We start from the raw sequence: 58,612 nt of genomic DNA, 5'->3' as shown, positions 1-58,612 counted from the left end.
CTTGGCTCTCACCCCCACCCCCACCCGCTATATCCAGTCTGGCCTGAGTCGTGGGCTGTCATCCTGACAGTTTTGCTCTTCGTCCCCTTTCTTCCATGCTTCCAGCCACAGCCTCCATCAGGCCTGCTTCTCCAGCTTAACTTTTCACCACAGCCTCCTGACTGGTTGTGGGGACAGAGCCTCTCAGCCTCACATAGAAAGGTGCTAGCTCAGGTAGTAAATGGCCATCAACTGTGATTGCATGGCCATCAGCTGTGGCTAGTTGGCCGTCAGCTGTAACCAGTGAGCCATTGGCCACTAATATAACTGCTGTGGCTCCGCTAGCAAAAAAATGGGGGCTAGCAAGAAAATGGCGGCTGGGCTGGCAGGAGCGGATTGCAGAGAGGCGGATGCCGCCAAAGAGAATATAGTGATATGACTCCCCTACTTATGGCTCCGTGGGTGTTCCTTTTTGGCCTCACCATGTCCTGCATTCTTATGTGGGGAGCGGGAGCAGAGACCCCGCAGGCCTCCCTGCACGACACTGGTCTCCCTGTCTTAGCTTCAGCTGCGACCTGACCCCAGCCACAGAGGGACCCCTGACCCTTAAGCCCCACCTGTCATTGACTGGTCTCTGACTGAGATCTGACTCCTGTACCACCAGAGACTGGGTTCAGCCCTCGCCAGGTGTCTCCAAACGCCCCTGTATCTTAGTGCCTGGCCTAGAACTGGTGTTTAACACAGATTTCTTAGATGAATGACTCTTAGGGGAGGACTCAGTGCTGCTCAGTTGCACTGGTGGAGATCACGCGTCCAAAGGTCATGCTATTTACCTACCTGCCAGATGGTGCCTCGCCCTGGAGAAGAGGTGGGGAGTCCCAGATCCTGAATTGGTTGTAGAACATCTGAGCTTGGGCAAATCGAATCCCCTCCCGGCTCATCTACCACTTCAGTAAGATGGGAAGGAGCCCAGCAGCTAGTCTCTTTCTCCTAGAAACACTGTATTATATCCAGGGCCTTTTGTCACACAGTGTTTCCCCACCCAGGCTCTCCTTGAACCTTCACAGCAGTCCCATGAGGCAGTGGGGCTTATCTGCCCCTATTGTGTAGATTCTCAAGGCAGCAGCCTGGGCCAGCCTTTTAAAGCACAAGTCAGATAATATCTTTTATAGTTTTTTTTTTTTCTTTCAAACCAGAATGTTGTCAAGATTTACCAATTACATGTGGTGGTTGTTTCTTGAATCTTTTTACATATAGAACCCTGTCCACACATACACCTTTTCTCATGACATTGACTCTGATAGTACCATTGTTGTTTGCAGACTGTCCCTGAATTTGTCTGTTAGCTCGTAGTGTTACTTGTTCTTCCATCTCCCGTATTTGCTGTACACTGGAATTTACGTCTAAAGGCAGATTCAGTTTAATGATTTTTCAGCAAAGATACTTCCCAGCTGGTGCTGAGGATTTTACCCCATTAGGAAACACGTGATGTCAAGTTGTCCCACCATTGGTGATGCTAAGTTTGATTACTTGGTGGTGACAGCAGGACTGCACCATTGTAACGTCCCTTTCCTTGTTGGCAACCAGCAAGGAGCTTTGCGATGATACTTTGACATATCCTCCTCAGACATTTATCTCATGGTTTTGGCATCCATTGCAGGGCTTTGCCTGAATTAATTATTATACTGGGGGGTACAAATAGGTGATTTTTTTAATTCTATCTTTTCTTTTACATTACTTAGCTTACATTCTTCTATGGAGTGTTCCCCTAGCAACTGGGATTGAATTATAGTTCCTTCTAAAGATGTGGGATAAATTATTCTAAATGATGCTGGAATTGTCCTATATTTGACTGGCAAGTGCCCCTTCAAGTTGGCTCTGGGGTCCTTCTGACAAATGCCAGTAGTTTTTGAACACTTTGCTTTCTGGGAAAAAAGATGTCTCCGACTCACCTGTATTCTCCCTTCCTCCGCCCTGCAATCTGCCGTGCTGGACTGGGATATGAATCCAGGAAGTCTCCCTCAGAGCTCTTTTGTTTAACACTCACGTTGGACTGTGGGGGCCAGTTTCGGCTCTGTGTGACCTTGGGCCGGTTCCTTTCCCCTCTCTAAGCCAGACTTTCTCTGTGTGAGCAGTGGGGGAGCTGAATTCTGCCTTAATCCTGTACCCCCCTAAGGGTGCAGCAGATACTAAGCTCTCCTGTCACTCTGTCTCTTTCCCCAAGCAGGAAGGGTGGCTGGGACAGGGCTCCTCCACTGGGTAGTGGGGTCTGTGTGACAACGGAGACCTCCTACCCTGTTAGAACAGGTTGGGGGAGCCCTTGTCACCCTGGGAAACTCAGAAATCTCTAGCCTACGGCAGACGAGGACAGGATGACCTTTGGGGGTCACCCTCAGCCTTAGCCAAAGCTGCATCAGAGGAAAAGGCTTTAGACTGCCATTTTGTTATTGCAGTAGACTCAATTGACTCAGATGCATTTTTTTCTTTTAAATTAAGTTTTACATTGTATCAAAGTTACAAATTGCCATATTTAAATAATCAAATCCTTCTATAAGGCTGGCTGTGAAAAACAGTGCCTCACCTTTTCACACCATTTTTAAATTTTTAGCCGATTTCTTTGGTATTTACCTCCATGTCTCTGAATAACTTCTGGTATTGTTACTTCCTGATTTTTCAGTTTTAAACATGATCTGGTTGGCTTTTCACTGTGGAAGATGAAGATTTAGCCCCGTTTCCTCCTTGGTCCCCCTAGGTCACTCTTCTTGTCCTCCTGTCCCCCCATATGCCTCTATTGTATGTTCGGTTAGATCAGTATTCAATGTTTAACCACATTATGACAATGTAAATGCTATTCATGGCTGAGCTACACAGTCTCCTAGGATTACTATTCATTTCCTAAATAACTTGTTTTCCTAAGGATTAAGAGTTGTCTTGGTTTTTCATTTGCTTTTCTATGAAATTATTATAATTTAACCTCATATTCTCCACAAATGATCTCACTTTCCTCTGAGCACATTCAGGCATATCAGATATCTATCAGTTTAACTTGCCGAGGAAATGTCTTTCAGAGCCTTCAGGCCTCGTCCAGTGTGGATCTGCTGCTTTACTCCTGGGATTTTTCTGTCCTGTCATCCTGGGGGGGTCCCCATTCTCTCTCATGAGTTGAATTTCAGTTTCCCAAGTCCCAGGTCTTCCTTCATTTTGGTTGAGCATAACTTCCTGAAGCTTTCTGAGAAAGCAATTTTTTTTTTAAGATACTGAATGTCTAAAAAGATATCGAGGACACCCTCACCTATTTAATATTTTGCCTTAGTAAAGATTCTAGGATGAAAATCATTTCCCCATAGAATTTTGAAGCCATTGTTCCATTAATTTCTAATTTCCAGGGTTCTGTTTAAGAGGTGCTAAGTCATTTTGATTCCTGGTACTTTGTCTTGTTTTTATCTTTCTGGAAATTTGTGGAGTCTTTTTTTGTCTTTATTTTTCTGAAACTTGATGTGCCTTAGTAAGAAATTATTTTCATATCTTGTCCTCAGAACTCACTGGGCCCTTTCAGTTTGGAAATTTATGTCTGAGTTTTGCAAATCGTACTGTTTTATTTCACTGATGATTTCTTTCCCTCGATTTTCTCTGTTCTCTATTTCTGGAACTCTGATATTTAGGTGTTGGGCCTACTGAATGGTCTTGAATTCTTTTATCTTTTCTCTCTGATTTCTTTTTATCTTTGTGGTCTACTTTCTGGGAGATTAAAAGAAAACCTTTATCTTCCATCTACTGATTATTTAATATCTGTCCTTGTATTTTTAATTTTAAATATTAGCTATGGTTTTGTTCTTCTAACAGTATTTATATCTTTACAGTATTCTATTTGTTTCATGAGAGTAATACGCACGGCCTTTTAGCTCCCTATGGCTATTAATAACCCTCGTTTCCTCCATGCTGCGTTATGGGGTTGGTTATTTGTTTTGTACATTCTGCTTTAGCAGCTTTCTTCAGATGTTCCATGATCTTTGATTTTCTAAAAAGCCAGGTGGCAGCTGGAAGCCATGAGTAGGGCTTATCCACTGAAGGCTTTCCTGGAGGGTTATTTGGTTGGGTTGTTCCATCAGGGAACGCTGATGTCAGAATCTTTAGGGCATTCCTTCTGGGATGGTCGTGCTCCCCTGAGAAGGATCCTCCCATTTATTGCCTGGAGGGAGAAGGCCTGGCTTCTGGCATTCTGGGAATGGGGTTGAGGAGAAGGCTGGGGCTCTCAGCTTCGGTACCAAGTCTGTGCCCTGCACTTGCCTGGGGATAACCTTCCAGTCTCCTCTCGGGGCGGTAGGGGTGTTTGGGGAGGGAGAGGACACAGGTATCCAGCTGTTTCATAAACCAATCCTCTTCTCTTTAGCCCCACTTTTACTCCCACCCAAGTGCCAAATACCCAATTCCTGAGCCTGTCCTGCCACAGAAACAGGAGGCCTCTCAGCTTTTCTTGCTGCAGGTTTAGGATTCAGCTTCCTGGGGTCTGCTGAGGGACTTACCTCTATTCCACCTGCTTTCCAGCTCTCCTAATTCTGCTGCTGTTTTCTCATCTCTTGTTCTCTTCATCCTTTAGATTTACATTTAAACAAACAACCCCCCCCCCCAAATATGTGTTATTTAGTGACAGAAGTAAAGTAGGAGGGAAGCAGATATGTGTGTTCTAGCTATCATTACCAAGAAATCTTTTTTCAAAGTAAGCTATAATTCACATACCATAATATTCAAACTTTTAAAATTGTACAAGTCAATGGTTCTCTGTATATTCACAAAGTTGTGCCACTATAGAATTCCAGAATATTTTCATCACCCCAGAAGGAAACCCTGTACCCATTAGCAATCATTCTCCATCCCCTGCTTCCTCCAGCCTCTGGCAACCACTGTTCTACTTTCTGTCTCTATGGATTTGCCTATTGTAGACATTTCACATAAGTGGAATCATACAATATGTGGCCTTTTGTGTCTGGATTATTTCACTTGGCATGATGTTTTCAAACTTCACCTATTTTATGGCATGAATCAGAACTTCGTTCTTTAATAAATGTTTTATTGAGACATTAATTCCTCTTTATGGATATATATAATATTCCTTTGGACCGGTACACACAGCATTCCATTTACCTATTCATCAGTTGATGGACATTTGGATGGTTTCATTTGGGGGCTATTATGAATATTGGTGCTACGAACATTTGTGCACATGTTGCTGTGTGGATGTTTGTTTTCATTTCTTATTTAGATATCTAGGAGTGGAATTACTGGGTCATATGTTCACTGTTTAACTTTTTGAGGAACTGCCAAGTTGTTTTCCAAAGTAGCTGTACTATTTTACACTCCTACCAGCAATATATGAGGGTTCCAACTTCTTCACATCCTTGCCATCCCTTGCTTTTGTCTTTATTACAGAAATCATAGGTGTGATGTGGTACCTCATTGTGGCTTTGATTTGTATCTCTCTCGTGACCAGTGATGTTGAGCATCTTTTCATGAGCTTATTGGCCATTTGTGTATCTTCATGGGAGAAATATATATTCACACCTTTTGCCCATTTGAGTTTGGATTGTCTTTTTACTGTTGAGTTGTAAATATTTCCTCCCATTTTTGGGCTGACTTTTCAATTGTTTTGATAGTGTCCTTTGAAGTGCAACTTATGTTTTTTTCTTCGTTGCTTGTGTTTTAAGAAATCTTTTTAAAAGGTCTTATTTTTAAAACAGGTTTACTGAGGTATAATTGACACATAATAAACTTTACATATTTTCAGTGTACAGTTTGGTAAACTTGGACATATGCATACATGATGCACATATGCCCCACAATCAAGATAATGAACATAACCATAACACCCCAAAGTTTCTTTGTGCCCCTTTGTCATCCCTTCCTCTTGTCCTTTCCTGTACCCCACCCCCTCAGTCCTCAGGCAACTATTCACCTGTTTTCTATCACTATAAATTAGTTTGCATTTCCTATAGTATTACCTAAATGGAATTACACAGTATATACGCTTTTGTTCTGGCTACTTTCATAGAGCACAATTATGTTGTGATTCATGCAGGTGTGGGTATCAGTAGTTCAGTCCTTTTAATTGCTGAGTAGGGTTCCATTGTATGGCTGAACCACAATTTGTTTATCTAGTCACCTGTTGATGGATATTTGGGTTGTTTCCAGTTTTGGGCTATTCCCAATAAAGCTGCTATGAACATTCATTCATGTGCAAGTTGGTGTGGATAGATGTCTGATTCCATTTTTCTTGATTATCCAGAAAATATCTTCTTTTAAAAAAATTATTATTATTATTATTATTTTAGATTTTCCTTTTTTTTTATTGGGGAAGGGGAACAGGACTTTATTGGGGGACAGTGTGTACTTCCAGGACTTTTTTCCAAGTCAAGTTATTGTCCTTTCAATCTTAGTTGTGGAGGGCGCAGCTCAGCTCCAGGTCCAGTTGCCGTTGTTAGTTGCAGGGGGCACAGCCCGCCATCCCTTGCAGGACTCGAGGAATTGAACTGGCAACCTTGTGGTTGAGAGCCCACTGGCCCATGTGGGAATCGAACCAGCAGCCTTCGGAGTTAGGAGCATGGAGCTCTAACTGCCTCAGACACCGGGCAGGCCCAAAAATATCTTTTTAAAATTATAGTTTGCATACAATATTAGTTTCAGGAGTACAACATAGTGATTTGACATTTATGTATCTTGTACTAAGTCTAGTAACCACCTGTCACCCTCCAAGGTATCACGCTGTTATTGATACATCCCCCCCCCTTTTCACCCCTTCCTCCATCCCCCACCCCTCTGTCAATCATCAGTTTGTGCTTTGGTTCTATGAGTCTGTTTTTGTTTTGTTTTGTTCCTTGTTTGGATTTTTAAAAAAATGCTACATGTAAGTGAAATCATGTGGTATTTGTCTTTCTCTGCCTGACTTTTTTCACTTAGCATACCCTCTAGGTTAATCCACGTTGTTGCAAGTGGCAGGATTTTATTGTTTATTGCTGAGTAATATTGCTGAGTAATATTCGTGTGTGTGCGCGTGCGTGTATCTGTTAATCTATCGATGGACACCGAGGTTGCCTCCATATCTTAGCTATTGTAAGTAATGCTGCAGTGAACATACGGTTGCGTGTATCTTTTTGAATACGATTCATTTTCTTCAGATAAATACTCAGAAGTGGAATTTTCTTCAGATAAATTCATTTTCTTCAGATAAATACCCAAAAGTGGAATTGCTGGGTCATGTGGTAATTCTATTTTTCGTTTTTTGAGGAATCTTCAAACTGTTTTCCATAGTGGCTGCACCAATTTGCAGTCCCACCAACAGTGCTCAAGGGTTCCCTTTTCTCCACATCCTCGCCAACACTTGTTATTTGTTGACTTTTTGATAATAGCCATTCTGACTGGTATGAGGTGGTATCTCACTGTGGTTTTGATGTGCATTTCCCTGATGATTAGTGATGCTGAACATCTTTTCATGTGTCTGTTAGCCATCCGTTTGTCTTCTTCGGAGAAATGTCTCTTCGTGTCCTCTGCCCATTTTTGACTGGCTTAGATTTTTGTTATTGAGTTGTACGAGTTCCTTACATATTTCGGATATCAACCCCTTACTGGATATATCATTTATGAGTATGTTCTCCCATTCAGTCAGTTGTCTTTTCATTTTGTTGATGTGCAGCTTCACTGTGCAGCGTTTTAGTTTGATGAAGTGCCTTGTGTTTATTTCTGCTTTTGTTTCCCTTGCTTGAGGGGCCATATCCAAAAAGATATTACTCAGATCAATGTCAAATACTTTACTACCTACGTTTTCTTCTAGGAGTTTTATGGTTTCAAGTCTTACACTTAAGTCTTTAATCTATTTTGAGTTTGTTTTTGTACATGGGGTAAGAGAGTGGTCCAGTGTCATTTTTTCCCCATGTATCTGTCCAGTTTTCCCAACACCACTTGTTGAAGAGACTGTCATTTTTCCATTGTATATTCTTGACTTTGTTGTAGCTCAATGGACCATATAAGTGAGGGTTTATTTCTGGGCTGTCTGTTCTGTTCTATTAATGTGTGTGTGTTTTTGTGCCGGTATCGGACTATAGCTTAGTAGTATAAGCTATTTTGTTATAGCTTAGCAGTACAGTTTGAAGTCAGGGCAGAAAATACCTTAATAGTAAATATTTGAATAATAACAATTTCATTTCTTGAGTATGTCCTATTGTACCAGGCTCTGTACTTAATGCTTATTTAATCTAGCAACTCTGCAAGTTTAGTATTATTGTCCTTACTTTACAAAGCAGAAAACCAATTCAGAAAGGTCGAGGGACTGGGTCAGGTCGCACAGCTAAGATGTTTCTGACTTGGTGTTTGAACTCAGGTCTGGCTGCATCAAAGGCCATGTCTGCTCTTCTTCTTCCTCCCCCCAAATAGATAGATATACTATCTCCTCTAACTCTTGAAATCTGAAACTCACTGAATATTAGAACCTCAAAGTCTTTAAACACAAAAAAAAATACATTAAGGCAAATTTTAAAACATGCCAATTTAAGATTAATGAAACCAACATGGAATACAAGCCATAGATAGTAAGACATCAAACCTTGCCAACAGTTAAATGTCCCCTGGGTACCGTTCCCAGTCCCCCTCCTTGCCTCCCTGCAGAGGCTCCCACTCTCCTGAAATGGAACCACACGATTTCAGCATCAGGAGACAGAAGGGTAGAGTGGTTAAAAACATGGGCTCTCCCAATTCCTGGATGCACGATCCTGAGCAGGCTAGCAGCCTCTCACAGCCTCCATGTCCCTCTTTGTACATGGAGAGCAAATAAAACAGTCCTCAAAGGGTCACTGTAAAGATGAAATGAAATAAAGCATGTAAACTGATTAGCATGTGGCCTGGCACAAAGGAGGGCTTAGAACATGGTGGCAAGTATTAGTACCGGAGCCTTAGAACCATGGACTCAGGTTCATAAAATGCTCAGGTTAGAAGGGAGCAGAGGGAACACCGAACCCAACTTTCTTCCTGTTTTTGAGATGAGACCAGAGAGGAGAGGGACTTGACTGAGCTCACAGAGGGTGAGAAGCCCCTGTCTGTGCCCATTCATCTATCAGTGAGAAAGGGAGACAAACAAAGGGAGACAAACAAAGGCATTTTCTGCTTCAAAGTGATTTCCTGTCTAGGGACTGAACATTTCTTGGATATCCAGAGAGACTTATGAATCCAAAGGTCTGCCCAGAAACAGGTGACGAGGGCCCTGGGCAGCCAATGGACATGTGCCGGCCTTTCTACCTGCTTGGGGAGCTTCCCCTCCCCATCCTGCCTGTCAAAGTCTGCTTTGCCCAAGTCAGGGTATTTCCAGCTTTGTGGGTTTCATTTCCACTTCTACTAGGTGGGCGGAGTGGCCTTCTGTGGACGAATCAGATTCCCCCTCAGCCCCAACTTCAAAAGTGAGCCAAGGAGTCAGGTCTCAGACACGCAGGCAGCAGCAGCAGCGGCAGCAGCAGCAGGCGTGGGGAAGACCAGAGGCCAGAACCATGGAAGACCAGCGAGACCTCATCTCCAACCATGAGCAACTGCCCATGCTGGGCCAGCGCTCCGGGGCCCCGGAGAGGTATGTGTAAGCTGCGGGAGACAGCACACCAATCCTGGGCCGCACAGACGTGCACAGGTGCTGGGGAAGGAGTCACCAGAGGCATGGAGTCAGGCTCTGACTTTAACACTGGGTGACTTTGAGCAAGTCTCTGGCCTGCCCTGGGCTTCGGTTCTCCTTCCTATAGAATAAGGGAGCTTCGCTAGGGCAGGGGTTTTAACTTTGTTCCCACCATGCGCTTCCCTGCTCAAAATCAGAGGAGAGCTCTGGATGGTCCCTAGAGTTTCATACAGTATCAGGGGCTTCATGGATCACCCCCACCTAAAGCTGAGCCGTGAACCCTAGGTTAGAAATATTGGACCAGATTTTGAAAATGTTATGGAGCCTAGATGGAGAAATAGTGTTTCTAAAAAAGAATGGAAGAGCAGCTCACCACAGAGGAATTCTTTCCTAACAACCATGGATGGGTATAGTACATGTTTGTATGACGGGAATTAGAGTTGCAGGTGTAGATGGAGATATCGGCCATCACAGGAGGGAGTGAGAGGTGTTGGAAGGGGGGTCAAAAAAGGTCAAGGAGGGGCTCTGGTCCATTACTAGAAGGGGCTGAGTGCTGATGTGCGTCACGTCTGCCTGGGCCCCTCTCCTTTGCAGTCAGGGGCCGGCACGGACATCCAGAGGACCCTGAGCCCCTTCTCCCATCCCCTAGATGGCCTTACCTACATGCTTTCCTGAAAAAATGGGGGGGGGCTAGAATGCAATTACCCCAATGCCCCCCATACCCCTCAATCTCCAAAAAGTACTTTGTGAATTACTAGGACTTACAGCTAGATGTGATGTCAGCTGTTGCTAGGCAAAAGGGGTTTGAGAGTGACACTCAGAAATGTCACGGGGACCTGCCTTCTGGGGTACAGGTAACAAGATCCAGACCATTAGAGCAGCGGCCTGTGAAAACCCTGGGGAATCCCATGGCTAGGAGGGCCAGCGTTCTTGCACAGGTCTGTACTATCACTTGTGACTTGGATAAATCACTGCTTCTTTCTGGGTCTCAGTAATGTAATAACAATGACAACAGTCATGATAATGGTTTCCATTCACTGTGTACCTGTTACCAGTTCTCAACCACTGTTAGTAATTACTGTGATTAGTTATGTGCTGGGTACGTAACTAAATGCTAAACTCAATTCTAATTCTCACAGTAACCCTGAGTTAGATACTTTCATTATCCCCAGTTTTACATAAGAGAAAATTGAGGCTCCTTTTGGTGACTTACCTAAGTTATAGCCAGTAAATACTGGAACTAGAATTTGAACCCAGGACTACTCTGGTTTCAAAGTTTGACCTGACTACCATCTGGCCCCCTTCTAAAAGTACAATTTGCAGGGAAAAGAGGTGGGACCCCTTTGAGCTCAGACCCAGTTGCTGACCCAGTGTGGGCTCAGGGTGCCCCCTCATCAAACCTTTGTCTGGTTTTCCTTTTAGTTGAGTTATTGCTTTTAAAACTGGCACGGCCCAGTGTGCTCAGGCCATTCCAGACCTGAGCCAGTTTCAGACCCTTTCGTGAACACTTCTGCCTGGCAACATTTGCATCATCATTCCTGCTAGTTTTGGTTGGCTCTTGACTTTGACTAATTACCTTTTTTTTTTTTTAATTGAAAGAGGCAGTGGAAAGGAGGAAATGAAGAGAGGGGTGACGAGTTGGCTTTCATCCAGAACCCAGGGGGCAGACATTTAAGATATATAAAGAGGAAGGAAACCAGATGTTCAAGTTAACTCCCTTGGGAATAGTCAGTATTATTTGTGGAGTGCTAACTATATGTTAGTAATGGAGGTGAGAACTTGACCTTCATGATCTTATTTAATATAACAACCTGTCGACTAGATGTTCTTACCTCAGTTTACTCAGAGAGGTTGACTTGTCCCTGGTCCCTGAGCTAAGGGAGCAACAGAGCAGCTCTAATCTATGTGGTCTTAACTTTAATACGGTGTCGTGTAGGGTGTCCTGCACGGGGCGGCCTGCGGGGTCTCAGCTCCCACTCCCCACATAGGAACACAGGACACGGTGAGGACAAAAGGAACACCCACGGAGCCATGGGTAGGGGAGTCATACCACTATACTCTCGCTGGCGGCTGGGTTGGAGACTCAGGAAGCAGGAGCCACACTGTTCTCAACCCTCACTGCGCCACTTGCAGGCTCAGCCACCATCTTCTTGCTAGCACCCATTTTTCTGCTAGCCTAGCCACGGCAGTTATATTAGTGACCAATGGCTCACTGGTTACAGCTGATGGCCAACTAGCCACAGCTGATGGCCATGCAATCACAGTTGATGGCCATTTACTACCTGAGCCAGCAGGTTTCTATGTGAGGCCGAGAGCCTGGAAACTGCTTTCTGGGGCTCTGTCCCCACATATGGGTGTCTGGATTCCTAGGCCTTATGAGAAACTGAGGTTCTGAGAAGGGAAGGGCTTCCCCAAGTTCACATGGTGAGAGGCAGAGCTGGGACTAGACTGAGTGTGGGCTTGCCGAAGGAGTGAGCATGTAGCTAGTGAGCTGGAGACCTTGAACCCAGGCAAGACCCAGGCTTGGGTGGCCTTTTCACTACCTTTGGAGGCCAGGCCACCCCTGTTCCTGGGAAAGGCCAAGAAAGGGGATTTGTTTTCCCTTCCTGTATGCTTTCCTTCTTTTCCCCACACAGGGTTTTTGCTTTCCAGAATAACAATCCCTTCGACTGGACCTTGGCCCAGAAACAGAGGGCTTGCAAGCAGGAAGCCAATGAGAATGAGCTGTGTCTGTGATGCCATGAGTTACTAGGCAAAAGGGTCTCCTGGAGCTTCCTAAACCTCCTTGCTGGTTGCCAGAGTAAACAGGGTGCAGTCTCAGCCTGACAGTTTCCAGTGGGGTCCTGGTAGTCCCACCCCTGGGTGGAGATGGGAGAAAACAGATCAGGAACTCTCAGGGTCCTGGAGCAAGATCCTTACATCCCCCATACCGTAACTTAAGCATGTGCCCCCCAAACTGCATCCAAGGCCAACAGCTGCTAAGGCTCCCTGAGGTCTGTCTGGCCATCGCTCCTTGTGCAGCCATTCTGTCCAGAGAGTGTGAGAGATTCTTCCAGGTCACACAGGCTCAGGCCCCATACTCCTGCAGAAATCCCTCCTGAGTGGATATTACCATTCAAAATTCTTCTGTGCCATTAGCTCTTACTTCAAAGAAGAAAACTACCAAATCCTAGAATTGCTGAGGTGAGAGGTTCCCATGTGACAGGCCCAGAGAGTGGCAGAGACTTGCTCAAAGACACACAGAGTCTGGGGCAGAGAATGTGCCCCCCGTGGTGGGTGATGCCTGGCTCTGCTGCAGCCTGGCATTGTCTGATGCCTCGAACCTACTCCTAAAATGTCAAGGCCTCACTTCTCTTTTTCAGGTGGGCTGCAAGCTCTGCTGTCCAGGTCCCACTTCCCTTTTCTCTGATTTCACTGCAGGGGTTGGGCGGCTAGGAGGGTGAAAAGCTGCTTCCCCTTGAGGGCAGCCCTGGCAGAGGGAACCTGGAGAGACCCTCCACGTCAACCCCTCACTGCATAGGTGGGAATGAGGCTCTTCCCCACTCAGCCTGGGCCCAGCGGCAGCTCCAAGATTTCAACTGTAGGGCCAGCAATGGTTGGAATGGGAGGGGCCGGGAGAATGTCTTTAAGCTGCATGTCCATAGGCACTTGTTTGTGCCTAAAGTGTGTGTTAGGGGTAGCTGAGGGAGTGGGTGGGCTGATGGAAATGGGGGACACATTCCCTCACTCGCAGCCAGTCCTAAGGGCAGCCACCTCCATGAACTCTCCTTTGACGTATCCCCCCCTCTCTCCAACAGCAAGTGCAGCCGTGGAGCCCTGTACACAGGCTTCTCTGTCCTGGTAGCTCTGCTCCTGGCTGGCCAGGCCACCACTGCCTACTTCCTGTATCAGCAGCAGGGCCGGCTGGACAAGCTGACAGTCACCTCACAGAACCTGCAGCTGGAGAACCTGCGCATGAAGCTTCCCAAGTGTGCGTGCTCCATCTCTGTTGTGACAACCCCCACCATCCCTCACCTCAGAGACCCCATTCCTGCACCTAGCTGGGCCCACTGTCCTCTCCCTCTGGTCTGGAATTCCAGCCCCTCCTCATCGGGGTCTGAGGTCTTGGTCCCTGGATATGAGTACCCTCGTCCCTGGGCACTGGGGCCACACTCATGCTGTGTCTCCTGACCCTCTAGCTGCCAAGCCTTTGAGCAAGATGCGGATGGCCACTCCCATGCTGATGCGGGCGCTGCCCATGGACGGCCTGCTCGAGGGGGTAAGGAAACCCCAGGGCGGTGGAAGGGAAAGTGTCATCTAACCCGGATGGAGGGCAAGTGCCAAAGGACAGGAGAACAGCTGACTGAGGAAAAGCCCAGTGTGGAAGGGGTCCTGACTCCTGGGGGAGGCCAGGGCCCACCAGGGCTGGTGGAGGAAAGATCCCCTTGGGGTTGTTCCTGGGAGGGGGGCCCAGCCCTCCACAGTTTACACGGAGCTTCTCGTGTCCCATAGCATCTCACAGTCCCCACCCATTCTCAAAGCCTTCACCATGTATGGATAATGTCGCAGTTCACAAAACTATCTGCTGTCCACAAAGGCCCAGGGGGCTGTGTGCGCAGATTTGACCAATAGGGACATTGAAGCAGGTAGGTAAATGACTTGCTTGAGCTCTCACATTTGGAGGTGGCAGAAATGGTGCTGCTCACATCTGGGACCCCAGGCCCTTACCCAGGCCCCAGCTGCTGCCTGTGCCCGGGCCCCTCCTCTGGGGGCCAGCACTGGTAACCCCCAATCCTTCCTTGTACAGCCCATGCAGAACGCCACCAAGTACGGCAACTCGACAGAGGACCACGTGATGCACCTGCTCCAGGTGAGTGCACCGTGCAGGCCCGTGCAGGCCCCCGGCAAGGCCGCGCTCCCAGGCCTGCACGGGCCTGCTCACAGGACACATCCAGCAGGGGCTCACCAGATGAGCGAAGGAACACGAGTGGCCCTTAAACATACTGTATTCCACGTCCCACCACTCCCTGGTTTTGTGTGAGATGGAGAAACCAAGGCCCAAAGCCTGGCAGTGTCTTGCTCAAGATGCCCGTTTTTTCCATCCCAAGTTTTTACTGCATGTCTTCTCTGTGCCAGGAGCTGTGCGAGGCTCTAGGCCCGCAACAGGGAGCAATCAGACCCAGCTCCCAATCCCATGGGGATCCCAGGTTAGCATGGGAAATAGAAAAGTGAACAGGTGAGGAGGGATATGCAGGTGGCTTTGTGAGGAGACTCAGGACCCAACCTAGCTGGGGGTGGGGTCCAGGAAGTCTGCCTGGAGGAAGTGAAACCTGAAAGATAAGTAGGCATCTGCAAGGAGTAGAAGAAAGACTGGGGGTTATTAGTATAACTGGGCCTGGAACCTGGGTCTCCCACCTTCCAGCCCTGGGGTCTTAGAGCTGTGCAGCAGCTAGACTGTCCTTACCGCCTCATTTCCCCCCAGCTCCATCATGGCTAAGGTCCAGGGTCCAAGCTTGGTGCAGCTTGGGTCCACCCCTCAGAATGAAGACCAGGGGAACATAGGCTACACACTGCATCTCACCGGCCAGGGAGCTCTTTAACCTTCCTTCCTGCCCTGCTATCCTGCAGAGGGCTGACCCCCTGAAGGTGTACCCGCAGCTGAAGGGGAGCTTCCCAGAGAACCTGAAACACCTTAAGAACACCATGGAGGGCCTGGAGTGGAAGGTCAGTAGGTCTCCCTGCACTGGTGCCTTCTTCTCCTGCTTACTAGGGCAGGGCTGGGAAGACGGGGGTGAGGCCTGGGCTAGGGGAGCCATTCTCAGAAAGCTAGAGGCTTCCCAGAACTTACAAAGCCACACACACGGGAAAGTGCTTGGAGTTGAGGAACTACCTCAACCAAACCCTGTGGGTCTCTGAAGGGGAACCAGGATGCAGCTGGATTCCGGGGTGTAGGGGCCTGCCTGGCCCTCCATATCTCTGACCTCTGGGGCAAAGCCAGGCAGGGTTGGAGGGAGCTGTTGAGCCTGACCCCCTGCCTCTGTCCCCATTAGGTCTTTGAGAACTGGATGCATCAGTGGCTCTTGTTTGAAATGAGCAAGAACTCACTGGAGGAGAAGCCCACTGAGGCTCCACCAAAAGGTACAGGAAGCTGGGAGCCTTGGGGTGCTAGGGCTTCTGGGAGCTCCCTCAGGGCTGTCCTGGAGCTACGGAGGTTAGAGCTTAGAGCACTCCCTGATTGAAGTACTGGCCTCTCCAAGCCTCTCTCAACTCTCTCCTGTCTGTCCTGCCTGTCCCTTCTGGACTTGGCTGCCCCCAGCCCCCATTCTATCTGAGGGCCTGCAGGGGACAGAGGCCTCCCTTCAGAAGTGACCTCGCTTGTGGAGGATGGTACTGCACAAGTGGGCCTGGAGCAGAAACGACTGGAAACATACCAGCAGTCATCACAGTGGCCTTTCCCACCCTCCAGAGACCTCCCTGAGGTCGCGCTTACAGGGGCCAGACAAGAGGCCCTTGGGGTTTTTCCATCTCGTGGATAATGTGTGCCAGGATTTTCAGCCCTAAAGCCTTTGAATGCCGTGTTTTAATCCTGGTGATACTCTGCCGTGCAACTTCGGGCATCTCTTCCCTCTGGGCTTCAGTTTCAGAAGTGGAAGATCAATGGTCCACCCTGTGAAGCCTCCGAGTTTTCCATCAGATTCATAGAAGGCACCTTAAAGATGTTATCTTGACCAACTCCCAGCTGTTTGAATCCCCTCTACAACATCCACAAACAAACCCCATTTCTGCTTGTACACCCCCAGTAACAGAAGCTCAGACTTACCAAGGTGTTCATTGTTTTTCCTTAGAAATCAGAATCACAAATGCAATTCCAAACTTTAAAAGGCATTGAGTGTGAAAAGAGATCAAGTTCTGGGATGAATGCGCCACAGCCATTCACTTCCTCTTTGCGATCTTGGACCTTGTTGGCCCAGGCCTCAGTTTCCCCATCTGTGCAATGGGTAGAGTGAGCACAGTCGCTTGGGCAGAAGGCATTAGGCCCACAGCAGTGGTATGTGGATCTCTGGTTCTGCTGAGACCCTGGCCCAGAGCCTGCTCACTCACTGTCTTCACCATGCCTGTCGCTTCAGTATTGCCCAAGTGTCTGGAAGAGGTCAGCCACATCCCCGCCGTCCACCCGGGCATGTTCAAGCCCAAGTGCGACGAGAACGGCAACTATATGCCGCTCCAGTGCTATGGGAGCATCGGCTACTGCTGGTGCGTCTTCCCCAACGGCACCGAGGTCCCCCACACCAGAAGCCGCGAGCGCCGTAACTGCAGTGGTAAGCAGTGGCCACTGTGCCAAGGACTGTCAAAGAAGCAGGAAGGACCAGGAAGGCTGAGGGGCAAGTGGTCCCTCCTGGCACACATGTGGCCAGGACACTCGAGGTGGTCGCTCCAGGGGGGAGGGGCAGCCAATCAGCCATGCGTCTGCCTGTTTGTCCACCCACCTATCTGTGCATTCCTCACGTTTGTCCCTCTATCATTTCTTTCCTTAAGTCCACTCATCTTGCTCATTTGTCCTTTAATCCTTTTGTGATTCTTACTCATCCATGCACTATTCACTTACGCATCCAGAAGCCCTACAGACCCACTCATTGCATTTCATCATCCCTTCCTGGCCTTTCTCTCAATCCCCCCCCACTTCACTGCTGCCACGCAGCAAGCATCCTTCCACTCAGAGCCTGCTCTCCCAGGCCAGGCCTGAGGCCAGGTGGGGAAGAACTAGCCCCTTACCAGTGGGGGTGCTAGCTGGCCTGCAAATCACAAATGGCCTTGCTGCTCCTCTGCAGAGCCCCTGGACATGGAGGACCTGTCATCCGGGCTGGGCGTGACCAAGCAGGATCTGGGCCCAGGTGAGGGTCCCTGAGGGGGCAGCCAGTGCCCAGCTGGGCCACCTCCCTCATGTGTGGATGCCTGGCATGGCATGACCCTGGTCTGTTCTGCAACTGCCCTGAGACATTTCAGAAATGAGGAGCAGGGTTGTGGGTGGCTCTGATGTCAGTATTTGTACCCAAACAGGAAGCAGTGGAGGGAGAGTCCTCGACTACTGAGGCCCCAGAATGCTGGGGAGGGGCAGGGACCACAGGTGACCCCAACCCTAACCTGCTGCTTCTCTCTCTGTAGTCATGTGAGAACAACAATCGAAGACACCAGCACACAGCCAGCCCTGCATGACCAGTTTCCTTGCTCCCGTCCCCCAACCCTCGCCCCATATTCCACCCGCCCCCGCTGTCTCCCACCCTGCACCTCATTCCATGAGATTGGCGCCGGCTCTCCATCCTCCTTGGACAGGACAAATCACATGACAACAGCACAGATTAACAGTGCAGGAGGGATGTGCTGCCCAGCCCTCCATCCAGCAGCAGGGACGCGAGGCCCAAGGAGGTGGACCAGGAGCTAGACCGGCCATTTCCAACAGCACAGAGGCCTCCAACATGGAGCTCCAAGATCTAGACCGATGGACGAGGAGGACCGGTGCAGGGAGAAGGGATGATACTCCCCCAAGCCCCAGGCCCAACCCCGTGGCTGTCCCTCCCTCTGGCTTTAGCCCTGGCTTTCGAGCCTGTGTAACTGGGGGCACGAGTCACTCTTACCTCTCCCCAGCATCACTCCCCAGGAAGAACCATCCTCTCCACCCATAACCCCTCCTCAATCTCTGCCAACCCCAGTGCCCTCTGCACAGCAAGCTTGTCATCAGCCCTCAGGGCTGTGGCTCCTGTGAGAATAAAAGGTAGTAAGTAGAACACTTCCGGCTCCTGGCTGTTCTGTTGGGATCTGGTTCGTTTACCCCAAGGAGGTGACCGAAGGCCTTGAATCCAATGGTCTGGGCGGGAGGACTCAGCCTGGGGAGCCCCCACACACACGCCTGTGGGGCCAGGCAGGGAAGACACAGACATGCTTGGTTGCCATGTTTAACACAGGAATGAGCTGCTGCCAAAAGGAAGCTCCTGCCCCAAAGATCTTAAGCACCATCTCCTCTTGGTCCCGCTCCCACTGTCCCGTACCCCCATTTCAATGCTATAGGAAGGACGAGCATGATGACAGATGACAAGAGGACCCCAGCCCGGTTTTGCCAGGGGGGAGCAGAGGCCCTTGTTGCCAGATTTCTTTTCAAGAGGAGCCCCAAATCAGGGCATTCAGTGAAAACTCCATTTCAACGAAACCCTCCTGGACACTACTCTGTGCCGTTCCTGGACCAGCTCACGTATGGGGACAGAGGCTCTGAGGGCCTTGCCCAAGGGCCCTGGGTTAAGGGTCCAGCCGGATACCAGCCTGGGTCTCTAAGACCTCCCCAGCTCAGTGCTCTCTTCCTACACGGCCGCTCACGGTCTCTAGCAAAAGGCTAAACACCTTGGAGAACCATCTCCGCGACCTCAGGTGCCCCACACTGCTTTGGGCCCAGGGAAGTGGGCCTCTGCATTGCCGGCCATCACCAAATCCTGTGGATGTCACCGTGACATATATTTCACATTCATTCACTTCTTGCCGTCATCATTACGGCACCTTTATTACCTGGACACAAGGGTAACTCAGTCCTAACTGGTTTTCCTGCTCCTACCACAGCTATTCTAGACCACGTACCTCAAAAGAGCCTTACCCCAGCTCAAGTCCTAACGTCAAACTTCAGAAGATGGCTTGGAAGGGCCCCTCTTCCATTTCTTACCTCTGGGTATTTGCCTAGCCTACCCCAGCACGTGGAAACCCACCATGACCGTGCTTCAGCTTTCCCTTAGCTAAGATGCCACCTCCTCCAGGAAGCCTGCCTTCCTTACCCCAATTCAGCACCAGACACTTGACTGAGGAAAAATGTTCTGTTCCACTCACCACAGCACCCCAGAGCCTTCATACACAGTCAAGAACAAATTCTGAGCGATGGTTTGTTCACCTCCAAGTGTCAGCCAGACTCTCCCTTCCAAGAATAAGTCAATTGCAAAACATCTGCCCCAGGTGCATCAGGAACTTGCACCTTTCCTTCTTCAAGTCTTTTTATTTTAAGTTCTTACCAAAAAACAACAACAACAACAAAACACAAAATGGGGAAAAACTGACAAAAGGGGGACAAAATGTCTGTGTCGGTCAGGGACCAGGGACATGGAAGGAGCGGCAAGGCTGGGCCTTCCTCAGTCTGCAGGGCAAAGAGGTGGAAAGTCCTGAGGCTTCTGAGCATGTTAGGTCTGAGAAGAGAGGGGCAGGTGACTTAAAAAAATATATATATATACTGTACACATCTATATGAAGCATCCTGTGTTAAGGACAGACGTGGGCGCGGGATCAGTGAGTGGACTTCCTTCTCTTCCTTGGCAGGGCTCACGGGCTCGGCCAGCACGAACACTGCCATCTTCTGGGAAGGGAGGGGAAGTTAAAATTCAATTCCAACTCATGGTGGGCAGAGGGCAGAGGCATGGGGCTGGGCACCACCTGCCTAAAGAAATCCCTGGGGGAAGGACACACATCTAGACGGAAGATTTCCCCACCTTTTTCTCCATCAAGGAGAATCAAATCAAACCAAATCAAAACGTGGCATCTCGACACAGGTCGGGACACACTTTAGTGCGGGCCACGTCCCGGGAAGTGGGCTGAGTGCTTTAGTGCCTAATTTCATTCCTTGCCACCAGCCCTGGCAGGCTCTGTATGGCCCCCGTTTACAGCAGGATGGTGGCTGCTGGGCATGCCCAACAGGTGGGGCACTTAACCCCTTCCCCATCACCCAGGAAGCACAGGTCCATCGGAATAGCTGGTCTTGAGCAATCCATCTCCTTTCCCTTAGCAATTGCCCTCAAGTTACAAATCATAAGGAAAAGGAACTGGACAGTGACAAAGGAAAGACCAAGCTCAAGCCTCCTCCTCGTCGACCCCAGTGCCCACCTAAGGCAAGCAGTGCCTGCAGCCAGAGAACACTCAGTGCCAGCCATTCATGGCTGTTCTGTAGCTCCAGCTCCTGGCATCACTCCACTGACCCTGACGAACAGAACCTCACCCTCCAGCCCCCCTTCCCCTTGGTGCCCACCTACCAGGTTCTGTCTGGCCCCCTGAGACCACACAGCAATGCTGGAGCTGCCCTCCCGCCCTCACCAGGGAGCGGATGGTCAGAAGGGGCCCTGGACCAGGAAGCCTACCTGCTGCCATGTGCCCCTCAGACGGTCTGTTCTGCTGTCTTTTTCTGTAAGGAGACAGGTGGGAGACTCTTGTACTCATGCCGCGGCCACCAGGAGGGGACGTGACAGTTCCCTCCTGAGGATTCAGGGCTCTCAGAACAGGTACTGGATATACACAAGGGCAAGGACAGTGCCCCGCGTGCCTTTGAGGGCGGAGTCCAGGCCTTTGCAGCAACAGACGGTCAGTTTTTCTGAACACAGCTGAGGCGCTGCTGGCCAGTGAGAGCTTCGTCTGTATAGGGTACCGACCCCCAACCCCCTTCCTTCAGGTGAACGGCCTTTATCACCCATGTAGCCGATGAGTATGAGTGTTTCTGTGGAGGGGACCCCTGGCAGCTGGTGCACACATCCAGGGAATGTTTCCTCTCTCACCTGAAACCTACAATAGCCTCCCTGTCCTTCCTGCTCCCTAGGGGTCTCCTTCCTCCACCCCCCCCCGCCCCCAAACAACATCCTTCTCTCTCACAGACAAGACAGGGTGTCACTTCCATGGCTTCCACATGCACAGACCTTGTCCTTCCACGGGGTGGCTCTTCTCTAGTGTCACAACTCACAAGCACCCCACCCGACCCAGACCCTGAGAATGGGGGCAGGGACCTGGTCTGGCTTCCATCCCATCCCGACATGCACAGGATGGGCTGATCACATCCACCCAGGGCACTGGCTTTGGGTCCCTTTTCTAACCTGAAACCCCTCAGGAACTCCCTCTACCTTTTTCTTCTTTTTCTTCTGGAACTGTGAGTCAGGCTCTTTGGTTGAGGCCTTTTTGGCTTTCTTCTTCTTTTCCTTTTTGTCCTTGTCTTTTTTCCCTGAGGGAAGAGAATAAACTTCCTAAACAACAGATGTTAATCTTAAGTATTGGGGTCAGCGTCTCCAGGAACCCTAGAATTCACTCGATTTGGGTCCCCCAGCTCTCTCCACACGCCGGGGAGCCATGAAAACACAGGCTTTTGTGCCCACTTACTTGCCGGAGAGCTCTCAGGGTCGGCCAGCCTCATGCTTTCCGCCCAACCCATGGATCCTCTGGATTACTACTATTTTCTTTAACTCACTTTAAACAACTACATATTTATTTAAAAGACACTTTCTGCCTGTAAAATGGGAATGAACTATCCCCTCTTACACAGGGTTAAATGAGGTCCCATCACACAGAGTCTAGCAGAGCTAACCATAAGGGGCAGCTTTACCTCTGAAAGGAAACTGCTGTCTGGGAACATGGACCCCCGAGAAGCCTGAAGCTGAAAGTACACGTGACCGCAGGCAGCTCCCAGTGAGCTCAGGGGGGAGGAGGCCACACCCTGGAGCCCCGGGTCTAGTTCTGGCTTTGCCACTACCTGTCTCCATGACCCTGGAAACAGCATGTCTCATCCGTTCCCTTCTGTGTTGGCTGAGGGTCTGTCCCACCATGTGGTGACTGACAGCCCTGAGCGCAGGCCCAGGGAAGCACGCTCCAGGATGGCACTTACTCTTGTCAGGTTTTTTTTTCTCCTTCTTGCTCTTTGAGTTGGCTTGGTCTCCACCCTCAACCTTCACCATTTCTGGCTCCCCTTCTGGCTTCTCCTTGACCCTGTGGGAGCCAGGAGATTCCCTCTCCTTCTTCTCCTTGCTGTCGCCACTTGCTGTGTTTCCCTTAGATTTGCCCTTGGTAGTCCTGGGGGCCTTTCCTGGGGAAACAGCACCCTCCCCACTGTCCCCGGCCACCGGCTGCTTCTTCTTCTTCTTGCTCTTAGGGGTCCTGCCAGCTGCCTGGTCTCCTGACAGCTTGCGCTTGTGGCCCAGCCGGCCCTTCTTGCTGCTCTCCTTGGCGGCATCCATGGCCTTCTTCCTTTCCTGTTCCAGCAGCTCCGTCAGGACCTTCACCACGGTGGCCTGCACCTGGGCTTCGCTCACGGGCCACTGCTCGCTCAGGAGGCGCTGGGTGATGTCACTCTGCAGTGCCAGGGTTGAGGCTGGGGGGCTCCCAGCCTCTTTACTGGGCTTCTGAGTTATGGTGCTAGCCTCTCTTCTGCCTAGAGAGAGAGATGTCTTGTGTCATGGATCTGAGAGATTGGGAAACAGACCTGTCACGGTACAAGAATCAAGGGGATCCAAGGACAGAATTGACCTTTAAAAGATGGTAGACTGGAAAAGCGAGGCCATGTGGTCACTCTACCCCCACCGGCTCTCCAAGATGACATCTTTCCACCACCTTCTAACTTAGAACACTTGTTTCCTCATACTAAAATCTCAAGTTCGGGTTGGGGATGGAAAATGGCTTCAGAATGTTAATGAAAGGTCAGACAGGAAGCAGATGGTACTGTCTAGTCAGGAGTCCAGAGCTGGGAGGCAGGAGACCTGGGTTCTAGGTCTACCACCAACGTGCTCTGTAACGTTGATCCTCCCATGGCCTGTTTCCCTGTTTGTAACATGAGGGCGTGAGATGCAGTGACGTTACACCATTCTACATTGTAGGTTTGTGATAAAAGTGAAGGCCATGTAGCCATGTAACTCACGCCCATCTACACACAATGGGCCCATGGCCCTTCCTGCCCAGGGGTCCAGGCGGCTTGCAGGTGGGTGGGGTGTATACACATGTGGGAGCTGACTAAACAGGTTTACTGCTGGCCAGAGCGACTTCTGGTGCAGCCTTTGTTTAGAATTTTTCACACCTCTGTTCTCCTTTGATAACTGTGCTTACTACACGTGTGAAGAAAACCTCCACAGCCCCCTTTAAAATGTCACCCTGGCACACCCGCCTCTCACAAAGAGAAGAAAACTGGGGAAGAAAGTGAGCAACGACTCTGCTGCTGACCCAGCACCAGGCAAGCTGTAGCTAAGAGCCCAAGACTCGGGGGTATGGGAAAATAGCACGTGTCTCAATACCACCCCCAACTTCCCAGGTAACTTGGCAGGTCTTGGCTCCATTCCGGGCCACACAGGCCAAGAGCTCGTCCACGCTGGGCTCTGAAAGGTGCTCGTCACTTGGCCCTGCTCCATGTCAGGAGGCTGGGGCTGTTCCCTGCAGTGTGCAGTGGGCCCTGGTGTGGGGCCTGAAGCAGCTCTGGCTCCAGAGGAGTGCTGGGCAGGGCAGGCTCAGCAATGGGGTCCCAGGACGGAAAGAGGCCCAATTCAGTCCTCTGGTGTTTCCTAGCAAGGGCAGGAATTGGCTGGAGGGGAAGCTAAGGAGACAGGTGGCCCTGGCAACTTCTTTCCCTGCAGCCCACTTCTTCTTCCTGTTTACAAACCCTCCAGAACACCAAGGCCGGGGACCCCTAAAGCTGACCCAGGTGTGCCTGGCTGATACCTGTCCCTTAGGACTGGCAGAGTCGGGGTGGCTGATGCCCCAGCCCGGGTGACCTGAGCATTCCCATCTGCCCTCCAAACAGCACGTGACAACTTTCTACGTGAGCCATGTCTGGACACCGACTGCCACGTGTGGTTACGACACACAGGCCCAGAGGGGCCAGGGGCTCGTCTGAGGCTTTAGAGCATGTCAGCTCATCGCCGGGGGTCTTTGTCATTTCTCCCAAAATGACTTCTGTCTTTCATCTGAGCTCCCTGAATCTCTATACCCCACACCAGGAGCCCATTTATCAGGAAGAGAAGTCAACAGGGACAGCCAGAGAGAGCTGAGGCCTGCTCCAAAGCCAGGGTGCACTTCCTCTATGGCAAGGGTCACCCCGCCAGGTGCACCAGCATCCCAGTGCTGGATACCCTGACTTCAGGCTGCCCCAGACTTGGAGCCGGACACCTGCGCATGGGCCCCACCCCCATCACCTTGAGGAGCACCTCCAGGTTTGATGCAGGGGTACCAGGCCTAACTTGGAGAGGCCCTAGTGACAGACAGGAGGATGTGCTTGCTGGTGGGACTACTCCTAAGGAAGGGAAAAGAGGAGCCACTGCCTTGTTCTTCCGCATCCTGCTAGGCCTTCCTGTGGCCCTCGACTCACCTGTTTTAGGGGACATAGTGGCTGCTTGTTGGGGCTCCACTGCCCGCTTGCCATCTGGGGCATCCTTGGTGGCCGGAAGTGAGGAAACCGAGGAGGTGAGGTCTGGCTTGGGAGCGGTCTTTGCAGCCTGGGAATTGGACGGAGTCAGTCCAGGGGTCACATAACCTGAGAGGAGAGACTGAAGAAGCCCAGTGTGAAAGAGGCCAGGACCACCCACCCGGCCCTTGAGTGCAAGGCCTGCTGTGCAGGAACCAGCCCAGGGACCCCTACGATTGGGCCAGCCCTCTCGCTGTGCGGGGCGCACACCAGCCCTTTGTGTGTACTTTCTGTGCTATTTTAATTCACACATACTTTAGACAGGCACATTTAAAAGGAAATTTCTTATTACTAATGCAAAAGGAAAATCATTAGCGCTTGTGTCTAGATGATAACATTAAAAGAAATACCATCTGTTAAAGAATGTTTTTATATGGGAATCACCTAAAATCAAGGTGAGCCCTTTCTACAGACTCCAAGAGTCAGCTACTCACGGCTTCATGCTAAAATAGGGCCTTAGGGGGCCTGGCTCCACGCAGACAGGACCCAGCCCAGAGCCCCTGGGAAGGGGAAGGGCACTGACCTCTGACCTGGGAGGTTACCTCAGCCTAAGGCTGCACCAAGTGGGCGGAGCCTGGCTGAGGCTCCTGACCCAAGACCCCCGAGGTTGCCAGCCCTCCCCTGTGCAGTTACCTGGGAAGGTGCCACCACGTCATCGTCGCTGGACTCTGCTGTGGTCTCCTCCACCAAGGTGTCCTTCCTGGAGGGGGCTGGACCTACTGGAGGAGCACAGGTATCCTGTTGGGAGTCCCAGGTACCCCCTGGCAGCTGAGTAGGGCAGAGCCCTTCATGAGGGCCCCTGGGATGGCCGGGTCCCTCTCTATGCACCTCTCCCTTCCACCTAAGGCTTCATCTGCTCCTCTTGCTCCAAGGTCAACTGTTATTCACAGCATTCCAGGCAAGATACCCGAATACTCAACCCTTCCATTCTAATTGCCGAGATCTCCTTACACTTCCCTGCTTTCCCGCAAGGGGTGGATGGCCCTGGGATTTGGGGTGTGTGTGGGGTCAGCTATGGGAGCCTGATTCCAAAAAGCTGGGAGCGATCAAACAGTGCCAGAGGGTCTCTGACAGCATTTGGACCAACTTCCTCTGGGGTCGTACAGGTGGGGAAACAGGCCCAGGTGGCACGACTAGGCCAAGGTCACAGAACAAGCAGAGATCCAGTGCAGAGGCCGGAGCCGAGGGCTCCACCAGGCCGTTTCTCCCCCGCTCCAGGTCCACCCAGCCTTCTCCTCCTGGGACCCTCACCCTGCCTGTGAGCCAACGGGGCCATCTGGGGCCTCTCAGCATCCTCCTCATTCCCTGAAGAGCTGCCGCTGCTGTCGCTGTCATCTGAGGTCCCAGAAGCCTTGACTCTCGGGCATCCCGAGGGAGGGGCCGTGGCCTGCTGGACTACAGGAACCTCAGGCTTTCTCAGCTTGTTGGTCACTCTGGCCTGCACAGGGGTGCCCTGGGGGCTTGCCACGGGGAGTGTTCCCAGAGCACCGTCAATCTAATTTGGTGAAAGGAGAAAGAGTGGAAGAAAAATCAGAGGAAATAAGATCTGGTGCTTAATGAACCTCAGTTGAGGGCCAGGCATTGTGCTAGTTTCTTCCCACAACGCTCTACGCCGGGCAGCCACGACCTGGGCAAGTAAGCATGCAGGTGCTCAGGTCACAGGGCAGGTAAGTGCTGGTGCCGGGACTCAGGCCCCTGCCTCGGTCTCCCTTCTACCGTCTGTGGCCTTTGATCACTGTCCCCTCCAGAGTAGGGCGTGGGGCCCCTGGCTCCCCAGCTCACCCCACTTGAAGACAGGGTCCTAGCAGCAGGAGGCTGGGCCTCACTGGCTTTCTGAGCAAGGACCTTCAGGGCGGCCTGGGTCAGTGGGAGGCAAGCCAGGTTCCTGTCTGTCACCTGTGGACAGCCAAAGGCAGCCCTGAGACTGCTGGGTTCTCAGGTGCCCTCTGTGCCACGCCCGGTCAGATCCCGTTTGGCTTCAGTGGGAGGGGACCTGTCTCAGCAGGGAGCCATGGGGCTGGAGTGGGGACTGAGGGGTGGGCAAAGGGGCCCTGCCACTATCTGGGCAGAATATGGTGCCAGGCTTCAGGTTATGAGCCAGTCATACAGTTCTCGGAGAGTCCAAAACCGGTGCCAGCCCAGGGGAGGTAAGAGGCACAGGCCCCACCCCCGGCCTCACCATTCAATCTGAGCCTTCACTGGGGACAAGCAATTGCCTCAATGGTCTCCTTGGTGCCACTTGTGCTTCCCACACCCACCAGCAATCAATCAGGGAGAGAACACTGCTAAGAGAACTGGGCATGACTCCTCGCTGTACACCTCCCAGCCCCACCTGCCCGGCAGCGGCCTTTCAGGCCCGACCCCTCACTCCACATTACATCCTCCCGCTTTCCGACCCCCCAGCGCTTCCCCAGAAGATCACTGCACCTGGGTTGCCCTGCCTGGAGCGCTCCCCAGCTCACCCTGGCCTGGCTGCTACTCCTGTTTCCATGTCACCTCTTCGGGGAGGCCACCCCTGCTCATCCTTTCCAAAGCAGCTCACCCCATTGTTCTCCAGTCTATGTTGTTTCCTTCAAAGCACCCGCCAGCAGGTGACTACTGCAGTTTTTGGTTTCCTTTAGTGGCTGCTGCCCTACTCGGGAACACCATCAGGGCAGGGACCTCCCTGTCTTGTTCCTACTGGACCCCCAGTGCCCAGCACGGACAGACAGACGCTCAGCACCACGTGCTTGCTAAGTGGCTGAATAGCTGCAGTGACACGACCCGGTAACCACCCAGCTCATGGTGAGCCCTGAGCTGGGGGTGGCCAACTCCCCTCTGGCCTCCCCCAATTCTCTCCTGCCCTTTCAGAAAGAAGGGGTAAGGAAACAGGAAAACTGACATGGCCCAAAGAGCAATGCACTGGGAGCCAGGAGACCTGGGCCTGGCCCTCCCTAATCCTGGACAGGTCTCAGCCCTCTTGTCGAGGGGGTCGTGCTGCTTTGTCATCTGAACAATGAACGAGCCATTAACTGTACCCTGCCCAGCTTTTAGACCCAGGCAAGGCCCACAAACAAATGCACTGAAAATGGGGAAGGCTGGGAAGATATTAAGTTACTAGTATGAACACTAAAAAAGGGTAACCAACTTTTATTCAAAGCATCACAAAACTGGGAGGAAAAAACAAAACAAAAACCAAAGCCCAACCATGCTGGAAAAGCTGAGGGACTCAGGGAGCAGTGCTGGCTCTGCCTGGTACCATGTTCCCAGATTAACTCTTCCTGGCCACTCAAAGGTAATCCGGGAGCTCGGATCGGGGTGTAGCCAGCGTGCAGGAGAGGCTCTGGCTGCGAGGGGCAGCTACTTCTGCAGGGCTGGTGAGAGCAACTGCAGTCCCAGCCAGTGGCATGTGTGGGTACGTAGGGGAAAAGCAGGGGGGCCCCTCACCCCCGCTGGTGTACACAGCCCTCCCTTGCCCTCCAGTACCTGCGTGGCTCGTGCTTCCTGTTTTTTGCCTTCTGTCACCCGACTGGACTCCTCACTGCTCCTGGCCCCAACAGCGCTGGTTCTGAGGGCTGTCCTTGGCTGGGCCTTGGGCACGGACGCCACGCTGGTTCTAATGGCTGAAATGGAGTGGGATGGGGTACACATCAGGGCACAGAAACCCCACGGCCTCCCCAGTGGTGGCAATCTCCAATTTATCGTACTCAGGGCTTATGCAGTAGCAACCTGTGTGATGCCCTCCCCAAGCCTCCCAGGCAGGAGCTGTCTCAAACTTCATGTTACAAGGCTCGCCTCCGCGAGCCACAGAGCTACTGGGGCAGCGACCCCAGTCTCCTCAGCCCCTCCCCTCACTTCAGGCCTCTACAACGTTCCCCCTCAGCTGGCCCAGCTGCTACTCCTGAGCAATGGGCGGGAGCAACGGTGCCAAATGAGACTTCCTGTGCATTGAAAGCAGTCTCTCATGAGAATCACCACAGTCATGTGCAAAGACTGTTACACGAGCAGCACTATTTATAAGAGCAAAAAAACTGCCCAACAAAACCCTCAGCTTCCTCCGATGGCACTGGCAAATAAACCATGGTACTGTAGTGGTAGCGGTAGGTAGGTAGGTAGAGAACAGGAATCATGCTGTGAATATGTAATGTAACAATGTATCAAGTAAAGATCACCGAGCACTGTACAGTAGTCTCACTAAAAACACAGGTATAGCTGAGGTATCCAAATTAACAGTTGTAAAATGTTAACAGTAATTATTCCAGGCAGTGGGATTACAGGTGATGTTTCTTTTGCGCTATTCCTAATTAGCCCACCAAGATTAGGCTTTATAGCCTCATTAAAAAATGTCATGATAACAAAAATAATAATTAACCATTTTCTTGCTATCACTGGTAGAATCAGATTCTCACAAGTCAAAGAAATCCCAGCTCTGGTCCTGTCTCCCACTGAGAGATGAAATCCTTCCCTGTGATGTCTGTTTCAGGATTTCCTAACCCTCTTTACGTGCCCCCAGGAACGGAAGGCTCACTACTCCCTCACAGCACTCTCCATTTTCAGGGTCAGTTACAAAACTCTTCTTTAGACCTTGCCCCACGTTCCCCTGACCAGCAACTTGCTTTGTGACTCTGCCAGCGTCCTTCCCCTTGTGGGCCTCAATGGGGCGGGAGGAGAGGGGAGAAACAGGGTGTAGAGTGGTGTGTGTGCGTGCGCGCCCCAAGACTGGCGGTTGCGGCAGGGGAGTCAGCCCCGCACTCACCGGGAGTCAAGCATTGCGTAGCAGGGATCACATCGTCATCCTCGCTCTCTGAGGAGGAACTTCTGGCTGTGCTCTCCGAGGCCTGGGCCTTCCTTGGGGTGTTCGTAGCCTGGGCTGGTGTGGGGGTAGCAGCTGGGCAAGCTGGACTACGATTAAGTTCAAAAATCAGAGGGGTTTTAATCACCTTGAAAAACAAAAACAAAAAACAACCCCCCAGTGATTAAAGGCTGGGCCAGGAGGAGGGGAAACTGGGGTGGGGGAGGGTGTGACAAGGCAAGAGGGTCCTGAGAGCTTGGGGCAGCTGGACACAGAAGCAATGCCAGCTGCCCCGGGCATTTGCCGCTCACTCCCAGCCCATGTACCTGCTGAGGCCCAGCCCAGCACCTCACAGCTCCCAGGAGCCCTCCTGCCCCTCACAACGAACCCTTGAGGTCTGTAGTATTAGCTCCTCGTACAGAGGGAAAGAACACAAGTCCAGATAGAGGGGAGGAGCGTTGCCCAAGGTCACACAGCGTAATAGAAGCAGTGCCAGGGGTAGAGCACTGAATTCAGCCTTCTTTCCTCTGGCTGGCTTCAGAGACAGACACCTGCTGAATGGTCACAATGCATGTCTACTTGGGGAGCTGTTCAGTCTAGCTGTCCCCACCCCAGAGATTCTGATGCAGCTCCTGAGACGTGGCCCAGGAGGCAATAACCCAGCTGCACTGACCCAGTGTCTTCAACAAATAAACTGCACATGAGAAAAACCAACAGTTAAGACTGAAAGGATCCAATGCGGTGTGTGCCCCTTATTTGGACACATGATATAAAAAAAATACCATTGATGAGACAATTGGGAAAATGGGGACACCGACTGGGCAGGTCGATTTTCTAGGTGTGATATTGTGTTGTGGTTGTGCTTTAAAAAAAACAAAACACAAAAAAACGTGATCAACTGAGTGGAGGGTTTGGATGAAACGGGCCTGGACTCGAGGCCCATCTATCTTTGGGCGCACTTTAAATTCTCCAATACGACAGCCAAAGAAAAAGCAAGCAGCAGCTGCTCCCTGGTATTTTGTGGACCAGTCTTGGAACTGCAGCTCCGGTCAATGTGCCCACTGCATTCCGTGAGCCAGGGAGTGGGGCGTCTGCTTTCCATTCCCCAAAGGTCAGGAAAGGCCTGCTCCAAATTCTGCTCCCTCTCTGGCCAGCAGGGAGACACAGGGCAGCAGGGGGGAGCTGCCCGAGGTCAGGGTCTGGGACCCAGGTCTCCTCCTCACCACCCTGCCCACCTCTGGAGCCTGACTCCTCCCCCGCCCCCAGGGTGCTGTGGGAGAGGAAAGAGAGAAGCAAAGCAGAAAGGTGCCGCCCAAGGCTGGAGGCTCTGCTGGGCTTGGGCCCTTCCTACTCCTGCCAAACAGCCGCCCCCATGGCTGCTCTGATCTGCCACTTCCAGAGCCTTCCTGCCCACGTGATGAAAGAGAGAAGGATGGAAAGTGGGAGAAGGCTTATAGTTGAGGGAGGGGGGAATCTATATATATGTGAGAAGACAGAGGAACAGATTGTCGAGGACGAAGAGAGGCAACGAACCCACTGAAGGAAACAATAGCGTCTGGGATGTTAAAAGCGGCTCAGCAGCAAAAGCCGCCGCCTCCTCCTCGTTCCACCTGCCCACGCCGCCCGCCCCAGCCTCTGGGCTCAGGGGCACAAGGGACCACGGCCGAGCCTTGCTTCTGATCCCTCCTCTGCCATGACCTCCCTGTGTGGCTGAGGCCCTGCGCTTCGTGAACCTCGGTTTCCTCTGTTGAAAGGGCTGTTAGTAATGCCAGTCTGTTTTCACCCACTGGAGGGGCTCTGATGAGCTTTGGAAGCTGCAAAGCAGAGCACACATAGCAGTGGTGAGGGCCTTCCTTCTGGGGTGATTAGAAAAGGCTCATGGGAAGTTGAAGCAGCCTAAACATTTGCTGTGCCTCCCTTAGGTGCTGGGCAGTAAGGCCCCAGAGGGAACACAGGGACTCCCTACTGCAGGGTTTGATGTCTGCAGAACCAAACCTGGGGGCAGTGCTCATTCCAGGCTGAAGCAGAGTGGGGGGTGGGCTAGCCCCCCACTGACTAGCCCAGGCTGCAGACCCTGGGCAAGGGACACAGCGATGAAGGGCAGTTCCAGAGGGGAAGCTCTTCTCCAAGGGCCTCTTTCAGGACTGTCTGGGGCGGGACTGGTGGACAGATCCTGGGCCACCCCATCCCAGGGCACTGAGAAATCCCACTCCCTAGCGATTCCCCCAGGGAGTCTAGAGGACTCAGGCTCGGAGAGGGCAAATGGCCTCACGCACGGTGACAAGCTAACAGGTACCAGAACTGGAAGTCAGTTCTCCAGGCACCAGATAGGAGCTCCTTCCAGGACCAACCATGCGAAGCCTCCAGTTTAATACCCTAATTGGGTTTCTTACAGGTCTGTCTCCCTTTTCTCTCTTCCTCGACCTGAAATTGAGGGGAGGGCCTATGTCTTTTTAATTTGGTAGCTATGCCAGGCTCCAGCACAGACCCTCACCTGGGCTTAATGCCAGCACAACAGGGCTGAGCCACAGACCACCCCCCTAAAAGCCAGAGGGGAGGCCCCATCCCCTGCAGGTGGGGAGACAGAAGCACAGAGGGGGCCTGGGAATGGAGCTACACCCCCTCTCTGCTTCCAGCCTGGGGCTCTGCCCACGACCCTGGCATCAAACCCTTTCCCCCACTGATGGGCTAATAATAAAAACAGTGAAACTTGTCCATAGAGAAATGCTTGATAAAAGCATAATAACGATAATAATCATAATAAGTGAGCTGGGGATTAATCCCCCGGTTCGGAGGAGGAAGCAGCGTCCCCAGGCTGTGCCTTTTTCCCTGAATCCTCCCAGGGGAATGCACAAACTGCCGACTTTTTTCCCTTCTTTTTAAATAGAGGCTCCAGAATCTTCAGGACTAACCTACCAATTAAATGGTTCAGTTTAAGCATGAAGTTCATTTTAATTGTGTTAGTCCACCCCCGCAGAGAAGGGCAAAGCGGCCCCCCCCCCCCCCAGCTGTTTAGAGCCTCCTGGAGAAGGAAGCTGCCCCCTCAAGGAGCAGACAGCAGCGCCCCGAGTCCTGCTCTCCTTCCCTGGAAAGGGGAGTGTCCAGGCAGGACCAGGGCGTGGGTCAGAGCGCAGGCGGCCTGGGTTCCAACACCAGGTCTGTCCACTTGTTACCAGCCATGTGACACTGGGGCCGTGCATTCACCTTCTCTGAGCCTCATTCCTTCCTCTTTAAAATGGGAATAACAGAAGGACCTACCTTCCTAGGGTTGTTGTGGGGATTAAACAGATTAATGCACGCCTGGGGCTTGGCACAGAGCCTGGCACAGGAAGTGACCAGGCTGTGCTGGTTCAGCATTACTTTCGTGACGTGGAGAGGAGAAAGGCAGTGAGCACCCTATCACTGTGCAAGCAGCGCCGGACCTGCCTGACGGGCTGATCGGCACGTGATATGACAAGTCAGGGGAAACGGCCTGGGAGCTGCAGAACCCCAGCATTTCCGAGGGGCCTGGCAGAAGCTTCCAGGAGTTTGGGGCTAGAGGAGGACAAAGGGCAGTGCTGTCTGCCAGAAAGGCCTGGGAGTCACACAGAAGCTTGGATACCAGCCCAGTGGACGTGGGTCTCTGAGCTAGAGGCAGGTGGGCTTGGTGCCACCCTCAGGGCACCACCTGGGAAGGATGGCTGGAGCAGCAGAGCACGTGGAGCAGTGCCACAGGCGCTCGAGCCGGTCCTGGGCAGGCCCACGGGATTCCGATGAGCCTCACAGAGGGCACCTGGTCCCACACAGGAAGCAGGGATACACAGGATGCTTGGGGACCAGCATGTGCCCCATCCCTCGGCTCCTTATGGGTCATGAGAATTTGGGGAAATCGCTTCACCTTATAGGGCCTTGATTCGACAGCAGGCAGGCACCACGTGCCCTCCTACAGGAACAGGCACTCACGGTCAGGCAGTGTGGACGTGCGCCAGCGCAGACGCAGGAGGGAGGACGCTGTCCTGCCTGTTTACAGTTGAAACTTTCGGGCCTCAGAATGGCTAAGGCGTGCCCAGGATCACAGAGCTGGTGGGTGGGAGAGCCGGCTCTGACCCCGCACTGTCTGGCTCTGAAGCTGGACGATCAACGACACTGCTGCCCACCTCATGGGGTGATTGTGAAGACGAAGGTGTCAAAGCAGAGGAAAGAAGGGCTCTAGAAACTGTGAAGTGCTGTTTAAATGGGGAAGGCCTGTCCTTGTCCCCCAGAGGCCTGCCAGCCCAGCTCTGAGCCTGCAGTGTCCTCAGAGAAGGATCGGCCTACCTGGGGCGCTGGCATCTCCTCCTCACTGCTTTCTGAGGACATCTCGGCATTCTTCTGCGGGGGTGCTGGGGCCGGGGTCTTGCTTTTGGCAGTTTTGGAGTTACTCTCCTTCTGAGGGGACAAGCACAAAATATGGTGGTGGGGGGGTGTTAGCTGAGCAGGAGCACAACGGAGGGACTGGTGAGCAATGCCCCTCACGCACGCCGGCTCAGCAGGTAAGGCAGCATGGCCCTTCCGGCATGCACATGGGGGGATACAGCTGCTGGCTCTGTATGTCCCACAGTCACTGGAAACACAAGCCTCTACTCTGCTTATCCTCCTGCCAGAGCTGACTCTGAACTTGAAAAGGATATATAAATCAGATGCCACTAACACCTGCCCACTAAAGTGCTGTTGGCTGCGAATCTGAACGAGAGGTGACAGCAACTTGGGACAAGGTTACAGGGGTGAGCCACTGGCCCCAGCACCGCTCACATCTGGCAGTAATACCTCCAGTTAAACGCAGGAGCTGACTCAGTGTTCTGACGGCTGCCATCTCCTCCTGTCAGGCCAGGCATCGACGAGGGAGGCCGGCTGGGTAGAACCAGCAGTTAAGGGGCCAGAGGAGTGGGAGAGCAGTGAGGAGTGGGTGCGGGTGGGGACCAGCTCAGGGGAGCTCAGGGCAGGGCAGAGGGTAGCTTTGTGCTTCCCTGCAGGCATGAAGGCCCCACCTTCCACTACTCAGCCCAGCCAACAAAGTGAAGCTTAGGTTGCTGGAGTCTCCAATTTCTTGAGAAGCTAGAAGATGCTGTTTTGTATGTGTCATTTCCCAGTTTTTAAATGGGTCAACTAAAATGCACACGGCAAGTGCCATGTCCGTGTTTTCCTTGCTAACACAACCCAGCTTGGTTCTGGTGGTCCCCATCATAGGCTTTTGGGAGGGCGGGCCTTTCTCCCAGCCAACATGGGAACTGCAGGCCCCTCATGAGTAAGTTGGGGGCAGGGTGGGGAGGGGCGAAGGGTGGGGGAGATCGCTTGCACCATAGATCTGGACAGAGACAAGGTGAGGTGAAGTCAGCTGGGGGATTTCCTATCTCTTTAGGAGACATGGCAGCCCTGACGATGGGGCAGGTGGAACACGGAGATGAAAGAAATCTGGGTCACCCCTGATGCTGAGCTTAAGGAACCCCCTGGACAGCAGCCTTACCCTGGGACTTGGGAGTGCCATGGGAAAGCAGTCCCCTTACTACCTAAGCTCTTACGAATTAGGTTTCCTTCTGCAGATCAGGGTGTCCTGACGGATACAGCCACCTATTCAAACTTTAAAAAAAAAAAAAAAAAAAAGCTGCACAAGTCAAAACATGGCTGGCACCCTGGTTGTCTTAGTCTAGCAACTAGGCCTCCATAAATGTTACTAGTAACAAGCAACTAGTAGAAGTGACAGTTGCCTACAGGTTGGCTGGCCTTTGCTGAACCCACCTGACGTCATGTCCCCTTCCCTTGGCACATACTATGCACACCCCCGCCCCCCATGTGGAGTGCCTGTTTCCACTTTTGTGTCCGGTGAGCCTCAGGTCTCCCTTCAAGCTTAGCTCAGTCACCTCGTCTGACCTGAGATCTGTTCTCCCAGTTCCATCAGACAGAGCACTACTAGTATTTTCTCCAATAATCCAGTCACATTACCTTGCCCTACAGTCTATAAGATCCTTGAGGGCAGGGCCAATATCTTGCATCCCTTTATCTCTATCAGCAAGATGGAATGCTCAATAGCTGGCCTGATACACTGATGGAGGTTAATGCTAGGAGCATGTAACAGGCTTCTCAGTGCTTGTTTTACTCAGGAAGAAAACAAATCTAAGGGGACGGAGCATGGCCTTGGCCCAGGGATTTCTAGCTTCCTTAAGAAACAGAAGATCCAGCCACATACTTTTAGAGGGTATATTTCTACAAGGTCACAATTGGCTGGAGCTCACAGAGACTGTCTATCTAGATGGGCCAAGGGCTCTCTAGTTTGCCCCAGTTGTCACCACTCCCTACTGTCTCACCTGACACCAAGGCTCAATGTCAGCTGCCATCTACCACATCTACCAGGCCTGTCAATCATCTCCATTGTATGTCTAAGTCTTGTAAGTCCTGGAGTTTATTACCCCGGGCTTCTGCAGGACACAGCCACCCCTGCTGCTTTCTGCTGGCAGACAGAGGGAAACTGATCCAGATAAAAGTCAGTGCTTCACTCTTCTCTCCCCACATTCCAGGCTTCATACTGAGCTAGATGCGCTCTCCCTGGGGAGGTGCACATGCCACTGTGAAGCCCCAGGCCCAGGGGTGGGATGTGACTTCCTCTGGCTCCCCAGGGCTTTGTGGTACCTACACCATCATCCAAGCCTCCCCGTGACTCTGACATATTTTAGGCCCCATGTGCCTTGGCGGGAGTTTCTAGCTTGGCCTTCCATGGGATTGGTACGTCCATTCAAGCTGTGGAGGCCTTGGCAGATATGGGAGTGCTTAGGACACCTTCCATCAGGGAGGCCTTGGTTTGGGGTTTTCTACAGCAGGTTTCACTGAAGGATTGCGGAAGGCATCCTGGAGCCAGAGCCATCATCTGGTCTTCCTTCCCCACCTGGTTCTGAGCCCAAGTTCTGACTAAGGGATGGGTGGCGGTGCCCTGGCACTGTAGCCGCTTCCTCGTTTAGTCTCACCTGGGCGGGGGTCACAGCTCCTGGTGTCTCCCCCTCACTGTCCGACTCTTCCTCGCTGCTGCTCTCTGAGCCCTTCTTCTGCTTCTTAGCCTGGGCGGCTTTGGTTCCTGTCTTTTGTGGGGTTGCTGGGGCAGCCCCTTTCCTGGGGGACCCCTTTGTGGGGGCTGAGGCAGTTCTGACCTGCGTGGTCTTCCCTGAGGGCTTTGCCTGGGGCGACAGAAACAGAATCAGGGAAGAGAAAGCAGAGACACAGGAGCTGGATGGGCATTCGCAGCTGTGCTGTGGGCGGCTCCTGGCACAGACGGGAACCACACAGCTGCTCTCCACCCTCCCTGAGACTCACCTGAGCAGGTGCCTCCCCCTCACTGTCCGACTCCTCCTCACTGCTCTCTGAGTCCTCCTCGACTGGCTCCGGCTGGGCCTGGGCCTTCCCCACAGCTGGCACAGGCACCTGACCCCTCACGGAGAGAGCACTGCTCTGGGGGTTTCTCGCCGATGGCTTTACCTGAATTACAAGGAGGTAACAATATTGAGGAAGGAAGTAGACAGCATGGTTCTTTCTAGGTTAAACCCCACTCATGGCGTGATGGTGGTGAGGGCACTCCTGCCTGTGTAGGGCCCCGTCCAGGCTCGGGCCACTGCTTGGTCTTCCTCTCAACCACACCCCTGGCACTTCCTGTGACTTATGGTCCCACTTGCCTTGGCTGGGGACCCCTGTTTGGCTTGAGCAGCTGCAGTGACCACTTTCCCGGTAGCTGATGCTGCTTTGGCTGAAGCCACTCTAGTGGGAGCTGGGTTGACTTTGGTCTGAGGGGTTTTCACCGAGGCCTTCACCTGGAAGGAGAAAGGGAATTATAGAAGGGAGAAGGTGAGATGCAGTACAGCAGTCAGCCAAGAATGCTGATTCTGGAATCAGATGCCTGAATTTGGATTCTGGCGCCTCCATTTAATAGCTGTGTGAAGCTGGGCAAACCATTTGACCTCACTGGGCTTCAGTTTCCTCTTCTGTAAAATAGGGATAAGACTAAGGCCCACCCACAGGGTTACTGTGAGGATTAAGTGAGAGATTCACACTGTTTAACATAGTTTCTGGTACATAATAGCACTCAAACTCATTATTGTGAGCACTTTTCTTAGTGTTAGCTAAGCATAAGACTACCCAGAGCAAAGGTGTTTTAGGCTCCCTTTCAGCTAGGTGGCCATATGATTGAGTTCCAGCTAATGGAATGTAAGTCAAGTACACATTCGACTTTCTGACACATGTAGGAAATGTGTCTTCTTCCTCCTAGCTGGCTGGAATGCTGAGGTAATAGCTGGAGCTTAAGCAGCCGTCTATGAGGTGGGAGCCAGGTACTGAAGATGGCAGAACAAGATAGAAAACCATTGTTGTTTGAGTTTTTCTTCAGTTTAACCTAAACTGATATCCAGGGAATTCCCAAAATGTCTGTCGGGTCCCCAGCAAATACAGACCTAGAGGGATGAGTGCAGTGAAGAGTGAAATCTTTGACAGGAACATGAAAGCAAGCCCTGCTAATGTGAATCAGAATGAGGATTTCGGCAGCATGTCAAGGCCCCTGCCTCCGTCAGAGATGTCATTTGATCAGTGCCAGAAGAAATCCCCCACATTCCAGATTCCCTCTTCCACATGAGAACAAATGAAATTGAGAGTCAGGACTTAAAGAAAGAAAATCCCTTAAAGCCTAGACCATGTATGACTTAAGGCCAAGATGCTCATCAGTACAGCACTCGGTCATCCAGAGCTGAGTAATGTCTTTTCTGTAGAAAAAAGACACTAAGACGAACCTGACCTAACAACGTGCCATAAATGTAAAAGGACTGAAATCATATAAAATATGTTCTCCAGCCATTAACAGGATTAGAATAGAAACCAACAACAGAAAGAAATGCCCCAATCCCAGATATTTGGAAATTACCGACTTCTAAACCCACAGTTCAAAGAATAAAAATAAAAACAACATTTCAAACTTCATGGGATGAAGTTAATGCAGTCCTTAGAGGGAAATTGATAGCTTTACATACTTATATTAGAGTTAAAATCAAAAATTTAAATCTCCCCTTAAGAAGCTAGAAAAGGAGCAAATCAAACCCAAAGTAAAGGAAGGAATAATAAAGATCTGAGTGGAAATTAATGAAATAAAAAGAGGAAAATGATAGAGAAAACTCAATGAAATCAAAGTTGTTTCCTTGAAAAACACCACAAAATTGATAAGTCTTTAGCTAGACTGACCAAGAACTAGGACAAGACACAAATTACCAAAAATTACGAAAGAAAGCAGGACATCACTATAGACTACAGAAATTAAAAGGATTATAAAGGAACATTATGAATGGATTGTCCCAACAAAATTGACAACTGAGATGAAAACATGAATTTCTAGAAAGGCACAAATTACTAACTATGCACAAAGTTATTAAAAGGCATAAAATATAAACTGACTCAAGAAGGAAAAAAAAATTTGAATAGACCAATATCGATTAAAGAAATTGATTTAATGATAATAACTATGTATAGTGCCAGGTGGGTACTATACTAGTCAGCAGGATCACTTTCCAAATTATCTAAATATCTGACCACTATGCTGTACACCTGAAATTAATATAAAATAATATTGAAGGTCAAAATAAATAAATACGAAAAAGAAAAAAAAAAAAGAAATTGATTTAGTAATTAACTCCCCCCACCCCAAAAAAGCCCAGGCCTAGATGGCTTCACTGGTAAATTCTATTAAAAAAGAAATAGTACTAATCCAACACAAACTCTTTCAGAAAACAGAGGAAAGAATACTATCCAACTCATTTTATGAGGCCAGTATCACCCTGACACTAAAGCCAGGCAAAGACAGTACAAGAAAACTACAGACCAATTATTTCTATGAACAAAGATACAAAAATCCTTAACACATGATTAGCAAACCAAATCCAGCAACAAATTAAAAAGGTGCATGTATACACCACCGCCAAGTGGGATTTATCTCAAGGTTGACTTAATAAATGAAAATCAACTAATGTAACATGTAAGTAGAACAAAGGAAAAAAAAGCATAAGGTCACTACAATACAGAAAATCGTTTGACAAAAATCCAACTCCATCTCACAAGAACTCTCAACAAACCAGGAATAGAAGGAAACTTTCTCAACCTGATAAAGGGCATCTATGAAGACATCATACTCAACAGTGTTAAGACTAAATGCTTTACCACTAAGATTAGAAATAAGGTAAGGGTGTCTGCTCTCACCACTACTATTCAACACTGTACTAGAGGTTATAGTCAGTGCAATAGGCAAGAAAAAGAAAAAGACATCTAGATCACAAAGGAAAAAGCAAAACTGTCCTTTTCTGCAGACAACATGACTATATATATTTTCTACAAAAGCCACTAGAAATGATAACCAAGTACAACAATGCCACAGGATACCAGCCCTGCCTGTTTTAGCAAGAGGCTCTTCAGACCTCTTGAAGCGAGGAAAGGTTCCATCTTCTGACAGGGCATCAGGCTAGAAGGCTAAGCCCCTAGAGAGGGGTTAGCTGCTCTATTCTTCACTGTGAGAGAAAGTCAGGCCCCAAACCATAACCATTTCTGCAGCTGGAAGTTTTGGCCAAGATGCAGCAGAAGGAAGTGGGAAAAGCAAAAGGCTTTTGAGGCAGGCACTCTGGGACACAGGCCCAGCTCTGACCCTCACTGGTGGCTGAGCTGAAGCAAGTCACCAAACAACTCCTCTAAATTCCAATTTATTCTTCCAGAAACCAAGGCAAATGAACACCCATCTCGTGGTACAGGTGAGAGGCTCAAATGGGAAGACAAATATTTAAGCGATCAGCACAATGAAACTTTTAAAGTATTGCTCTGGAATGTGCCTACAGCTTGGAAAAAAGGGGACAGGAGCCTGTTGGGCTGGGATTCTGAAAGGGCCCATGCAGTTTTAAACCTCAGTAGAAGAATCATGGGACCTTGGGTCCCACAAGGTAATAGAGGGGGACCAAAAAACCCCATAGAAATGTGTGCTCTGGTACAGGGAAAAAAGAAATGACTAATTTCTAGATCAGTTATTGAAAAAAAAAAAAAGTGACAATTAATAACAATAAACGGTGGGTGGGTGAGTGCAGGGAATGAGCTACCTTCCCTTCTCCCAGTTCTTCCAGGCTTGGTGCTGTGGCACAGCAGCCTGGCCCACCTCAGGGAAGATGCGACAACTTGCTGTGTGCAGGCCCCTTGCTCGGTGTGGCAGGTGAGATCTTGTTAAATACGTCAACCCTATGAGGGTTGATTTTCAATTTACAGAAGAGTTAACAGGCCATGATGGATGACATCACTTTTTAGGGACTCGAACACAGGCAGTCTGGCTCCAAACCCCCTGCAGTTCGCCCCCACCACACTGTCTCCCCGGTGATCCCACTGGAATGCTGTGCTTGGGGCAATTCACCCAAGCCAGGCACTCTTCCACCCCCTGGCCTTTGCATGGGCTGGGGTTTCTCAGCCTGGAACAGTCCATGTCACCTGGCCAACTTTTTCAGCCCAGTTTACATGTCACTTCTTCTAAGAGGTCTTCCCTTCTGAAAAACCCCTAGATGTTGTCACTGGCCATGCTCTGCTAGACCAGGTTCACACCCTCTATCTCAGCCCTATTCCCATGCTGGAATAATCCGTGTATATGTCCACACCCCACTTCTAGGCTGGGAAGTTCCTGAGGGCTAGGGCCACAGGAGCCCGACAGCAGAGCACCTGGCAGACGAGGTACTCAGCGGAGCCTATGGAAAGTACAAGGAATATCAGCGGGAGCTCAAAAGGCCATACGGGAGCCCCTGGAGCTCTGATGGGCAGGAAACAGAGTGAAAAGTGGGGAATGAGGCTGAGCGGAGCTGCCCCTGCGGCCAAGCCCATCCTTAGCCCTGTCCCAGGCACTGGGTGGGTGGGATGGGCCGGCTCTTCCTAGGCCTCACCTGTGTTGGGGCCGAGGCAGCCTCCTCACTGTCTGATTCCTCCTCGCTGCTCTCTGAGTCTTCGTGCGTCTCGCCTTTGACCTGGGCCATGGAAGGCCTTGCCTTCCCTTGTCCTGAGGGCGCCTTGGTGGGTGTGAGGCTTTTCCCCACAGACTTTGCCTAGGATGATAAGGAAGAGAGGTGTGTCACAGGTGCCTGAAGGACCACGTGGGGGCTGGCCCTGAGTCAGCCAAGCACACGTGGCCTCACCTGTCCCCGTGCAGCGGCAGGAGCTGCCTCCTCCTCACTCTCTGACTCCTCGCTGCTGGAAGAGCCCTCCCCTGGCCTCTGGGTGTCTCTGGTCAGAGCTGGGGATGATGTGCTGGCTGGTGAATTCGTTTTTCGTGCTTTCCAGGGGGCTGGAGTGTCTGCTCGCACTGGGGGGACCTTAGCAGATGCGGGAGTGGTGGGGGTGCCTTTCCGTGGGGAGGCTGTGGCCTTAGTTTTCATAGCCGGTTTTGCCTGAGAGGACACAGAAGTCAAAAGCTGGAGAAGGATCCTGCATTCAGAGCCCCCGTCTGTTCTAGGGTGAAACCCCACTACTGTCCTTCTCCATAGCTCCCTTTGGAGCTGACCCGTGGGGGCGGCTCAGGGTCAGACTATATAGCGGCCCCTCCTGGAGCCTTACCTGGGCTGGAGTCACGGCTGCGGATGCCTCTTCATCACTGTCTGACTCCTCACTGCTGCTCTCCAAGACTTCCTTGGACCTATCAACCGTGACCTGGGGGGCTGCAGGCCCTGCCTTCTGCAGGGGACCCTTGGTAGGACCTGAGGCAGATCTGACCTGGAGAACTTTCCCCGAGGACTTTGCCTGGAATGAGACACATGGGATTGATTGTGTGCACAGACACCAGAGACAGAGAGGGCAAGCAGTCACAGTCTGCAGAGAGGGAGGGGGCTCCCAGCACTGAGGGGGATAGAAGAGCCTTATAGGTAGGCAGGGGCCGCACCTGGGCTGGGGCCACAGCTGCTGGGGGCCCCCCGTCGCTGTCTGAGTCCTCCTCGCTGCTGCTCTCTGAGTCCTCCTCCTGATGCCCCGCCTGGGTCAAAGCGGCTGCAGACCTTGCCTTCCCAGGGGCTGCTGCGACAGTGCCCTTCCCAGAGGCCACAGCTGAGGTGCTTCTGACCTGGGAGTTTTTTCCCAAGGGCTTCGCCTGGGAGTGAATAAGAAGAGGATCAGGGTAGGCGGCCCCAGGGGCAATGTGTGTGAGGCAAGACAGCAGGTGAGGACAGGCCCACAGGCAGCTTGGCAGGCAGGGCAGAGGCCGTGCAGTATACTCCAGCCTCACCTGAGGCGCGTTCGCGGTTACAGGCGCTGCAGCTGGTGCCTCGCCCTCACTGTCCGACTCCTCACTGCTGCTCTCCGAGTCCTCCTCCGGCTTCCCTGCCTTGGCCTGGACAGCTGCAGGCCCTGCCTTGCCAGGGGGTGCTGGGACGACCCCTTTCCTCGGGGACCCCTTGGCAGGGGCTGAGACTGCTTTGACCTGGGGGGGTTTCCCTGAGGACTTTGCCTAGAATGAGAGAGGCAAAATCAGGGGAGAGGCAGCTCAGGGTGTGGCTGTGAGGATGGAGAGGAGACCAGACAGGGCCAAGGGTACCACACACCGCAGTGCCAAGGGCTCTTGCTCAGCAGGAGAACAAGTCTTCAGAGGCCTTCTGGGAGGGGCATGGGCTGCATGGGCGCCCTCCCCAGGCCTCACCTGAAGTGGGGTTTGGGCAGCTGGTGCCTCGTCCTCACTGTCCGACTCCTCACTGCTGCTCTCCGAGTCCTCCTCTGCCCTCCCTGCCTTGGCCTGGACAGCTGCAGGCCCTGCCTTGCCAGAGGGTGCCGGGGTGGCCCCCTTCCCAAGAGTCCCCTTGGCAGGACTTAAGGCAGGTCTGACCTGGACAAGCTTCTCTGAGGCCTTTACCTAGTAAAAGAGAAAGGACAATCTGTTCCCTTCCCCCAGGAAACCCTTTGGTGACACCTTAAGGATAAAGCCCAGGTCTTAGTGGGCGGTCTCTACACCCCGCTGCTTCTCTCCTCACTCACCTTGACTGGTGCTCTGACCTGGCCTATCGGCTCCACACTTTCCCTCCCGAGGCCTTCACACCTCATGCCCATTTCACCTGGGAGGAGGCCACCACTGCCTCATCCTCTGGGTCCCAGACACCAGTTCCCTGTGGCAGTTCTCCCTGACACTCCTGCCCTGCCCCCACGTTGCCCTGCACACAGGGTGTTACAGCCTGTCCCTGGCTAGGCTGCCCAATCAGCGAGAAAGCTCTGTAAGCATTAGCACAGTGCCTGGCCAACCCACTGCTGTACCGTCCTGCCACAGGCCCTGGTGCATATCTGACTGGGCTCAGGGGAGGGAGTATGCAATGGCCCAGAGGGACTGAGGAATGGGAGGAGCCTGGCTGTGGTGAGTGGAGAGTCCGAAAGTGACGAAGGGACAGAGGGAGGCCCTCCCTGAGTTTTCGACACGTGGACAGCTGGAGGACCCCTGGGAAGCCTGTCTTGGTCTCATGGGGCAAGGTCCCCAGGGCCTGGGCCTCCTCCTCACTGACCCACTGACTCCTTGCTGTTGTCAGGCTCTGCTCATGGCCTCAGGCCTTTGGCACGGTGGCTACAGGCCTCGTCTTCCTTAGAAAGGTCACAGCTACTTGGCCCCACCACACTAGAAAATCAGCGGCTCTGATCACTTTCCTTCTATGAACCTTCCCAAGCAGAGGGTGCAGGCTGCTTCAGACAGCTTTACTCGGCTTGCACCTTTTCAAATTTTTGAACTAACATCTAGCAAAGTCAATCTGATTGAATGTCTCCCACTAACCAGACTGCCCCAGGTCTGGGTGTGGGGTGGGATCTCCGCGCTTAGACCTGATCTGGGTGGGCTCAGGGATGCCGAGGCCTTTTATCACCAGTCTGACCCATCCTTTTCCCTCTTTCCTCTGATTCCAACAGCTTTCCAGCCCCTCCAGATCTCCCTTGGGATATACCCAGAGCCTCGGGGGCTGCAGCCCTGGCCACCCGCCCAGGGGAAGGGGTCCCAGCAGATGGAAGGTAACCAAATTCCTGTTAGCTAACAAGCCACGATTTGGCCTGAGAAGTCAGAGGACCAGTCAATTAAAACTTCTCAAGTCCCTTCACAGCAGTACTAGCTGGGATGAGGACCGCAGCCCATTTACTAGATAGGGAAACTGAGGTAAAGGGGAGTTATTAACAGAGTGGGGAAGCAGCCTCACTTTCTGGGAAGCAGCCATTCAAGGCTGCTGCTGGAGCAGGAAGGCGATTTCCACAGGTGGCTGAAATATGCCCAGCTGCTCTTGCCATTCAAGTTTCACACCCTCTCCCCGAACTCCAAGGGGAGTCTTCTCTGGCAGAGGAGGTGCTCATTACACAGCTACTCCTCTAATCTCAGGGGGCCATGGGACAGCTCCAGGCTGCTGGGAACCCATAAGACCCTGAGGGCCAGCCCTCCCCTGCGCCTCACCTGGCCAAGCTTCCCTGCAGGGGCCTCCTCCTCACTCTCAGATTCCTCCTCGCTGCTCTCTGAGTCCTTTTCTGACTTCTTGGCCTTGTCAGCTGGGATCAGGGCACCTCCCCTGACTTGGGGTGTCACATTCCCTGCCTTCCCAGGGGCTGCAGCTGCCCTTTTCCCTGGAGACTCCTTGGCAGGGGCGGGTGAGGCTTTGACCTGTGGTGGTTTTACCGAGGGTTTCACCTGGAACAAGTGGATGGAATTAGGGAAGGAATAATCCTTACCCCAGGAGGGTGTAAGATGCTGCAAGGTTTATAAAGCCCTTTCCCGATGCCTTTGACTCTCAAACAACTGCCGGAGACAGACACTACCTTCACATCCATTTTACAGAAAAGCACAAGTGGCTCTAAGAGGTTAACTCACTCAAGACGGATAATAAGGTGAAGAGCACCGACGGGAGCCCATGTCTGTGTGGCTTTGGGGGCAGAACTCTCGCCCACTTTGCTCCTCTGCCACCTGGCACAGAGAGGTAGCACCTCCATCAGGAAAGCCATCCTCTCCTGCCTCTTCAACTACAGTATCTGATCACGTGGCCGTCCCGAGGGCCAGGAGGCCAGGATCTCAACACCCGTCTTGCTGAGATACCCTGGGCACATTCCTTCCCTCTCTGGGCCCTTTCTTAGACTTCTAAAAGTCTGACGCTTCCAAGGCAAGTAGTCCCTACCTCAACCTCTTATCAGTTAGACCTCACCTGACCCTGGGTTTCTGGGGTAACCATCTCTTTAACTCAAAGTCTTCCTTACTGCTGCTGGAGCTCTGTGCTGGCCTTTGGCCCACTAAGGCCGCGTGTTTAACTGCTGGTTTCCCAAGGCGTCCTTATGGCTGGCTGTATCTAGGGCCCAAAGGCAGGGGACAGTATGTGGGGAGCACCTGCAGTCAGGCCTGGGGTAGACAGGGGTGAGGTATTGCTCTGGAATGTGTCTCCACCTTCGTGGGTTACTGGGTGAGGAAGGAGGAGAGGCGGGAAGTGCTCTGGGCACCAGATCAATCCATGCCTGAATCGTGCTTCTTCTCCCTCCCAACCTCTCCCCACTGGGCGCCCTGGCGCCTGCCACCAGCACCTCCTGCCGGCATATTCCAACAGTCCAACAGTCCGTCAAGGTCTCACCACTCATTCTGTCCTCCAATCCAGGCCACAGCCAATGAACTTCATGAAACATAAATCAGGCCATCTTATCTATGTGCCTGAAACCCTACAGCCGGAGAATAAAACCTAAACTCCTCCCCTCCCGATCACCTCCTTCAGGCAGTAGATCTGGCCCCTGGCTACCTCTGACCTTGTCTTACACCCCCCCCCCCCCCCACATTCATGAATTATAGATCAACGTTCCTTAAAAGCACCAAACTCTTTGTCCCTGTCTCTGCCCATGCTGTCCCTTTGTCTACATCACTTCCTGTTAGTGCCCCTCAGGGCTCGCTTCCTTTGCCCTTCTCAGAAACCATCACCACTGTAGTTAAATTTCTGAGGGAACTTTCACTTCCCCACAGCGGCAGGAACCCCCCACCCAACTTGCTTACCACTGTACCTAAGGCCTGGCTCTTGGCAGATAAACAGCAAGAAACGACTCCCTGGTCACAGTTCAGAGAAGAGACAAGGCCACAGACAAAAACCTGCCCATCTCGGGCCAAATACCTAGGACGGGCATCTGCCAGTGGACCCAGAAACCCCTCAGCAGCCTCACCCCGTACCCCGACTGTACCATGGGACGGCCACCCTCCTGTCCCTGGGCCTTTGCACAGCAATTCCTACTTGAACACCCTTCCCCCTACATCCCTTTGTGGTGAAGCCCCTTGTGCCCCAAGACCCTGCCTGAGCGCCACCTCTCACAAGAAGCGTTCCTTTGCCTCACAGACAGGATGGCATCTCTGCCCTACCACCCTGGACACTTCTCACACCCAGAGTGCAAAGAGCAGCATCTGGCTCCTCTCCCCTCTCCAGGCCTCAGCCTTCCCAGCTCCCGGTCACCCTCAAGCACTTGCTGAACTGATCTGGTCCCACTGGTCTGTGAAGCCAGGCTCCTGGGAGGGTTAAAGGTTTGCAGAGAGCAACTCCTGAGGATGGATGGCAATTACCTCCACGTCTGTCTCATCGCTCAAGCTGGAGGTGTCCTCACTGGAGCTGTCGACCTGGCCCGCCGATGCCACTCCTGAGGGATGAACAGGGAAGGCACTGAGGGCCACCCTTTCCAGACCCGCCTGCGCCCCCCACGCCGGCTAATCAGAGCCAGTGCTGGGCTCTTGAGCTGAGCTTCAGCTCGCTTTCTTGAAGCACCACGGCTGAGGTGTGTACCACTAGTATCTGTACATTCCGGCACACCCATGAGGCCCTGGGAGGACTAGAATAGGTCCTAACACACATGCACCAGCACCTGATAGCTTAGAAAATCTCCTTCCACCATCACACACGGAAGGCAGGGCAAATGCCTATTGTACATGAAAAACGGAGGCTAAGCCAGACCTCTGAGGTTAGTCTCTAAGCCTGAGGTGGGCCTTGTATAAACCTGAGGGCAATAAACAGAAGACGCTTCACCACCACCCCGGGTGCTCAACTCCCTCGGCAAAGCCTGATGCATCCCTGCATCTGATATGCCCTCGTGGAGGAGATGGGAAAATGGCCTGAGGTGGGGGGGGGCCTCACTGTCAGAGACGAGCACAAGCTTCTGAATTCCAGAACGTCCTAGAGCTTGACAAAGCAGTACCCAGGCCTGCCCCCACCACCCTGCCCTTACTCAGGGGGCTTCTCACCAGGCTTGACAGTGGTTCCAAGGGCCGGGACGCTGCCCTCCTCAGTTTCTGAGACCACGATGGTATTTGCTGAGGGCCCTGCTGACTTGGCTGACTTCCCGGGGGGGACGTGGGCCACTGCCTTCCCAGAGGCAGGGTGTGGTATGGAGTTCACTGTCTTGCTCTTTGCCTACAGGAAACAAGTGACCCACACTTGGGTATGGCCCGGTGAACTGAGAAAACAGACCACATCTGAACCCAGCTTTCCACTTCCTAGCTGTGTGAGATTGGGCAAATTACCTCCCTAGGTCTCTGTTCTTTATCTTTCAAGTGAGGCCAAACATGGTGCCCCCCTGACCAGGACAGTGACATGCTAAGGGTAAGCAGCATTATCACCATTACTCCATTATTTGGTTTACATGGTTGCTTATGCTGCAGGCAATTTCAGGGACACAATTCTTTACATGTCTGTAACACTGCTTTAGGAATTACCAGAAAATGATCCTCTCCTTTCTAACTCATTTCCAGTCTAGAAAATGCTTTTAGAGCTTGCAGAACCACAAGTGTCTTCTTCACTATGGTGTCTCACTGCTTCACAGTGCCCGGAACGTAACTATTGGCACAGATTTGCCGAGTCAACTGGCGAAGAGAAGCCATCTGTTCCAGGTGCATAAGGTACCCAACGGCCCATGGCAGTAGGCATCACCCCATCTTACAGAAAAGGACACTGAGGCCCAGAGAGGTGAAGGGACTCATCCAAATCACACAGCTGGTGACTAAGGCTGAGCTGTGAATCCAGGTTGAGCAATTATGCATAACCTTATCCTTCTCTGACACAGGGGACTGTCCCCTACGGAGCACTTCAACTCCCATGGGTAATAGCTTGGAACACGGTCCCACTCACCTTGGCTTTTTCTTTCATGTTGGATGGCAGTACTGCCCCCACGACTGAGGAATTGGTAGATGCTAGTCTTGGGGCTGCAAGACACAAACACCCGCTGGATGAACCAGGTGAGCTTTTTCTCACCTAAGAACAGCAAACAGGTTCCAGCTCACCTAACAATTCAATTGGTGAGGCTGTCTAGTTCTGGATAAGGATCTGGGGCTGAGCCCAGACTTGTGGGAAAGAGCACTGTGGTGCATTAGCCACGTCCACTAGGACAGGGAAGGAGGGAGAGGTGCAACACGAAATCTCCACGTCTGCATCCCTGATGGAGGCGCAACTCCCTGGTAGCATGAGACCCTGGAGCCCCCAGAGGAAAAGGATTGGCACATGGTCCTGCCGCATGCCACCACAAAGGCACTGCACAACTCCAGGCGGTGCCATTCCCATAGGCGACCGCGGAGCCCTGACAGTCGCTCAGCAAGACAGGGGCAGTGGTCAGCCCACCAGCCCCAGGTTCGCAGAGAAAGCTGCTCGGAATTTAAATGGTTTCTTAGTGGGGAGGTAGCTGAACCATGAGACTGGGGACCCGGTTACATGGTGAGATTTCTAGATTCTTGGTGCTTTTACATCCCTTCAATCTCAGATAGGAAAAGATTTCTAAGATATGCTGTGAAATAAAAAGGATGGTTAAGATGAATGGCATGATATAATTATTTTCCTGGCATTTAACTCCATCTCTTTTTTTAATTGGGGAAAATTTTAAGCACATTCCTAAGTAGAGAGGAAGTATACTGAACCACCCAGCTCTAAACATTATCAACTTGGGGCCAATTTTATTTCAGCTATTCTCTCACTCGCCCTTCCCCATTGAGTATTATGAAGAAAACGCCAGACATCATGTTGCCCACATTTCAGTATGTTTCTCTCAATGAGGACTCTTTTAAAAAGAATTATGATTGCATTATCAGCTTTAAAAATTCGTTAATACCAAGTAGCCAGTAAGAAATTCTATATTTCTTTTAAATAGTATATAGATATGTATGAGGCGTGATCAAAAAATACTGTGAATGTTTAAATTTTAAAAAATTTATTACAGTAAAAGACACATTGCCATTAATCCCCCTCAAAATACTCCCCACTTGCTTTGAACAAACTTATCCCATCATTCTTGCCACTTTCTGAAGCAGTTCTGGAAGTCCTCTTTCGTGAGTGTCTTTAGTTGTGCTGTCGTAGCTGCCTCAATGTCCTGAATCGATTCAAAATGTTTAACTTCCATGGTCATTTTGACTTTGGGGAAGAGCCAGAAGTCACATGGTGCCAGATCCAGTGAATAAGGAAGATGAGGACACACAGTAATGTTGACAGAAATTGCCATATACCAGAAGTGATGTGCGACACAGAGCCTTTCCGTTGTGATAAAAAAATTACAGTGAATGCTGTTGCCAAGTACCACCCATTGGGAAGGCAGGGATTTTTCAATACGGGAAATGGCGTATTGAACGTACTTAGTAACAGGGTGACAAGTTTCAACTTGTTCGGTGAGTCAGTCAGGTGTGAGCTACTGTTGAGAGAAGGTGTTTTTTATTTTTTTTAATAAATTTTATTGGGGAATATTGGGGAACAGTGTGTTTCTCCAGGGCCCATCAGCTCCAAGTCGTCGTCCTTCAATCTAGTTGTGGAGGGCGCAGCTCAATCTTAGTTGCAGGGGGCACAGCCCACCATCCCATGTGGGAGTCAACTGGCAACCTTGTTGTTGAGAGCTCGTGCTCTCCACTGACAGTTCAGCTGCAGCTCATTGTCTTCAATCTAGTTGTGGAGGGTGCAGCTCACTGGCTCTTCTGGGAATCGAACTGGCAACCCTACTGTTCAGAGATTGCGCTCTAACCAACTGAGCCATCCGGTCACCCGAGAGAAGGTGTGTTTTAAAGTGTGCCATAAATCATCCTCCATCATGACAACACTCCGAGTCACACATCACTTTGGTACAGCAATTTCTGTCAAATAAAAACATTACAGTGTGTCCTCATTCACCTTATTCACTGGATATGGCACCGTGCGACTTCTGGCTCTTCCCCCAAGTTAAAATGATTGAGGACATTGAGGCAGCCATGAGAGCACAACTAAAAACATTCACGAAAGAGGACTTCCAGAACTGCTTCAGAAAGTGGCAAGAACGATGGGATAAGTGTGTTCGAAGCGAGGGGGAATATTCTGAGGGGGATTAATGGCAATGTGTCTTTTACTGTAATAAAAACTTTTTTTTATTTAAACATTCACCATATTGTTTGATCACACCTTGTATGTATGCATGTATGGGCGGCTGTACAGGCAAAGGAGAAAGTTTTAAGGTTACCTACCAAGAGATACTTTTAGGGGATGAAAGAGGAGGAGGGTAAAAGAGGAAACCTCCCATTTTTCTTCTATGTTTCTGTATGGTTCAAAGTGAACGTATTTTGCATTTGTAATTTTAAGATTAAGATGCAGAATATATATTCAGTACGATTGCAAATGTTTTAAAAGCACCCTCAGGAAAAATAAATGGAAGAATAATTTGCCAAATTATAGGTGGCAAGAATATAGGTAATGTTTTCCTGCCTTTTTTAAAAAGTAATTCACATATATTCTATAATGAATACTCCCTAATATAGTCTATAGTTCTTTTAAAATCAGAAAATATATTTAAAAATTAAGACATTACTTCCTATGTAAGCAAAAACAATACAATACAGAGAAGAATGATGATTCCTCTGTGGAATTACAACTACTGTTGGTTAAAGCACAAATTTCCCTGAGAACTCGGGGAGAGTGGGTGTGAAGGCCTCACTGGGTCACCCCTATGGAACCAGAATGCCCAGGACAGCCTCCCAGACTAACGGGTACGCATCCAAAACGACAGGAAGATCAGCAACTCCACAGGCCACACAGAAGAGGTATCCACCAGGTGCCCTCTCTGAAATTGAGCAGTTCTGAAAATGTGGGCTTCTTTCCACCTTTATTATAATCACCAGAGGGCTTGTCTAAATGCAGCTCCTGGGCCCAAATTTGATTGTAAGAGCCTGTCTGGGATTTTGTTCATCGGATCCCCAGCAACTGGGGACACAATGTTTGCATGACGAAGGGCTCAAATAAATACTGAAATAGATATGTGGGCCCTTCCGATCTTCCCCCTAAAAGGTCCTGGTCTTCCTCGGGCTCAGTGAAGAAGCTGAAGGTGGGCTCCCCCTGGAACAATCCAATATCTAAAAGCCTGTTCCCAAAAGGGGCCGGGCCCTGGGCTGAGCCCCCACAAGCACCGAGGATGGGGCCCAACACGCAGGGCTCTTACCGGCTTTGACGGTTTCAGCCTTTGCCTCTTCCTCCTCCTCTGAGCTCTCCGAGGTGCTAATGGGATCTGACACACGGTTCTTCTTGGCCTGCAGCGCTGCATCTTCCTCTGCCTTCCGCTTCTGGCCAACTTCTGAGGTTCTACATGACAAGTGACTGGCTATACCAACCAGGTAACACGGACAACTCCAGGAGATTTGAAAAGCAAGACCTTCCCTCATCCTCCCACCCCTCCAAAGGAAATACGAATAGAGAGAGTTTAAACAGCTATTGAAGGCACAGTGTAGATACAATTCTGCATTTTCACTCATTTTATAAAGTGTTTTTATAATTGTCTAGTAAACTTCAAAATAATCAGGAATGGTCAGGAACATATAGTAAGAGTAGCCATAACAGTGGTATGTGCTGGCACTTGTAGGCACTTCACAGGGCCGTCCAGGCTTCTCCCTCCCCCAGAACTTCCGGCACCTTCCTGGAAGACCTGACCAGGTCCTTCTTCTCCTTCAGGCCTCAGCTCCAATACAGCTTCCTCAGAGAGGCCCTCCCTCGTCACTTCCTCCCCCAAGACATTCTCTGCCCTGTCATCCTGTTTCATTTTCTTCAGAATACTTTCTCTCTTGTTATTTTACTTACTTCCTGCCTGATGACCCCACCACACAGTAAGGCCCCGGGCGTGGGGAGGGCTGGCGGGAACCTTTCCTAGCTCACTAAGGCATCCTTAGCACACAGCATATGTCTCAAAATGTGAATGATTGAGTGGCTTGCCCAGGGTCAAAGAGTTAAGTTGGGGGAATTAACAGGATAAGCACTCAGACGGCTGAGTCCCAGGAACTTTCAAGTGTCAGCTCCTTTGACCCCACCCTCCCGCTGCAAGAGTCACGCTGTCTATGCCCCATGTAGTCCAGCTGCGATAGACATTGCTCTGCCAGTTTGGGACGCGCTGCTCAGGTCCCTGGTTCCCAGGCAGGGTGCTTGTTGAGAATCTCTTGCTAAAAACAGATTTCGTTTATTACATGTATCAACTTCTTCTGCCTCTCTTTTCCCAGTAGAATGTAAGTTTCACAAGGGCAGGAATTTTTCTCTGGTTTGTTCCTAGTCCTATCAAGAACAGTCCTGGCTCCTAGTAGGTGTTCAATAAATACTGGGGGAGGGGAAATGCCCCCAACAGCCAGGTTTAGCACTTCATTCACTATTATTATCTTCACTTTACAGATGAAGACACAACTTGGGAGCCCAAGGTCAGCTAGTCACTAGGTTTGAATTTGTCAGGAACCACTAGGCTAGGCTGCCTCGGGTGGGTAGGAGGTTCTCGTCCCACTCATGAATGAGGGGACAGGGGCAGGGAAGGGCTTGTGATACAGCTTACTGAGGCGGTTCTCTGTGGAAGTGCTGTGAACAACACATGAGACACCTGAGCAAGTTGGAGAGGGTGAGGGCAAGCAAACGTGTGGTATGCCCTGTGCTCACTTTAGCAGCCGAGGAGATGCAAAGAACTGAGGGCTGACAGGGCTTTCAGACCTTAGTTCTCCACTGGAAGCTGGGATCCCGTCCATACCATTCCTGCTTTTGCTTATGCACCTCACGACACGAAGCTCACCACTCCCACTGTAGCCTATCTCATTTTGGGATAGCTCTAATGACCAAGGGCTCGGAAGCTGAAAGCTGTGTTCCTAAAGCAGGTGCAGACAGATCCCCCCGCAGTCTCCGAGGGCCCTAGAGAACACAGCACTCGTGTCTGCAGGGATGTACACAGTGTGGTCCCTCACCTGCCCCTCTGCCGTCTCTTTTCCATCACAGACAACTCAGTATTCTCCATCATTCCTCATGGGCTATGACTACAGGTCCTTCACTGCCCTCGTTGGCTGTGGTCAGGCCAGTGCATGGAGAGAATACAATTATCCCCTCCTCCATTCTCAAACCATTCTTCTGTGGATACACCCTTGGATTATTTCCTCTTCCTTGAAAAGTATAAGTTCTACGTGTTTCACAGACATTTCACATTCAAACATGTCCTTGAAGTCTTTCCCTCCAAATCAGGCTCCCTTCCAGCTCCATGCGCAAGCCAGACACCTGGGAGTCGACCTGACTGCCTCTCCAAATCATCCACAGATCCTGGTTTTATCCCCGAATGTTCCTGGGATCCACTTTCTGCCTCCTGTGATTCCTGTCCCCAGCCCCAGCCAATCTCACCAGGCTGCAGACCGATCTTACCACTCTGCTTCACCGTTCCATGGCTCTCACGGCTTTTGGGATAAAGATACAACTTCTCACCATGGACGATCAGGTCTTACCCGGGGTGGGCCCTGCCGACGGCCCAGCCTCACCTATAATGTGCCCACAGGCTATAGGCCTCAGCACCAGCAGTTTCCTCTGCCAGGAAACTTCTTCTTCTCCATACCTATCGCCTAGTTCATGCCCTCTCCCTGCAGCTGTCAAATCAAAGGTCACCTAAGGGAAGTTTCCCCTAAAACCCTAAATGATGTTTATGTGGTTTTGGCCTTCTTTTTATAATCCTTACTGCCATTATAATTTTACATTCCTTTGAGTCATTCTTTGATGCATGCCTACCTCCCTGATTCCAATGTCAAGTCCAGGAAAGAAGGAACCATGTCTGTCTCACTCATGACACCCCTGTGCTTAGAACACGGCCTGGCATTCATTAAGAGATTAATGTTTGTTGACTGAATAACAAATGCTGAGAAGCTTTTGTCCTTATTGTTATTTAACATTCATCATACCTCTCAATGTCCTCTCCCACTACCAGACACCCATACATGTGACCTGGCTTCTCGGGGGTGATAATGGTGTCCACAGTGGGCTCTGGGGACAGATCTTAGAGCAGATTAGTACCCTAGCTTATTCCAAGCTAATAGCTTGGGGTGTCCTTACTCTAACCCTTCAGCCCCATCAGACTTACTGTTGCCAGTGCGTATAGATGTCCAGAAGGGTTACAGGCTGAGTTGGGAAACTTTTCTGCAGAGAAATAAAAAGAAAGCAGTAATTAATCCCTGAGCACAGCAAGGGTCCTCCTTGGGCCCCTCTCTACAACCTCAAGACTTGCACAGATAAGTGGTTGAGAAGGAGGTTATTTTGCTTTGGGGAATATGTCTGCCTGACCCTGCCAGTACCACCCAAACCTGCCGGAGACAAGCAAGGCAAGTATTTCCAGTTAAAACCTTTTACGACAACATGTTTGTGAGAGGTGCCTTTGAGAGACTGGAGCTGGAATGTTCCAGGCTAGCATTTATCCAGCCCCCAGCCTCCCTGGCACTCTCCATGCTTGGAGGCCACAAGACGGGGCTTTTTCTACCCCTGACCTTTCAAAAGGCTTTTAAAGGACAGCTGGTCAATCTCCCCAGGACAGTATGAATCACAGCCCAGACACCTGAGGCATCCAGGTGGCATGACCGCAGTCCACTCACTCATCCAGTGGGAAGTGACTGGAAGGTTTCAGTCCCTTGGGAGAAGCAGAGGGAACCAGGTAGAACCCAGGCCTTTGGAGCCAAGGTCAGAGGGCCTATTGTCTCTGCAAATGTCAAGAACCCAGGTGTCAAGTGCCCCAAGGCGGTTTAGTGAGCAATGTGCAGCTAGGGCAGAGGGTGTCGGGGATCTGGGTAGGGTAGCCAAGAGGGTGCACACAGAATCTGGCAGAACTCCTCCGTTAACTGGCTGGGCTAATCTCCTCACCTCTTTAAACTTCAAGTTCCTTCTTTATGACATACCCACCTAGCAGGTAGCTATCAGGCCTGAATGACATAATCTAGTCATTGCTCAGCACGGTGAGCCAGAAACCCTGAGACTTCCAGTGCCAGTTTCACTCTGTTCCATCCTAGGCACACTGGTCTCCTAACTGTCCCTCAAGTGTGTCAGGCCACCCTGCCCTCATCAGGGCCTGCTATTCTTCCTGTCTGGAATGCTCTCCCCTGTTAACGACATGACTCACTCACTTTCTCCCTTCAGGTCTCTTCCTAAATGTCATCTTCTCAGTGGGGCTTCCTGACCACCCTACTTATAATTATTTTTATAGCTAGCACCTACCATCACCTAACACACTGTGTCATTAACTTTTTAAATATTTGTCACTTGTCTGCTCCTGCTTGAAGGTATGCTCCACCAGGGCAGGATACCTTTGCCTAGGCAAATGTCCTAATGAAGACAGGTACTGTCTTTTGTCCTCCTCAGCTGTTAAGGGATGTAAGTGGGGTAAGAAGGGCAATGGAGGTCCAGTGTGGGCATCTCTTAGGGCCCATTACCCTTTAGGCGCTCCAGGAGGCCCCGAGCAAGCAAGCATTAGGACTAGCGCTTCCACTACAGCCAAAGGGATATGACTAATCGGGTAATCACTTCACCAGCTTAAAACCCTCCAGGGGTTTACCGCTGGTCTTCAGATTAAGACCAAACTGCCTACAATTGGGATCCAGCCAGCACCCCCCCCCCCCCCCCCGGACCTCTGTCACCCCTGTACTCCACATTTCAGCCACAATGGACATTCCCAGGGCCAACACGTACATAACAAGTTCTGTCCCACCACAGGGCATTTGCATTTCTGCCTGGAATATCCACCTCCCTTCTCTGATCTCAAATCAACATCCACTTCCTCAGGAAAGCAGTCCTGGATGTCCCTCACAAGGGCAATCTGCCGTCCCTGTCTCAGTACTCTATGCCTCTCATTCTTGCCACTTACTGTAGTGTTAAATGTACAGTGACTTTTGTGATTCTTTGATTTACGTCTATCTCTCCTACTAGATTTAGGCTGTAAACTCTAAAAGGGCTGGGGAACAGTGCTCACCATTTCATCACCAGCACCCTGAGCGCCAGATGAAGTTGTTGCAAGAATGAATGAAGTAGTGATTACACGAGTTCGAACCCCAAAGCTGTCCGACTCAGTACAGAACTACTAAGGGCTGGAGCTCCAGCTCAATTAAGGAGCCACAGACCTCTTCTCTTGGCACTCTCCTTCGCCCCCGGGGGCTGGTCGTAATCCACCCCTCAGACTCGCAGCTACAGTCTCGCCCCAGGGGGCCGCGCCGAGCCACGTGGCCCGGGAACCCAGGAAACTTTAAATCGCCGCTACCAGGAAGAGGGTGGAGGTACTGGACGCGGGAATTACAAAGTCCTGCGCGTGTGATCACACGTCCCGGCACGCCCACTGCACAGATGGGGAAACTGAGGCCCAGAGGGACTGGGAGCCACAGCGGGAGACAGGCTGCGGCTCCTTCGGCACCCCTGGTGGCCGGGGGATCCGGCTCTGGGCTTCCGCCAGGCCGCCAGGAGAGGGGGCGCGGGCCACACCTCTCCCAGATCTTGCACGCGGCCCTCGCACACGGCCTGCGCACGCTTACCTGACTGCTTTGCTCCTTCACTTCCCGCGCCGCACGCACAAAGCCCGCCTGCAGCAGATGCTGGTAGATCAGGGGAAGCAGTTCCCGCCGCTTCCTGGCCTCAGCCATGCCCACGACCTGCGGCCGGACCGCTCACCAGCACACCCCACGTCAGTCCACGCCGGCCACTTCCCTCGTGCCCTTAGACCTCACGAGCCCCACTTCCGGCTCCTCTTTCGCCCGGCCGCGTGGCACACCGGGAAATGTAGTCTAATCTTCTGGAGGGGTCCGGCCCCGGCGGGTGAAAGGGGCGGAGGCTCGGAGGGCAACGAGACCTCCTATTGGTGGGGGGGCGTGTTTAGATCTGGACCCGCCCACTAGGCCGGCCTTGATCCCTAAGTATGACTCCCTCTTAAATCCTTCAGATTTGATCCTTGAAGGGATTGCTCTTCCATGTTAGCTCCCTGATGGCTGCTATGGAGTTTTATTCATCACTGAACATCCTAATCTGCATCTCTTTCTAGACTTGAACTTCCAGTTACCAACTCATTTATTCATTTCACACTTTTTCAGGACTCATGAACCAGAAACTACTTGTCATTATCATTCATTCACTGAACAAATTGTTATTGAGCACGATACCTTGAGCTAGCGCGTGGCTAGTAGGATGGGGGGATAAAAAGACAAATAAGCCATGGCGGCTGCCCTCAAAACTCACAGGGACAAGAGACTTGGTAACCAAGCAACTATGATTCAATCCCTTATGTGCACTGTCGGGGAAAGGCAGAGCCTATGGGAGCAGGGACCAGGGGCACCTAACCCCAAAAAGACATCTAAGACGAGGCTTAAATTTGGAGTAGGAATTTCTGGGAGCAGAGGACAGAACTGGCATCCCAGGCAGAGGGCACTACCTGAGAATAGACAGGAGAAGCCGTAGATAAGTTGGTATAGGTTGGTAAACCCGAACATAGAACCCAATCTGTGCTGTTGGGCTGTAGAGTTGGTGGAGGGAGAGGGAACAAGTGAGGATGCAAGGGGATGGAGAAATAAACAGGGCCTACAGCACCCCCTTACCCCCCCGCCCCCCAGCAGAGTTTGCACTTTACTCCAAAAGCAATAGATAGACAGTCTCTGACCAGCGTTATGCAGGAGGGTGGCCTGTGTTTGTGTTTTTAAAAAATTGCTATGACCCAAGTGTGGAGGATGGATTTGCAGAGAAAAAAAGCTAGAGGCTGTTGTAGTTGTTGAGAGGAGGTTGTCAGGGAGAGGATGAGCCAG

At 51.3% G+C, this 58,612-nt stretch overlaps 2 protein-coding genes across 25 annotated transcripts; one reads left to right on the top strand and one right to left on the bottom strand.

Moving 5' to 3' along the window:
- The first annotated feature begins 9,337 nt into the window (after nt 1-9,337).
- On the top strand, nt 9,338-18,383 carry CD74 (CD74 molecule). Of its 2 annotated transcripts, XM_019734412.3 has the most exons (9): nt 9,338-9,580; nt 13,417-13,589; nt 13,798-13,877; nt 14,406-14,468; nt 15,227-15,322; nt 15,649-15,736; nt 16,726-16,917; nt 17,428-17,490; nt 17,762-18,383. In XM_019734412.3, the coding sequence occupies exons 1-9, from the start codon at nt 9,504-9,506 to the stop codon at nt 17,767-17,769; spliced, it is 840 nt and encodes a 279-aa protein (XP_019589971.1). In that variant the 5' UTR covers nt 9,338-9,503; the 3' UTR covers nt 17,770-18,383. The 2 variants fall into 2 exon arrangements, with proteins under 2 accessions (XP_019589971.1, XP_088654858.1); XM_088798732.1 differs by lacking the exon at nt 16,726-16,917 and having other exon boundaries at nt 9,342-9,580.
- A 1,194-nt stretch (nt 18,384-19,577) lies between these two features.
- On the bottom strand, nt 19,578-57,561 carry TCOF1 (treacle ribosome biogenesis factor 1). 23 transcript variants are annotated; one of them, XM_088798709.1, is made up of 27 exons: nt 57,356-57,561; nt 54,931-54,986; nt 52,015-52,154; nt 48,708-48,781; nt 47,825-47,993; nt 47,153-47,226; nt 45,032-45,262; nt 43,262-43,471; nt 42,851-43,072; nt 42,512-42,715; nt 42,190-42,372; nt 41,772-42,023; nt 41,523-41,681; nt 37,263-37,397; nt 36,907-37,068; nt 36,564-36,770; nt 33,886-33,996; nt 29,554-29,737; nt 28,284-28,420; nt 26,601-26,714; nt 26,070-26,313; nt 25,452-25,537; nt 24,723-24,900; nt 22,260-22,802; nt 21,478-21,602; nt 20,755-20,798; nt 19,578-19,812 (listed from the first exon to the last, which is right to left on the bottom strand). In XM_088798709.1, exons 1-26 carry the CDS (start codon nt 57,461-57,463, stop codon nt 20,772-20,774), a joined length of 4,335 nt encoding a protein of 1,444 aa, XP_088654835.1. In that variant the 5' UTR covers nt 57,464-57,561; the 3' UTR covers nt 19,578-19,812; nt 20,755-20,771. The 23 variants fall into 23 exon arrangements, with proteins under 23 accessions (XP_088654835.1, XP_088654840.1, XP_088654834.1 ...); XM_088798714.1 differs by having other exon boundaries at nt 21,505-21,602; XM_088798708.1 differs by lacking the exon at nt 19,578-19,812 and adding an exon at nt 19,839-19,976.
- Nucleotides 57,562-58,612: the final 1,051 nt, after the last annotated feature.

The sequence above is a fragment of the Rhinolophus sinicus genome, chromosome 5 (assembly GCF_057876585.1).
Source record: "Rhinolophus sinicus isolate RSI-liver-muscle chromosome 5, RSI-T2T, whole genome shotgun sequence".
NCBI classification, from domain to species: Eukaryota; Metazoa; Chordata; class Mammalia; order Chiroptera; family Rhinolophidae; genus Rhinolophus; species Rhinolophus sinicus.
Note: the sequence above shows the minus strand (reverse complement) of the source record. Positions and strands in the feature narration are given on the sequence as shown.

Coding starts and splice junctions, on each gene's coding strand:
- CD74 (XM_019734412.3), top strand. CDS start 9,504: ATGGAAGACCAGCGAGACCTCATCTCCAACCATGAGCAACTGCCCATG. Junction 14,469..15,226: donor ACGTGATGCACCTGCTCCAG/GTGAGTGCACCG, acceptor GCTATCCTGCAG/AGGGCTGACCCCCTGAAGGT. Junction 15,737..16,725: donor CACTGAGGCTCCACCAAAAG/GTACAGGAAGCT, acceptor CTGTCGCTTCAG/TATTGCCCAAGTGTCTGGAA.
- TCOF1 (XM_088798709.1), bottom strand. CDS start 57,463: ATGGCTGAGGCCAGGAAGCGGCGGGAACTGCTTCCCCTGATCTACCAG. Junction 47,994..48,707: donor ACATGAAAGAAAAAGCCAAG/GTGAGTGGGACC, acceptor TGTTTCCTGTAG/GCAAAGAGCAAGACAGTGAA. Junction 21,603..22,259: donor GAAAAAAAAACCTGACAAGA/GTAAGTGCCATC, acceptor CTCTTCCCTCAG/GGAAAAAAGACAAGGACAAA.